The sequence below is a fragment of the Bos taurus genome, chromosome 27, assembly GCF_002263795.3.
Source record: "Bos taurus isolate L1 Dominette 01449 registration number 42190680 breed Hereford chromosome 27, ARS-UCD2.0, whole genome shotgun sequence".
Taxonomy (NCBI): Eukaryota; Metazoa; Chordata; class Mammalia; order Artiodactyla; family Bovidae; genus Bos; species Bos taurus.
The window spans coordinates 8,566,580-8,638,668 of NC_037354.1; the positions used below are offsets into that span (position 1 = coordinate 8,566,580).

A 72,089-nucleotide genomic window follows, 5' to 3' on the forward strand; every position below is an offset into this window, starting at 1 on the left:
CCTCCTCCATGTTCAAAGGTGTCATCACATCTGCTTCATTGACTGCGTCTGTCCTCACACTACCTTTTTTGTTTTTGACGCTCATGCCTCCTGTTATCAGACCCTCGTGATTACGTTGGGCACACTCAGATAATTCAGGATCATCTCCTTATTTCTCACTCTTTAATCACAGCTGTCAAATGCCTTTTGCCATTTAAGGAAACTTGTTCACAAATTCCATGGATCAGATCATAAACATATTGGTGAGGGGAGCATTATTCAGCCCTCTCCCTGCACCCCAGGCTTTCTCAACCTTGGCACAGTTAGTGCTTTTGAATGGATAATTAATTATTCGCTGTGGTGGCTTGTCCTGAACCCTATGGAATATTTAGCAGCATCTTTTCCCTGGACCCATTAGATCCTAAAACTATCTCCTCCCCCTGGTTGTGACCAAATGTTATGGATCAAGACCCACTGCTTCATGCCCTTCTGGGGATCATTTAATAAAGCAGATCTAAATATGTTAATCTGCTGCACAGAATCCTGTTTGTCCCCCTATTCCTTTCAACAGAATCTCCTACCCTCTCTCATAGAAAGAACCCCTCACACTTAGCATACCATTCAACTTTCCGTAACCTGGCTTCTCTGACTTCTCCCGGCCCCGTCTGCCCCCACTCCCTGTCCTCTTATCCTTCAGATATTCTTGTAGTTCCCCAGATATGAGATTCTTTCATACCTCCTGGCGTTGTAAATATGCTTCCCCCATCTGCCTAAAATTCCCCATTTCCCTTTTCTTTATGCAATGAACTCATACTTATGTGTCTTCAGAATTTGGCTGAGATGCCTGGGACCAAGGTCTCCTCCCCGTGTCTGCTGGGAGCACCTGAGGTTACCTCTATCTGCATGCTGGTGTTTATTTCCTCTTCTCTCTGCACTGGTTGGTGACCTGTCTAGATCTCTGACTTTTATCCATTTCCATGGATCTAGCCGTCTTCCTGCAACAAATTCAGGGCCCAATAATTTCACTGCTTTTCGAATTAATGAGGAAATGCTGGCTTTCATGCCTCAACTTGAGCATGCTCTCCAGTAACCGAAACAGATGAGGAATGTTGCTTCAAGATATTTACAAAAATAATACACTTTTCTATTCCAGAACAGAAAATAAATTCATTCTCCTACCCTTTCTCATAGAAAGAACCCCCTACAAAGAGAGTATCTGTGGTGTTTTGTGTTTATGAACTGCTTATTGTTTGTCTCAAATTAAGTTCATGCTCAGAAACTACCTTTGCTTACTAAATTATACTTAAATTAAGAAATGAATTAGAAAACTCCTTCTCATGGAGAGTCTGGCAAAATCACAGTGCCCAATCCTAGACTTCACATCATTGTGAAAAGGTCAGATGTGTCAGAGCAGTTTCGTGGGCCACCTCGGAGCCCATGGTTGGTTCTGCAATTTTGATTTTGACTTTGCAAGAAGAAAACTGTCACCTGGCACTTCCAGCCTTCACAATGAAATGAAATCTGCTGCTTTGCAAAGCTTCAGCATTTGGTATTTGCTTCAAATAATAGACGTGTCAAAAATGGTTTCTGTTGCTATGCATTTTATGCTTCTTCTTATAGCCTAACATTAAAAGTTTCTCTTAATGGGTAGAAACTGGAGACTCTTTAGTAAATATCACTGAAAACACCTGCATGTGATGTTCACTAATGACTATTTCCTCTATTCAGAGCTCAAATTAAGAGCGTGTTCAGAGAGGATGGGTGTTCTCTCTCTACTTGTTAAATATATTCAGGTAACTTATGTAAAAAAGAAATTAAAAGAAATTTCCCCCATACTACATTTTTATCATTCAAGCTAAAAACCTGTCCACAGACATTGTAAAGAGAAGAGTAAAAACAAAGTTTCATTACACAAAATGTGTCAAAGCTTAATATGCTAAAGGTGGCTGAGTGGTAAAGAATCCACCTGCCAATGCAGGAGCCATAAGAGATGTGGCTTCAATCCTTGGGTCGGGAAGATCCCCTGGAGAAGGAAATGGCAACCCACTCCAGTATTCTTGCCTGGGAAATCCCGTGGACAGAGGAGCCTGGTGAGTTACAGTCCATTGGGTCACGAAAGAGTTGGACACCACTTAGTGACTAAACAACAACAGCAGATAAGCTAAAGGAAGCTTTTGAGATTGTCTTTAATTCCCATATGAGGCTGACTAAGATGTATGTTTCCTCTAAACCACCATTTCATAAGTTGTTGCTAAATATATTTGACTGTGTGTAGTGTCATATAATTCGGAGAAGGCAATGGCACCCCACTCCAGTACTCTTGCCCAGAAAATCCCATGGACGGAGGAGCCTGGTGGGCTGCAGTCCATGGGGTGGAGAAGAGTCGGACACGACCGAGCGACTTCACTTTCACTTTTCCCTTTCCTGCATTGGAGAAGGAAATGGCAACCCACTCCAGTGTTCTTGCCTGGAGAATCCCAGGGACAGGGGAGCCTGGTGGGCTGCCGTCTCTGGGGTCGCACAGGGTCGCCCAGAGTCGGACATGACTGAAGTGACTTAGCAGCAGCAGCAGTGTCATATAAGGGATGTTGCTGAAAACATTTGGCTAAGACCTTGGCTGGCCTGGTTGAATCCCAAGTCTGTAACCTTGAGCATGTTACATAACCTCTTTGAGCCCCAGTTCTTACATTTGTAAAATGTATCTCTAAAGTTTCTTAGAGGATATGCATTCAGCTAGGATTTAAGATTGGGAGAATTTCAGGAAACTGGGATGAAGACAAAAGGTTAAGAAAACATGAGAATTACAGCATGAGCCAAGAAACAGAAAGTACAGAGAACAGCAAATAGAATTTATCCTAATTCCTTGAATTTGTAGTGTTTTGCAGTTTTTGAAGTGCTTTCCTATATCGTACCTTAATTGTGAATTAAAGCAAAAAACATCATGTGGAGGTTTATAAGAAAAGTATGTTTTATTTTACATAAGAAAAAAGTGCGTTCTAGAGAAAATGAATGACTTTTATAAAGTCATCAAGTAATAAATAATGCTTAAGAAGAAACAGAGTCTAAAGCAGAGTAGGTTTACTTGCAATGGTGACATGACTCTTTATAAACACTGCACACGCACAGTGCATGTAAGTTTGCTCCTAATTGCATGTAAGGAGGGATAACAGAGAAATATCCAAAGACTCAAAGGCTAGTCACAGCGAAACAAAGTCTGTCTTGGCCTCGAGGGGCACATAGTGACATCTCGCAATGTCTTCAGTGTTACTCCCCAGCTCTTAACTCAGCTCTCTGGAGGATGGTAAATCTAATTCTAATTAAAGATTTTATTTGATCCAAATGTGCACCAGTACACACCAGCTAAAGAGAATAAGTCCATGACGAATCAGTCAGATGACTGAAAATTGTGATGGTTATATGTTGACAAATTATTTGATTCTCCTCGCTTCTAGGGATAAAGCTTAATTCTCCTCGCTTACCTTCTGTGGGCTGTTCAGAATGACTGGATTCTAATGAACAGAAGTGAGGGTGTGGGTGTGACACTGCAGAGACAAGGAGTAAAGACCATTACAGCTTTCTCCTTGCCTTCTCGCTTGGATCACACACTCTGGGATGTCACCTGCCTCAGCTGTCAGGAAAACAGCTGAGCACCCCTCTGGAGAGACCTATAAACTGAGAAACCAAGGCCTCCTGCCAGTAGCTGTGCAAGAGAGCCATCCCTTATATGGGTCTTCTGGCTACAATCAAGCCTTTAGACTGAAACTGCTTGACAAGCACTGATCTAGAACCACTCAGCCCAACCCCTACAAATTCTTGACCTGTAGAACTTTGAAAATATGAAACAAAATAATTTGTTAGATAGCAAAAAAAAAAAAAAACGAATAAAAAGGTAATCCTGAATAAACTGTATGAAGACTCAGTATCAGTTCAGTAGCTCAGTCATGTCCGACTCTCTGCAACCCCATGAACCACAGTAGGCCAGGCTGCCCTGTCCATCATCAAATCCTGGAGTTTACCCAAACTCATGTCCATTGAGTCAGTGATGCTGTCTAACCATCTCATCCTCTGTCGTCCCCTTCTTCTCCTGTCTTCAATCTTTCCCAACATCAGAGTCTTTTCAAAAGAGTCAGCTCTTCTTATCAGGTGGCCAAAATATTGGACTTTCAGCTTTAACATCAGTCCTTCCAAAGAACACGCAGGACTGATTTCCTTTAGGATGGACTGGTTGGATCTCCTTGCAGTCCAAGGGACTCTCAAGAGTCTTCTCCAACACCACAGTTAAAAGCATCAATTCTTCTGCGTTCAGCTTTCTTTATAGTCCAACTCTCACAACCATTCATGACCACTGGAAAAACCATAGCCTTGGCTAGTGGACCTTTGTGGACAAAGTAATGTCTCTGCTTTTGAATATGCTATCTAGGTTGGTCATAACTTTCCTTCCAAGGAGTAAGCATCTTTTAATTTCATGGCTCCAATCACCATCTGCAGTGATTTTGGAGCCCAACAAAATAAAATTAGTCACTGTTTCCACTGTTTCCCCATCCATCTGCCATGAAGTGATGGGACCAGATGCCATGATCTTCGTTTTCTGAATGTTGAGCTTTAAGCCAACTTTTTCATTCTCCTCTTTTACTTCCATCAAGAGGCTTTTTAGTTCCTCTTCACTTTCTGCCATAAGGCTGGTGTCATCTGCATATCTGAGGTTATTGATATTTCTCCTGGCATCTTGATTCCAGCTTGTGCTTCTTCCAGCCCAGCGTTTCTCATGATGTACTCTGCATATAAGTTAAATAAGCAGGGTGACAATATACAGTCTTGACGTACTCCTTTTCCTATTTGGAACCAGTCTGTTGTTCCATGTTCAGTTCTAACTGTTGCTTCCTGACCTGCATACAGGTTTCTCAAGAGGCAGGTCAGGTGGTCTGGTATTCCCATGTCTTTCAGAATTTTCCACAATTTATGGTGATCCACACAGTCAAAGGCTTTGGCATAGTCAATAAAGCAGAAGTAGATGTTTTTCTCGAACTTTCTTGCTTTTTCGATGATCCAGTGGATGTTGGCAATCTGATCTCTGGTTACTCTGCCTTTTCTAAAACCAGCTTGAACATCTGGAAGTTCACAGTTCACATATTGCTTAAGCCTGGCTTGGAGAATTTTGAGCCTTACTTTACTAGTGTGTGAGATGAGTGCAATTGTGCGGTAGTTTGAGCATTCTTTGGCATTGCCTTTCTTTGGGATTGGAAGGAAAACTGACCTTTTCCAGTCCTGTGGCCACTGCTGACTTTTCCAAATTTGCTGACATATTGAATGAGGCACTTTCACAGCATCGTCTTTCAGGATTTGGAATAGCTCAACTGGAATTCCATCACCTCCCCAGCTTTGTTCGTAGTGATGCTTCCTAAGGCCCACTTGACTTTACATTCCAGGATGTCTGGCTCTAGGTGAGTGATCACACCATTGTGATTATCTGGGTTGTGAAGATCTTTTTTGTACAGTTCTTCTGTGTATTTTTCTTACCTCTTCTTAATATCTTCTGCTTCTGTTAGGTCCATACCATTTCTGTCTTTTATTGACCCCATCTTTGCATGAAATGTCCCCTTGGTATCTCTAATTTTCTTGAAGAGATCTCTAGTCTTTCCCATTCTATTGTTTTCCTCTATTTCTTTGTATTGATCGCTGAGGAAGGCTTTGTTATCTTCTTTGCTATTCTTTGGAACTCTGCGTTCAAATGGGTATATCTTTCCTTTTCTTCCTTGCTTTTTGCTTCTCTTCTTTTCATAGCTATTTGTAAGGCCACTGCAGACAGCCATTTTGCTTTTTTGCATTTCTTTCCATGGGGATGGTCTTGATCCCTGTCTCCTGTACAATATCACGAACCTCTGTCCATAGTTTATCAGGCACTCTATCAGATCTAGTCCCTTAAATATATTTCTCACTTCCACTGTATAATCATAAGGGATTTGATTTAGGTCATACCTGAATGGTCTAGTGGTTTTCTCCTCTTTCTTCAATTTCAGTCTGAATTTGGCAATACGGAGTTCATGGTCTGAGCCACAGTCAGCTCCCGGGCTTGTTTTTGTTGACTGTATAGAGCTTCTCCATCTTTGGCTACAAAGAATATAATCAATCTGATTTTGGTGTTGACCATCTTGTGATGTCCATGTGTAGAATCTTCTCTTGTGTTGATGGAAGATGGTGTTTGCTATGACCAGTGCGTTCTCTTGGCAAAACTCTATTAGCCTTTGCCCTGATTGATTTTGTACTCCAAAGCCAAATTTGCCTGTTACTCCAGGTGTTTCTTGACTTCCTACTTTTGCACTCCAGTCCCCTATAATGAAAAGGACATTTTTGGGGGATGTTAGTTCTAAAAGGTCTTGTAGGTCTTCATAGAACGATTCAACCCCAGCTTCTTAGCATTACTGGTCAGGGCATAGACTTGGATTAGCGTGATATTGAATGATTTACCTTGGAATCGAAGAGAGATCATTCTGTGGTTTTTGAGATTGCATCCAAGTACTGCATTTCAGACTCTTTGGTTGACCATGGTGGCTACTCCATTTCTTCTAAGGGATTCCTGCCCATAGTAGTAGATATAATGGTCATCTGAGTTAAATTCACCCATTCCAGTCCATCTTACTTCACTGATTCCTAGAATGTCGGCATTCACTCTTGCCGTCTCCTGTTTGACCACTTCCAATTTGCCTTGATTTGTGGACCTAACATTCCAGGTTCCTATGCAATATTGCTCTTTACAGCATCGGTCCTTGCTTCTATGACCCATCCAGAACTGGGTGCTGTTTTTGCTTTGGCTCCATCCCTTCATTCTTTCTGGAATTATTTCTCCACTGATCTCCAGTAGCATATTGGGCACCTACTGACCTGGAGAGTTCATCTTTCAGTGTCCTATCTTTTTGCCTTTTTATACTGTTCATGGGGTTCTCAAGGCAAGAATACTGGAGTGGTTTGCCATTCCCTTCTCCAGTAGACCACATTCTGTCAGACCTCTCTACCATGACCCGTTCATCTTGGGTGGTCCCACACGGCATGGCTTAGGTTTTTTGAGTTAGACAAGGTGTGGTCCATGTGATCAGATTGGCTAGGTGTCTGTGATTGTGGTTTCAGACTGTCTGCCCTCTGATGCCCTCTCTCAGCGCCTACAGTCTTCCTTAGGTTCCTCTTACCTTTGACGTGTGGTATCTCTTCACGGCTGCTCCAGCAAAGTGCAGCTGCTGTTCCTTACTTTGGACATGGGATAGCTCCTCTCGGCCACGGCCCCTGAGCTTGAGCGTGGGGTAGCTCCTCTTGGCCACCGCCCCTGAGCTTGGGCATATGAAGACTGCCTTCCATCAAAGGGCAGAAATCATGACTGAATTTGGATTGTTAGGTAATAGGATTCTTCCTTGACTATTTTGTAACCTGACCTAGAAGCGTAAACAGTAATTAAACAAGTAAATACAAAGAATCCTGAGCCTGATCCAGCTAACTATTGATGACTAATCTCTCCCTACAGAGAGAAAGACATTACTTTTCCAATTTTTTAATTTAAATCTTTAGTATATATATTCTTCTGGTTTAACAACAGCTGTGATATGCTTACTAAATTATTGACAAATTGACGTTGTGTTTTAATATGCTATATTTTAATTTTGAAAAAGAATTAGATTTTTCATTATTTAAAAAGGTTTATGGAGTCATTATATATTTTCATGTGTGCAACATTGTGTAAATTCGAAAAACTATGCATTGCCTCAAATTTATATACAGCTGCCTTTTTACAAAGCAATTTCAAATGGGTGCTCATCTCGGACATCCCAAAACAGAATATTTGCATGAATTTTTGTAGAGTCTTGCTTAGCTCAGGTATCAAAAAATGAAGAGGATTTAAACATAGACACTAAGATATACTTGGCATATTAGGCCACGTTTTCTAAGACATGCTAAACCTATAGGAGAAAAGTAAAAGCTGCTTGTTGTAAAAACCTTACCCTGAGTCCCTCTGCACCCACCCAAGCCCGAGGAGGGCCTGCAGAAACCTGAGGCCTGCCAGGCCACCTCGGACTTCGGGAAGAATAAGAGAATCAGGTCACAAAACGTGCGTGTACCATGCAGCTCAAGGACAAGGGCAAAACCTCAAAGCAAAGAAAACAAAATTGGAGCTTCTGAGGATGTACAGTTCGGCCCCCAGGGCAGGGTGGTGAGCTAGCAGCAACAATTCTCTCCTTTCTACTGCAGCCCCGCGTCCGGGCCCGAAGGCTGGGCCACTGCGCCTGCGCCGAGAAGCCGGGCCCTCGGGGAGGGTTGGGGGAGGGCGCGGCTGGAGAGGCGGGGCCGGGGCGGGGCCAGGAGCGCGCGAGATTTGAACTTCTCGGAGGAGCTAAGTACCTCCGCGGAGGTGAAGTTACGCGGCAGTTTTCTCGGCTGGCTTTGCAGCTTAGTGGGGCACAGCGCGGGCCCGGGCGATGGTGGAAGGCCCGGGTTGTACTCTAAATGGAGAGAAGATTCGGGCGCGTGTGCGCCCGGGCCAGGCGGTGACTGACGTGCGGGGCCGCGCGCTGCAGGGCCTGGGGGGCCCCGGCTCGCCGCCCGCCGCCCCCGGGCCTGTGGGCTCCTCACAGGTGAGCAGCTTCCGTGTCTCGCTAGGGGACCAGCAGTGGGAGATACAACAAAAAGCCCATCGGGTTTCCAGGGTCCAAAGTGCCTTAGTAGTGCGCCTGCGCGGTTGAGGGTTGGTTGCTGGACCGCCGAGTTAAGGCCGCATTGGAGATGCCCAGGTGGGAAGTGATGGAAGGTGTTTTATTCCATGCCACCTTGCGCAGCTTCTTTACAACCCAGCAAAAGATGGTTTCCTTCTGTCCATAGCCGCATTTTCTGCTGTTAATATTATCAGATATTATCTGCTGTTAATATTATCAGATGCCTGCAACCTCTGTTTTTTTTTTTCTGTTTGTTTTTCACGTTTTAAAAACAGTAAGCTTGTAGGATAAAATTCTAGCTTCTCGCCTGCCTAATATTCTGCAACTGAAAATGTATTACAACTAGTATATAATCTTAACATTTCACACAGAAGATTTAGCACCACCCTGTCCACTCAACTCAATATTGCCATCTAATGAAGGGGCAGAGCCATTTTGGATCCCTTAAGCGAATTAATTTCTTTTTAAAGGAAGTTGTAGCACAGCTTCTTGCCACTCAGGCATGCATTGCAGGTGGTGTGATTTTCATTTGGTAAGAACTTAGAACTTGTACTGAAAATATTCTGATTAAACCTCGTGCCTTAAAAGCCCTTCAGATGTACGGATGATTGTATTTCATGAATGCATGCATTATTGCACTGTACTTCAATTTCTCCTGCAAAGCTTCATCATAGCCTTTGGTCTTGGAAGAAAGAGTTGCTTGCTATGAAATTAGCATATGCTTACAGCTTGAAAGAAATGAAGTTCTAAGTCTGAGAAAATACATTTTCAAACTTGGACAAAGAGTAATTTTTGCATCTCCTTCCAACTGCCCTTGTGTTTTATTTATTTTGACTATATGTCAGCTAGTACTCTGTACCTGTTCCTTTATTATAGTGTTTCTTTCAAAATCATTTCAGGATACCACAGAGATGAATCCTGAGTAGTCTCTTAAGAGTATTAATGTTTATAGAAAAATCACTCATTCAACAGAATTTTGAATACTCAAGGAACGTCGGTAACACTTCCCCTTGTGGAGGCTATTCTTTAGTTGGGAAGATACATAGACATTCATTAGGTAAAAACAGAGAGAAATATAAGTTGATAAATTCTCTAAAGTAAAGATACATGGTTCCATGAGAACTTACAGGAAGTTCAGGGATTGCTTTGCTGAGAAAGTAACAATTAAGCTGAGATGTGAAGGGTGAGGAGATACCTAGATCTGAACTGAAGGTTGGCAGGCAGAACACTGCAGGCAATAGCAAAGGAAGAGAGATTGAAAGAAATCTGGTGTGGCTGGAAAGGGGATGATGAGATACAGGGAACGTGATTTGAAATAAGACAAAATTGAGATTGCTGGTCGAAGTCGGATCCTGGGAATCTACTCATTCTGGAATAATGGGGGTCTTTGAAGGGTGTTAAGATCGAGTGACACTTTGAAAGATCATTCTCCTTGCAAAGGAAAATTATAAGACTGGCAGAAAGCCAGGGTACATGCTGCCTTCTCAGGTGAGGATTACAGGAATCTGAGAAGGCTGCCTGGAGCACAGAGGAGGGTGCTGGTGACAGAAATGAAGAGAAGGGAACAGAATTGCTATTTTGGAAGTAAAGGGAATAGGGTGTGGTAATGGATATGGCATGAATATGTTACAGATATTATAATTTACATCATTAAACAGTAATATATTCTGTATTAAGTTTTAAGCTATTACTAGCTCCCGAGGATACAAGATGAGTCAGATAAACTTACTTCCTTGAGAATCCCATTTAATGTTTTAAATAGACATTACCTCATTGGTCTTTAGGCCAGACCAGCATGAACATTTCCTTTCCATTTATGATTATCTTCAGTTCCAAGGCATAAAGTGCTTTTGAAGAACTGTTATATATCATTTCATTATAAAAAATAATAACCCCATGATAAAGGATTAACCTGATTCTACAGATAAGGAATGTGAAGCTTGAAGTGAGTTTAAAACAATTAAGTTGCCCAGTATCACATGACTAGGAAGGGCTGAACCAGGTTTAATCTCCATTCTTTCAAACTCCAAACCCTACACTTTCAACCATAGTTCCCCTCAGTTATAAAAGGTTCAGTAGGAAAATGACTGATTCATTTTGGCAAGAATACCATACTGCTCAGCATATAGTGGTGACTACTTATTAATTAGAGAAGTGAGACGTTAAGTTTTTGGCTGATCTGCCACCATTTTTACTTCTGTTCAGTTTAGCCAATTGGCTTACCTACTTTGGTAATGCTAATGGCTTCCATTCCCATATTCACAGTGCAGCCTAATAATATAATGTAGATGCTTTGTCAGTGGTTGGGCAATTAATAATATCACTTGGAAGCAATCACTGAACATTACTATATTTAATACTTTGACATAAAGAGGTATTAAAAGTTGGAATAGGTCTTTATGATTTGGAATCAAAAATCTTGTTCTATGGGAACTGGCTTTGAAAATCAATAAGAAATGAATAACCCCTTTGTGAAAATCAATATGGAATTAATAATCTCTTTATCATTGGGAATATTCTAAATGTTTTGCCATAGCTTCACTTTATGGGCCCTTGATCTAAAGAAATAATAATCTTTGTAAACATGAAGGGTCTTTGCATTTTAGAGGGGCATTGAATCCACAGTGTTAGTCGCTCAATCGTGTCTGACTTTTTTGAGATCCCGCCAGGCTCCTCTGTCCATGGAATTCTCCAGGCAAGAATACTAGAATGGGTAGCCATTCCCTTTTCCAGGGGATCTTCCCGACCCAGGGATTGAACCCAGGTCCCCCACACTGCAGGCAGATTCTTTACCGATTGAACCACCAGGGAAGCCCTATAGTAAATTTCATCAAAATGTGGTAGGTTGTCACAGATGTCTGGCATGATCACTACTTAAATAGGTGATCCCATGTTTCCTAGACCTTTATGCCTGAGCCTTAAAACTATTTAAAGGTTTCTGCTACTGACTTGAAATCGTTAGTTTTCACAAGGCAGCAGTTGAAAAATAATAACTGCATATGGTCTTCTTTATATTGCAATAAACATGAAAAAGTACAAAGGAGAGTTAAATAAATACTAATTGGGCATTTAAAATAAATGAGTTAAACTCCAGATAATCATTGTACCAAAAAGAAGAATCCCACCTGTGTAGCTACTGTTGTAATGAATTAGCTACTGTGGCCTGTAGTCGTTCTCTTGGCTCAGGTTTGAAGTTCATGGAGAGCATGTTCTAAGGCATGTCTCCTTGTGACAGGTGACCCCCATTTTGAAGAAGAAAGCCTAGCCATAGAAGCCCAGTGTTTGCTAGTCGTCCATGCACTACATCACTTCTGAGTTTTGATCCACTGTCTTGTCGGCATAAAATTATGCAACTCTGTAAGCACATCGCATAAAACTCTGCTGGAGCTTTTGGAACCTTATGGTAAGAAACAACACTGGAATATAAATGAACATGTCTGCTTAATGAGCTGTGAAGAGTCAATCCTTCGATTTTAATTGTTGGGTGCATACAATATTTTGGTGATATCGGTGTGTAATCTGCATATGTTTTCAGTTTCCTTTCACAAAACAGAATATGAAACAGAGTTTATAAGCATTCATTTCATTTGAAACATGATTCTCTGGTTACTCTCTCTCTCCTTAAGGTTTGATGTATGTATATAATATGCTAGCTATTCTTACTCATCTTGATATGCTCTTCACAGTGTCTGAGTTATTTAGTAAACATTTGAATGGATGGAGAAGAGCAAAGTTTTAAATAGTGCAAAAATAGTTTTGATGAAAGATTTTAAAATAAATTCAATTTGGAATCTTTCTCTATGAGTGTATATTTTGTTATGCATGTTAAATGGAAATTTCTATTACACGAAAGTAATGAAGCCACATAATAAAAGTTTTCCTCCCTCCTTTCTCTTTGTAGTGGAGGAAGTGGAATTCATAATTCATTTGATTGCCATTATATGAAGGAATGAGCTTATCCACAGAGATTAATTTTCTAGCTAAATGAAGCTTATTCGTTTAAATCTAGAAAGAGGTTTTTTTTAACTTGTATATAACATGTATAATAGTATTTGCTTACATTCTTCCATGGATCCGGGTAATGGTTTCATCTTAATAACTCAGGATCATTGCTACCAGCGTTCAGCATTACATGGAGTCATAGAGCAAGAGTGAACAGAGAACGGTTAAGGAAGCTCAGGGAGATGATTCTCCACAGCCATTGGAGCTTTTAGTGAACCCTAAAGTTTTGGGGATGATGTAGAGAAAACATCTGATCATCTTGATTTTTGAATTCCAGCTCCTATGTTGCTTATACTCACATCTTTGCCTATTTGGTCAGAATCAGATTATAGGACACATAAAACTCTTAGCTTAGTGCCTAGCAAAATAAGAAGTAATAGTAGTGTTAGTTACTCAGTTGTGTCGACTCTTTGTGACTCCGTGGACTGTTGCCTGCCCTCCAGGCTCCTCCGTCAATGGGATTCTCCAGGCAAGAGTACTGGAGTGCATTGCCATTCCCTTCTCCAGGGATCTTCCTGACCCAGGGATCGAACCCAGGTCTCCTGCATTGCAGGCAGATTCTTTACTGTCTGAGCTGCAGTAAATGTCCTGGTAACTGTTCCTTTTTCTCCTAGATCAGGGCTTTCTCACCAGACCCACCTATCTGGTGATGACTTTATGAAGGGGTAATGCTCAAAATTCTCCAAGCCAGGCTTCAGCAATATGTGAACCATGAACTTCCTGATGTTCAAGCTGGTTTTAGAAAAGGCAGAGGAACCAGAGATCAAAGTGCCAACATCCGCTGGATCATAGAAAAAGCAAGAGAGTTCCAGAAAAACATCTATTTCTCCTTTATTGACTATGCCAAAGCCTTTGACTGTGTGGATCACAATAAACTGTGGAAAATTCTTCAAGAGATGGGAATATCAGACCACTTGATCTGCCTCTTGAGAAATTTGTATGCAGGTCAGGAAGCAACAGTTAGAACTGGACATGGAACAACAGACTGGTTCCAAATAGGAAAAGGAGTTCATTAAGGCTGTATATTGTCACCCTGTTTATTTAACTTATATGCAGAGTACATCATGAGAAACGCTGGGCTGGAAGAAGCACAAGCTGGAATCAAGATTGCCAGGAGAAATATCAATAATCTCAGATATGCAGATGACACCACCCTTATGGCAGAAAGTGAAGAGGAACTCAAAAGCCTCTTGATGAAAGTGAAAGAGGAGAGTGAAAAAGTTGGCTTGAAGCTCAACATTCAGAAAATGAAGATCGTGGCATCCGGTCCCACTACTTCATGGGAAATAGATGTGGAAACAGTGTTAGACTTTATTTTTCTGGGCTCCAAAATCACTACAGATGGTGACTGCAGCCATGAGATTAAAAGACACTTACTCCTTGGAAGGAAAGTTATGACCAACCTAGATAGCATATTGAAAAGCAGAGACATTACTTTGCCAATAAAGGTTTGTCTAGTCAAGGCTATGGTTTTTCCTTTGTTCATGTATAGATGTGAGAGTTGGACTGTGAAGAAGGCTGAGCGCCGAAGAATTGATGCTTTTGAAGTCTGGTGTTGGAGAAGACTCTTGAGAGTCCCTTGGACTGCAAGGAGATCCAACCAGTCCATTCTGAAGGAGATCAGCCCTGGCATTTCTTTGGAAGGACTGATGCTAAAGCTGAAACTCCAGTACTTTGGCCACCTCATGTGAAGAGTTGACTCATTGGAAAAGACTCTGCTGCTGGGAGGGATTGGAGGCAGGAGGAGAAGGGGACGACAGAGGATAAGATGGCTGGATGGCATCACTGACTCGATGGACGTGAGTCTGAGTGAACTCCAGGAATTGGTGATGGACAGGGAGGCCTGGCGTGCTTCGATTCATGGGGTCGCAAAGAGTCGGACATGACTGATCTGATCTGAATCTTTTGGTGTAATCATATTGTGTATAAAACATTTAGCCTCAGAGTTAGTGCTTAGTGTAAGTAAGCATAACAGCCTCTGCTCTTACAAAATTGTAGAACAGATTTTTACGTAAAGACCTCTTTTGGGGGGCTTAGAGACCATTTTAAAGTTAGGTTTTTTTGATAGTTCAAATGGATAGATAAGTGGCTTGTGATTACTAAAAGTATTGTTGTATTGGGGGTAAAAAGCATGTGGGGGACAAAAAGGAGAGACTGTGATTATAAATATGATATATTTTTCCTCTCTAGGGGAAATATGTAACTGTGCTAGAGTTGAACCATTTATCTGTGGAAGTCTTATTCTGTTCTGAAAAGTTCATCTTCCTTGTTCACCCATGGATAGGCAGGATAAATGGTAATCAGCACAATAAATCATGTGCTGTCTCCAAAGATATATGTTGTTTTGATGATTCCTATTATTAAGCCACTTGAAAATGGGAAGGTGAACCCTTCTCAATCATACTTAAAATTATGGCAAAGGATATTTTCTTCTCTTATTTCAGGGGGAAAAAAAAGAATGAAATGTTCAGATAATACAGTAACAAGTTTATAACGGTCAAAATGAGAAAGTCAGGTATATATTGGACAATTGTGTACAGTTACAGCAAAGATAATAGGCTTGTGGGGATTAATTTTTGAATTTGCATGGGCTGTTGGATGTTGTCTGAAGAGGTGATAACCCCAGGTTCTACAGTAGGGCAAGTGAATCTCTTGTAATTCTTAGGTTTATTGCAAAAGCCTTGCCCCATTTGTACATAAGAGCTCTCAAAATAAATGGAACAAACCATCACTGGTACATAAGAATTTATCCCTCAAATGGTGTTTTAAAAGAAAAAAAAAAAGTTAAAAATGTATGCAGGTGCTTGAGATGGTCAGTTATAAGTTGAAATTTTTATTTTGCCTGGAGTATATTCTCTAGAGCAGATTATTTTAGAAATGATAGTGTACTGGGGATCAGATGATTTGGGTCAAGTGCCCACATGATAGACAGTTTGTATCATCTCCCTCAGAACCCAAATAAGGTATTAGAATAGATGTTTTCAAAGCAGTCATTTAAATGCTAAGTAAACATCTTAAGTAAAAACCAGGGCAGGCTGGGACTGCTTGCTGAAATCCTAAACCTTCCCGTAAATTTCTTTTTACTTAATGGGAAATTCTGATTAACTATAATATTTACATCCACCTAGCTTTTGGTAGTAACTTGGTACTCCTATATTTAAGCCTCATTTCTTTGAAGATAATTAGAAAATAAGAGACTAGGATTTAATAATTCTCAAAGGAGCTAAAACAGTTGGTGGAACAGAAGTTTTTGCCAAGAAACCTTGGGAAAGGTATAGCAAGATGGGGATGATGGGTGGGGAATACCAAGAGGGCAGGAGGGAGGGATCTGGTTCACAGATGTTTCCTGAGCTCCAGGCATTGTGTGAAGCGCCCAGGGATAAGGAAACACCATAGCTGCTGTCCACAAGGAGCTCACAGACAAAAAAGGGAGAAACACGAGTCTCAGACACTTGTTCAGTCGGTAAGTGCCAGCGCAGTGGTTGTAGAAAGCCCTGTGCTGGGTTTGGCAGGTAGAAAGCCTCAAGATGATTCTGCTTCCCAGACAGGGAAATTCTAGTCCCAGCAAGTGTACTGGAGTGTATAGCGAGTGACAAACCGTGTATGTGAGCAGGGAAGAGGTTGTGCTAACATGTCTTTTTAATTCCCAAGCACCTCATCAAGTATTAAAAAACTAATTCTGACACACAGTTGAGCCAAGGGCTCGCGGCGTCTGGAGCTGGAGCAGGCTGTGCCACAGAAGGCACCGGACGGGGTCAGGTCTGTGTGTTTCCACAGCTCCAGCCTCTCCACCTGTGATCATTCCCCACCTGCCCTCTGCTGACATCTGTATTGTCATAGTCACCTTCACCTTCATCAGGCCCAAAACATCTTTTTTCAGTATTTGTAGAGACTTTAATATCATCCCTTTCCACATTCTGTTTTTGGTGTCCTATTCTGTGTTATTTTTGATTATAGAGACTAGAGTACAAAAGCAGCACACCTGTGAAGATTTGGCTTCTGGTTCCTTGCGGCTCTGTCCATCAGGACACCATGGTTCACTTCTCGTGGACAGTTGTGTGAAGAGACTTACTGGTGTCATGCATTTTAAGTATATTGGCATTTGTGTTTTGTTGACTCATCCTCCTATGTACAAGCAATTTAGGTCTAAGGGCACATGCTCCTCTTTGTCTTGTTAGTAAGTGGTCCAGGAACCCTAACATTTGGGAGGGCCTTCTGCTGAATCCTCCTTTGGCTGGAGAGACATTTCCCATGGTCAGATCCATTAGACTTCCTAAAACCTCTGATGGTTGGCAATAATTGGACAGCATGTAGATGCATACTCCAGAACAGCCTGTGGTGTCTTAACAGATTAATACTATATGGAAAAGCTCTTTTTTTAATCTGCCCCTCAATCTTCATCTAGAGGGCATTTCAGCCGTGCTTTCCGTTAGCTACACATGGAACCAAACTCCCTCAGGACTGTAGGAACTAATAGGAATATCTAGCACAGAGTTAGAAATTTCCCAGGGAAAATCTAGGATAAAAATCAGGATAAGCTAGATTTGGATTTCTTCCTAATAGACATTATTAGGAACCCTGGCATTTAACTTTGAGCAAGAAAAAGTAGAGGTTTTCATTAAGAACCCATATTTCCCCCTTCCCCAGGGTTTTATGGTTTCTTTTAATTTATACCTTCTGAAATGGACGTTACAGTGGTTTAAGAATACGTGGCACAAAATTTTTTGATATGAATTGTACTCAGAGATTTTGTTTAGCTAATTATAACAAAACCCAATGATGTGTTACTGTTGAATTACATCTGGGTGTTTTGATAATGGGAAGGTTTTAGATGGCCCAGTCTAGTCATTGAACAGTGAGCAGTTAGTTATCCTTACAGAGTGGGAAACTTCCCCAGAATATGATCTGGTTTTCAGATATCTAGAATAAGGCCTCGCAAGGCCTCACACATAGTAGAAAGTCAACAAGCTTTTCTAAAATGAATAAATCCAGTTCAACAGCCCTGAATGGTACATTTTTTATGTGGAGGGTGTGTGTCCAGATGCCACCTGCCATCTTTATCCTTAGAGGATGTCAAAGTTGTAGATAGCCAAGTGAGTGACATGAACTGTGGTAGCTGTTGGCTGATAATTTTAAACTAAATGGTGTTAAGTTCTTGCAAAATGGTTAATTTAGTTCTGTGAGCAGACTTCCAGGGAGACATTGCTGCTGCTAAGTCACTTCAGTCATGTCTGACTCTGTGTGACCCCATAGACGGCAGCCCACCAGGCTCCGTTGTCCCTGGGATTCTCCAGGCAAGAACACTGGAGTGGGTTGCCATTTCCTTCTCCAATGCATGAAAGTGAAAAGTGAAAGTGAAGTCGCTCAGTTATGTCCAACTCTTAGCGACCCCCTGGACTGCAGCCTACCAGGCTCCTCCGTCCATGGGATTTTCCAGGCAAGAGTACTGGAGTGGGGTGCCATTGCCTTCTCCGTCCAGGGAGACATTAGGGACCCATTTACTATTTTATTAGATATGGTAACACCACTGTCTATTTCAAGGTTATCGTCTCTGTCTCTGCCAGGAGCCATTACAGAACTTGGTAAAGCCAGATCAAGGAGAGAACAGGAGGTCTGAACACTGGGGTCATGGTGCACACAGGTGCTTAGGGAAACATAGGGATGTGCACTCAACCTGGAACAGGGAGAGACTCCCTCACAAGGGAATCAAGCGCAGGCTGTGAGGGTTCCGTATGTCCCAGAAAGGAAGTATCCTAGGTTCAAGGCAGGGCGAAGGGTGTGCGGACTGGCATGGTGACCTTTTCCTGCATATGTGATAGATGATGGGTTTTAGATTTAACTTGTAAAGCTTAAAGGAAGATGCAAACACTGGGGTGACAGTCATAGCACATTATCTCCTAACCAAAAAGTGGGGGATGCTGCTGTGGTGTCCAGGGCTGTGCGTGTGAACCAGGGCCAGATTCCCACCAGCCTTCTTCACTGGGAACCCGAACAAAAGTCAGAGGACTTCAGAGGACATGGTTAAAACCAGTTGCTAGTAAAGGATACTGGGAGAGATAAGAGGCTGTTGGCTCTAGAGTGACAGACACACAGGCCCCTGAACCATTAATTTAGAAAAGGAAGGTTTAAAAGGTCATAAGACGTTATGGCCAAAATCCTGAAAAATATAAAACCTAGTCTATGTTGAGGCAAAGGTTATTCAAAACTGATCTATATCTGCTCTATTAATCATCATCTTCAAAGTTTCTGGGCTAATTTATGAGAATTTTAAAATACTAATTGGTTGTCATGGAAACCCACCTTAAAACTACTGTTGTAATCTACACTTGGTTTGAAGTGTATGCAAGAGACAGCAAAAAGTCTTATTCAGTAGAAAAATATCAAATTCTTGGTGCTTCTCAGTTTAGGGTTCTAAGTGATTTATTTATAAAAATAAGGCAAATGTGAAACAATGTTTTTCCCTCACTGAGTACTCAGGCTTGCTGTGCCAGTACTTCATAACCACTGACTGGTGCTAGAGTTTATCCAACTCTTTGTGATCCCATGGAATGCAACACCCCAGGCTTCCCTGTCCATCACCAACTCCTGGAACTTGGTCAGACTCATGTCCATTGAGTTAGTGATGCCATCCAAACATCTCATCCTGTCGTCCCCTTCTCCTCCTGCCTTCAATCTTTGCCAGCATCGGGGTCTTTTCAAATGAGTCAGTTCTTCCCATCAGGTGGCCAAAGTATTGGAGTTTCAGCTTCAACATCAGTCCTTCCACAGGACTGATTTCCTTTACGATGGACTGGTTGGATCTCCTTGCAGTCCAAGGGACTCTCAAGAGTCTTCTCCAACACCACAGTTCAAAAGCATCAGTTCTTTAGCGCTCAGCTTTCTTTTTGGTCTGGGTCTCACATCCATACATGATTACTGGAAAAACCATAAGTTTGACTAGATGACCTTTGTTGCAAAGTAATGTCTCTGCTTTTTAATATGCTATCTAGGTTGCTCATAACTTTTCTTCCAAGGAGCAGGCGTCTTTTAATTTCATTGCTGCAGTCACCATCTGCAATGATTTTGGAGCCCAAGAAAATAAAGTCTGTCACTGTTTCCACTGTTTCCCAATCGATTTCCCATGAAGTGATGGAACTGGATGCCATAATCTTAGTTTTGTGAATGTTGAGCTTTAAGCCAACTTTTCCACTCTCCTCTTTCACTTTCATCAAGGGGCTCTTCAGCTCCTCTTTCGCTTTCTGCCACTAGAGTGGTATCATCTGTATATCTGAGGTTATTGATATTTCTCCCATAGTCTTGATTCCAGCTTATACTTCATCCAGCCCAGCATTTCACATGATGTACTCTGCATAGAAGTTAAATAAGCAGGGTGACAGTATACAACCTTGAGGTACTCCTTTCCCAATTTGGAATTAGTTTCTTGTTCCATGTCTGGTTCTAACTTGTTTCTTGACCTACTACAGATTTCTCAGGAGTCAGGTAAAGTGGTTTGGTATCACCATCTCTTTAAGAATTTGCACAGTTTGTCGTGATCCACACAGTCAGAGGCTTTGGCATAGTCAATGAAGCAGAAGTAGATGTTTTTTTGGAACTCTCTTGGTTTTTCTATGATCCAAAGGATGTTGGCCGGCAATTTGATCTCTTGTTCCTCTTCCTTTTCTAAGGAGGTTTGAACATCTGGATGGAGAAAGCAATGTCACTCCGCTCCAGTACTTTTGCCTAGAAAATCCCATGGACGGAGGAGCCTGGTAGGCTGAAGTCCATGGGGTCGCTAGAGTCAGACACGACTGAGCAACTTCACTTTCACTTTTCACTTTTATGCATTGGAGAAGGAAATGGCAACCCACTCCAGTGTTCTTGCCTGGAGAATCCCAGGGACGGTGGAGCCTGGTGGGCTGCTGTCTCTGGGGTCGCACAGAGTCGGACACGACTAAAGCGACGTAGCAGCAGCAGAACATCTGGAAGTTCTCAGTTCACGTGTTGCTGAAACCTGGCTTGGAGAATTTTGAGCATTACTTTACTAGCGAGTGAGATGAGTGCAATTGTGTGGTACTTTGAGCATTCTTTGGCATTGCGTTTCTTTGGGATTGGAATGAAAACTGACTTTTTCCAGTCCTGTGGCCACTGCTGAGTTTTCCAAATTTGCTGGCATATTGAGTGCAGCACTTTGACGGCATCATCTTTTAGGATTTGAAATAGCTCAGCTGGAATTCCATCACCTCTACTAGCTTTGTTTATGGTGATGCTTCCTAAGGGCCACTTGACGTGAGACTCCAGGATGTCTGGCTCTAGGTGAGTGATCACACCATTGTGGTTATATAGGTCATTAAGATCTTTTTTGTATAGTTCTTCTGTGTATTCTTGATACCATTCCTTAATATCTTCCGCTTCTGTTAGGTCCATACTGCTTCTGTTCTTTATTGTTCCCATCTTTGCATGAAGTGTTCCCTTGATATCTCAAATTTTCTTGAAAAGATCTCTAGTTTTTCCCATTCTGTTGTTTTCCTCTATTTCTTTGCATTGATCACTGAGGAAGGCTGTCTTATCTCTCCTTGCTATTCTTTGGAACTCTGCATTCAGATGGGTGTATCTTTCCTTTGCTCCTTTGTCTTTAGCTTCTCTTCTTTTCTCAGATATTTGTAAGGCCTCCTCAGTCAACCATTTTGCCTTTTTTCATTTCCTTTTCTTAGGGATGGTCTTGATCCCTCCCTTCTGTACAATGTCATGAATCTCTGTCCATAGTTCTTCAGACACTGTCTATCAGATCTAATCTCTTGAATCTATTTGTCACTTGCACTGTATAATCCTAAGAGATTTGATTTAGGTCATACCTGAATGGTCTAGTGGTTCCCCCTACTTTCTTCAATTTAAGTCTGAATTTGGCAATAAGGAGTTCATGATCTGAGCTACAGTCGGCTCTCAGTCTTATTTTTACTGACTGTGTAGAGCTTCTCCATCTTTGGCTGCAAAGAATGTAATCAGTTTGATTTGGGTATTGACCATCTGGTCAATGATGTCCATGTGTAGAGTTGTCTCTTGTTTTGTTGGAAGATGGTGTTTGCTATGATCAGTGTGTTCTCTTGGCAAAACTCTAGTAGTCTTTACCCTACTTCATTTTGTACTCCAAGCCCAAACTTATCTGTTACTCCAGGTATCTCTTGACTTTGTACTTTTGCATTCCAGTCCCCTATAATAAAAAGGTCATCTTCTTTTAGTGTTAATTCTAGAAGGCCTTGTCGATCATCATAGAACCATTCAGCTTCAGCTTCTTCAGCATTACTGGTTGGGGCATAGCCTTGGATTACTGTGTTATTGAGTGGTTTGCCTTGGAAAACAAGCAGATCATTTTGTTGTTTTTTGAGAGTGCACCCAAGTTCTGCATTTTGGACTCTTTTGTTGACTTTGAGGGCAACTCTATTTCTTCTGAGGGATTCTTGCCTACCATAATAGATATACTGGTCATCTGAATTAAATTCACCCATTCAAGTTCATTTTAGTTCACTGATTCCTAAAATGTCCAGGTTCACGCTTGCCATCTTCTGTTTGATCACTTCCATTTACCTTGATTCATGGACCTAACATTCCAGATTCTATGCAACATTGTTCTTTACGACATCAGACTTTACTTCCATCACCGGTCACATCCACAACTGGGCGTTGTTTTTGTTTTGACTCTGTCTCTTCATTGTTTCTGGAGTTATTTCTCCACTCTTCTCTAGTGACATACTGTCTCCTTTTGTTCATAGACAGTATCTGAACTGTTTTATAGTTTTATAATCACAGCATACATACTGCTCAGCTTCTGAAAAAAGCTTTATATCTGTCATCACTTTCTCTGTCATTATGCATTTTTACTTTGAAGGCTAGTCAATTTATTTCTTTAAAAAATAAAATGGTTAGTTGACATGGCTTCTCAGGTATATGTAAACTCAATGCATTCCTTCCCTTCACCCACAGGAGTCCTGATATTTTACATCTGTAATTACCTTGGTCCTTTTTATAATGTTCAGTATATATGTTGTAATTCTACCAATATGTTGTTTGGTTTCCATGCTGATGGGGGAAGGTGTACTGGGTTTCTTTTTCCTTTATTCTGAACATTACAGTTGGGGAGCAGGAGAGGAGCAGCTCTGCAGTCAGAGTCCCCTCCCCAGGGTGATCTGGACTCCACTTCTGACCCTCTGTGTCCCACAGAGCCATGAAAACCAGAGGTCTCATGTCTTAATGTCCAGTAAATGCCTTTCCGATAAAATCTGGCTCCTTACTTTTGGGGTTCTCTCTCACTTTTACTTGGCTTTTGCCCTCTTTTTCTTCCTTACTGGTTTATGAGTCCATCATCACAGGTCAAAATTTATTCTTTACCAAAATATACTATTTACCTGTATTCTTTACCACATTTAGATGTTTTTATCTGAATGCTTTTCCAAGGACCTTGGCTGTACTTTGGAAATGAAAGACTCTGTGCCCTAGTTTTTAACTTTAAAACATTCATGTCATTTCCCTGTGCCTTATTTTCACATGCACAGAGCAGTATAGTCCTGGGAGAAATTCATTTTGATTCTGTGCCAATGACTTTTTTTTCCACTTAATTTTTTTTTTTTCTTTTGGCCTCTCTCTCTGTAAATAACTGCCTAGTAATTTAACAAAATACATGTAAACAGCTGTTTACATTACTCGACTTATTGGAGATGATTCTTCTCATTGGGATGCACCTGAGCATGGAGTAATATAAAAATGTTAAGATTTAAATTATGATTTTTGTTTCAAGTTTGTGTGTTTACACATGTGTATTTTCTCCTAGGCTGCTGCACTGAATAATAATAAAAATTCCAGTCAGGATTTCTTGAGACTGTTTAATGGACATGGTTACAGTGGTGTGGAAACTTTGGGGAAGGAGCTCTTCATGTACTTTGGGCCAAAAGCTTTACGGTAAGATAAACCTGTACAATACCTCTGACCTCTCTATGTTTAAAGATCTGCAGAAGGCTTTCTTGCAGTTTGCTACATGTCACATTTAATCACAGAGAAAGTACTCCACTTTTAAGAGAGCTCTACTACAAGAGGTTGAAATTTTTGAAATTATCGTGGAAAGCAGCAAGTAGAATAAAGTGTGATGTCATCATTACTTGGAGAGCTAGTCAATTTACTTCTTAAAAAAAAAAAAAAAAAGTCTGGCAAGGTTTCCCAAAGGTTGTTAGAACAACGCATCTCTGTTTTGCTCATCTCCAAACTCCCTGTGGTGCCCTTTCCCCCTCTGTTTTTACCAAATGTTTGTTGCATTAGTGACATCATTTTCTTTATGACACCTCCTAGTTTGATTTGAATGTCTCTCCAGATTTGTATATTTTTCTCTCTTCCTTCTTTCTCCAAAGGCTTGTACAGAAATGGAAGCTTACTTATACATTTCAAAAACTTTCCACAGAAGTAACTGGTTCTCTGCTGTTTTACAGTGCTTATGGAAATTAGTTGCTAACTTACAGGTTGACTTAGTGATAAAGGTGTTGAAATGTATGTAGTCACCTACCTGGTTTTTTGCAAAAAATATGAAAAAGTCCTATGAAATAATACATCTGTCAATTTTGTCTTCTTGGAGTTTAGCCTAAGCTATCACAAACTGTAAACTTTAAACTTTAAAAATTTTTCTTTTCGATGTTAAACAGTTTTCACCTTCTTGAAAGTTCTGCTGTTGGACCCCGTGAAGATGAATAGTGTCATAGATAATATGACTACATGATTGTTACTTATTGCATCTCATCTTTTGCTTGTTTTGAGTACCTCAGAGTTTACCTAGTTGCTTTTCCTTTGATGTGTTGTTCTCGCATTGTCAGCAGCTGCTGTCCTTGGAGAGCACTGTCCCTTCATGGTTTTTCTTCGTCTGGAATTGATAACATCACATAACCCCTCAGTTCATGTAGGAGCAGGCTGCATTGTTGTGGTAGTAGATTGATTGATGTGATTGAAAATTCTTTGTTGTGAACAGAGAAGGACGCAATGGGATCCATGTGAGATAGTTGAAAACATTGGTATGTTATTGATTCTCTGGTGTGAGGTGCAGATTTATTTCTGTAGAATGAGAGGGAGGTTTTTATCATGTCTTCTCCCCTAGACTGATAAGGGGAATCATTTCTCAGTGAAAGGCTGTCCGTAGGTGTCCACTGAAGTTCTCAACCAGTGCAGTTGTTTCCTCAAATTCAGTGACATAGTACCATCCCTGGCAGGTATGCGTCTCAGCTTATGGATGAGGAGCAGCATGGTCCCTATTTCTTTGCAGTTTCTGCAGCCTCAAATACTATTTAATGTGACAATTCAAGGTCATTGGCAGATCAGCTATTTGAATATGGAGTAAGCAACCTAAATTCAACTGTATTCCCTTTCACAGTTTAACACAAGTTACAGAAATGCTCTCCTGACTTAAGCTGCTCAGGAGGATGGATGACTGTGTCAGAGAAATGGGATCCTGTGTGAGGCTGCACGTCTGTGAGTGTGAGATAGGAACATTGTCTTCACTTCTGACCTGTTTTCTCCTCACCAGGCTGGTCTGCTCTTTCGAAAGCCCATAGCTAGAAACGTGCTTAATGACCACTTACAGTATTCCCTCCATAGGCAGCATCTCACAATTAAAACTGCCCTTGGATTTTGATGCATCTTATAGGTCAGGCTGTGAGTCTTCCTGGGAGTCATTTGTTATCAAAGTAAAATACAGGCCTAGGCCTCTGTACCTTCAGAAAGGTACAAATTAGATACTGACTATTTCTGTTGCTAAAAGATGTATCTAAGTGCTCAAGCACTTGGAACAGTACCAGAAAATAATAAAAATGATTTAACATACATTCATTTTAGGAGCACAGTTGTGTTATGTGTGATTAATACATATACTCTTTCTAAACACTTTTTAGAAGCTTTTAATAGGTAACAAAAAAAGTCATGTTTAACTTTTTGTTAAATAATGTATCAAATACTCATTAGAGCAAACTAAGGATAATGAACAAATAAGAATAAATGTATACTTTCACAATCCCACTACTGAATAGAATATCTACTAACCGTGGGTGCATATATTGCCGATGCTGTGTGTGTGTGTATCTGTAAATCTATTCACCCACCCTTCAGGCCGCTATTTTCAATCAAAATGATACAGCTTATATTGTGGATTAACCTGTATGTAAATATATTTTTAAATGGGTATCTTTTCCAAAAAGAATTTGCTATTTCTAACTTGTGGTTTATATGAATAATTATTACATACATACATACATACAATAATAGTTACATACATACTCAGAGACCAAAACCTGTATCTGAAATACTTTGGATGTTTTGCCATTTTAGTGAAGCATTACGCATTATCAGTTTTGTAATTTAGTAATTTATTGGAGAAATGCAAAAGATACTGTGGCAGTTTTTTTAGCTTGCTGGAAAATCTTTAAGGAATCCATGATATGCTGCATATAAGAGGGTTTTACATCTTAAACGTAGCTTTGTAATCTGTTACATAACATGTTAGGAAAAGTTGGAGTGTGATAAGGACGACTCCAGATTTTACACTTTAGAGTAGTAAATACCCTCTGTTTGTCCAGTCTGCCCTCTTAACTTTTGGGGACAGCATTTCTTCTGGAAACTGGTTATCTGGTCACAATAACTGGAGAGTTCAAGTTGAATTTAGCATTTCTTTCCTATCACAATTGATTGGGTCAATCTGAGTTCTTTTGTGAACTTTCTCCGGTGGAGCTGAGGAGAGTTAGCTTCTGTGATGGAGGGAAGCTGGGATGCGAGGTCTTAGGACTTGTATGTGGCCACTAGCTTGTCCAGAAAGACAAGGTGATGGAAGATACAGCCAGTCTCTGTAAAACAGAGAGTCCCCAAGGCATCTTCATCCCTTATTCCCTCTGTCCCTAAGATCCAGCTTTCCTGCACTTTGATTCTTCAGCCTTCCTAAGAGCCATGAAAGTAAAAAGTGAAAGAAAGTTGCTCAGTTGTGTCCGACTGTGTGACCCCATGGACTGTAGCCTACCAGGCTCCTCCATCCATGGGATTTTCCAGGCAAGAGTACTGGAGTGGGTTGACATTTCCTTCTCCAGGAGATCTTCCCAACCCAGGGATTGAACCCAGGTCTCCCGCATTGTAGGCAGACGCTTTACCGTCTAAGCCACCTGGGAAGACCCATGAGCTACCAAATATCCCTTAATGCCTAAACTTTTTGAGCTGAGTCTCTGTCACTTGCAATCTAAGAAACCTGATCATTAAAGTATCTATGGGTTGTTGTTCAGTTGCCAAGTTGTGTCCGGCTCTGTGATCCCATGGACTTACAGCAAGCCAAGCTTCCCTGTCCTTCACTATCTCCCAAAGTTTGCTCAAATTCATGTGCATTGAGTCAGTGATGCCATCCAACCATCTCATCCTCTGTTAATCCCCTTCTCCTCCTGCCCTCAGTATTCCCCAGCATCAAGATCTTTTCCAGTGAGTCAGCTGTTCCCATCAGGTGGTCAAAGTATTGGAGTTTGAGCTTTAGGATCAGTCCTTCCAGTGAATATTCAGGGTTGATTTCCTTTAGGATTGACTGGTTTGATCTCCTTGCAGTCCACGGGACTCTCAAGAGTTTTCTCCAACACTGCAGTTCGAAAGCCTTAATTCTTCGGTGCTCAGCCTTCTTTATGGTCCAGTTCTCACATCCATACACATAATTACTGGAAGAACCGTCGCTTTGACTGTACGGACCTTTGATGGCAAAATGATGTCTCTGCTTTTTAATATGCTGCGTAGGTTTAAGCATCTTTTGATTTCATGGTGCAATCACTGTCTGCAGTGATTTAAGAACCCCCCAAAATAAAATTTTCCACTGTTTCCATTATTCCCCTTTCTATTTGCCATGAAGGGATAGAACTAGATTCCATGATCTTAGTTTTTTGATTGTTGAGTTTTAAGCCAGCCTTTTCACTCTTCTCTTTAACCTTCATCAGGAGCCTCTTAGTTCCTCTTCACTTTCTGCCATTAGGGTGGTATCATCTGCATATCTGAAGTTGGTGATATTTCTCCCAGCAATCTTGATTCCAGCTTGTGAGTCATACAGCCCAGCATTTCTCATGATGTACTCTGAATGTAAGTTAAATAAGCAGGATGACAGTATACAGCCTTGAGGTACCCCTTTCTCCATTTTGAACCAGTCAGTTGTTCCATGTCTGATTCTAACTTGCTTCTTGACCTGCATACAGGTTTCACAAGAGGCAGATCAGGTCGTCTTGTATTCTTATCTCTTTAAGAATTTTCCATAGTTTGTTGTGATCCACACAGTCAGAGGCTTTAGCATAGTCAATGAAGCAGAAGTAGATGTTTTTCTGAAATTATCTTTCTTTTTCTATAATCTAACAAATGTTGGCAATTTGATCTCTAGCTCTTCTGCCTTTTCTAAATCCAGCTTGTACATCGGCAAGTTCTTAATTCGTGAAAAATAAGGTTTTGAAGCAGTAACTTATTTTCTATTTTAGTTACCATAATGGTTTTATGTGTAACTGGAGAAAATATACAATTTTCTTACTATCACTTCAGCTTTTAGTTTGGACACAATTTTCATATTAAAATGTTGGTTGTAAGTTGCAGCAGGTCAATTTAAACAATTTTAATCATTATCTGTTATCAGAATATGAGTGTCTTTTAATACCTGAAGATAATGGAGTCAGCCTTGAGGTAGAACTGGAAGCAAAGACTAAATGCTATGAGGACTCTGCATTCCGTGATTCTCTTCCTCTGAAATTCTCTACAGTCTGTGTCTGTGCAGACAGGCCTCCTTTGGCTTTTCTGGTGCCCAGTGCCCTGTCAGTAATATCACAGACAGCTCCCGTCTCCCAGGTCTCCCAGTCCTAACAAGAAACTGATCTCTCTCTGTCCCAAATAAGTTTGTCAGGAGAACTCTGATGAATCCAGCTTGACTCAGGTGTCCATTCCTGAATCAACTGTGTCAAAAGTGTGGGATCAGAGGAAGGGACAGAGACTGCCCCTGGTGGGGCCTGGAGCCCACTGTGGGCAGGCAGTCATGTTATGCACAGTGAATGAGCTCAAGAAACCAGTTGGATTGGGGTGGAGGGAACTTGAGATGTCAAGAAATAACGATCTAATCAAATTTTCCTAAACTGGGTTGATAACAATGAGGAATCTTGAAAACGAATCTGACTCTTGAATGCAAATACAATAAGGATATATGTCCTAGTTTATAAGACATCAGTATGACGATTGTAGTAACAGTACAGGTATTTACTATGCCTTGAAAATTTTCATGATACTATTAAGTTTTTCTTAGTTTTAGACAAAGGGTATGTAACAATAAACAAAACTTGTTTTCTTGGGGTGTGGTTATCACAACAGTTTGCTATTTCATAAAAATTAACTAAAATTTGTTTATAAGAAGTTATTTTTATGCACATTTCTCCCTAAATAGATTCGTAAGACCAAAAAAAGGTATACGTATGTGTATTTGATCCAGGGTTCTTACTGAGACTACTCCTGCCTTTGAATTGGGTCTTAACCTTTGAGATTTTATATGTGGATGCAGTTTCATTATAGAAAATGATTTAGAATCCACTTTATGAGCCATGCAGCTGAAAAGATTTTAGGTATGATGGCTTCTGGGCATGACAGTTGTACACCTTTCACTGGGGTTGAACCTCCATAAGCTAAATTATAGAGTACTTACAGGCACACATTTTTCCTGTCAAGAACTATGGGGCATGTAAAATGCATATATGATTGATAGTAGGGCACACAGAGTTTAAAACCCACATTTTTAAAGTTAGATTGGTTAACCTTGTACAATACTGTAACATGGTGCTTTGGAATTAGAAGCATAGAGCGGTAACATTTGCTGCCAAAAAAGCCATATTTATTAACTCAACAAAGCTATAAGGAGAAGGATTTGAAAGGCAGGACACAATATTTTATCTTGAGAATCATTTCTGATCTTCATCATCAGAAGTCTCATAGAACCACTTTTTTTCTTTATTTTTTAACTGGACATACTAATCAATCCTATAAAAACTGAAAGACTATGAATTTTTCATCACTGCACTATGGCTTTCAAGTTAACTGTAAATATTTATAAATCCCCTCTTCCCAATACATATGAAGGTAGAAGGAATCTAAAAGAATTTAAGACAATGGTATTTTGACTTGTTCTCTTTTCTTTTGATCTGAAAGATTTTGTAAAAAATTGTTTCATTGTGTTATCCCAAAGCAGGGGAGGGGGTTAAAAAAGAATAAGTGTCTTAAGCTATAGATCTCATTTTGGAGTGGGAACATTTCCAATCCACTGTGGCTAGAACTAAGAAATGTGAGTGTTCATGGCTTTGTAGAATTCATAAAAACACCAACTGTAGGCAATTTAAATTTAGCCTTATCTCACCCCAAGCCTTTGAATCTCAGAAAAGGCTGAGAAAACAGTAGACTGTTGTGTGAATAAAAAAGATACTTCATCTGACAAGAAAAGAGAACGGGGGGATGTTTTCTTGGGATTATTGTCAGGGTCTTATTATTTCTCTAGGAAGTTATTTTATTTGTGGGTTGAAAAAATGATTGCCATATCTTGTTTTATAAGGATGCAAAACCATTAACAACAACAACAAAAATATGTGCTATTTGCTATCATTTTGTGCCCTTGAGTGTTTATTGTGACTGGTATTTGCTTATATTTCAATAAATGAAGAAACAAAAATTTAATGCACAATATACTTCCTGCTGCTCAAAAATGGGTTTGATTTTGTTCCAGGATTCATTTTGGAATGAAAGGCTCCCTCGTGATTAATCCACTTGAGTCTAAAAATAAGAATGGAGTTTCTCCTGTTTTTGAAGTACAGCTCACCAAAGATCTGATTTGTTTCTTTGACTCATCAGTAGAAATCAGGTAAAAAATTAAGTTAGAAAATGCTTCTGCTGCAAAACTGCAAAGTTGGCTCTGCAGTTGGGTTTGGGATGTCACATGTGGAAATGAAAAAAATAAACACAAATTTTTAAAAAGTGGTTTATAACTTTAAAAAGTTATTTAAAAGAGTCTTCAAATAACATAGTTTGATAGGATCTTCATTGTTTGGCTATAGAACTTTTCTATGCTGGTTAATGTGAAGGGTTTATATCAAGCTCATTTAAAATGACACTCTGTGGATTGTAACCAGGCCCATGATTAATGTGTTGTCTATTCCTTTCTTTAGAAACTCAACAGAAAGCCAACAGAGAATAAGAGTGATGGAAGAATTAGATGTGTGTTCACCTAGATTTAGTTTCTCCAGAGCAGAAAGTGAAGTGAAAAAGCAGAAAGGACGGATGCTATGTGACGTGCTAATGGATCAGAAAGTGTTGCCTGGGGTGGGAAACATCATCAAAAATGAAGCTCTCTTTGACAGTGGTTTCCATCCCTCTGTCAAAGTAGGTTTTAAGTATTTTTTAAATAATTTTATATTTTTAAATATTGTGAAGGGCTCGACGAGGAACACTTAAATTTGGCCTGACATGTTTGGAGAGAATGTCAGTAGCACACTCTCCCCAACAGACGTCAGGGCATGTTTGCCCATTGTCAGCTTCTCTGTGAGGCCAACCCTGGCCACTCTTTTTAAAGTTGGCTGTGCCCACTTCATCCCCCGAGTCTTCTATAACTTGCTTTGCATTTTTGTTTCTCCATATGACTGATCACTTTCAAATACAGCCTGATGTTTACTTGTTACATATATAGTGTGTAAGATCTGTTCTCTGCTAGAATACAGTCTCTTAGGAGGAAAGTGTCCGTTTGGTTCAATGACATATCTGAGTGTCTAGATACAGTGTTTGGCACATGGAAGGCATTAAAGAAATATCTGGTGAATGTATAAAGGAACTAAGGTCACCAATTTCTCTTAGTATCTGGCATTTTAAATTCATACTCTGCACTCACTCAGTATAGCTATTTGTGACATTAGAAAATGCTGTTTTGATGGAATGGTAAGACTGGAAGTCAGGATGCAAAGACTAAGAATAAGTGATTGGTGAGGAAATGGAAGCAAAATTTAGAGTAATTGTTAAGGTAACTTGCTGCTGCTGCTGCTAAGTCACTTCAGTCGTGTCCGACTCTGTGGGACCCCAGAGACGGCAGCCCACCAGGCTCCCCCATCCCTGGGATTCTCCAGGCAAGAACACTGGAGTGGGTTGCCATTTCCTTCTCCAATGCATGAAAGTGAAAAGTGAAAGTGAAGTCACTCAGTCATGTCCGACTCCTAGCGACCCCATGGACTGCAGCCTATCAGGCTCCTCCGTCCATGGGATTTTCCAGGCAAGAGTACGGGAGTGGGGTGCCACTGCCTTCTGCTTAGATTGGAGCAAAGGGAAAATATTTGACTGCCAGAGGGAGATGTTAGGATAAGAACTGGGTCTTTAGGTGTTTTTTTTTCCTTGTTCTTCAACTGAAGTGATGTGAACTTATTTATATGTTGGCAAGGGGTGAAACTGGCAGAGCGGGAGAGGTTAAAAAAAATAAAATGGTGATTAATAGGCCAAGTTGTAAGAAGGTCAGAGAGGTTAGAACTCAAATCCAGGTGGAAGGATACATACATTTTAGTTTCCAGGGAAGAAAGTTACATTAGAGCTTTTATCCAGACCCAAGTAGTATCTATTAACTAAACCATCTTTTACATATTTCCCAAGATAACTATTTATTTTAGGTGATTTCTTCCCAGGTAGGTTTTATGCAATCCAAATAAGTAGGAAATAAGTTTTCAGAGAAACTAGTTAATAATTGTTATAGATTCAGTTTGTTTTTTGACCCTTGGAACAAGCTAGTCAAATTTCTGTAATTCAGAATAACAAAACAGAATTATAACAGGAATGAGTTTATGAGTTTTTTAAAATCACCTTGACCTCTATGGAAAATATTTTTGAAAAAAGAACTGAGTGTTTTTATCCAGAGCATTGTTATTATCTTTGATAAACTGGCAATTTATTTTTTATCACTATATCTAGCCAGCTATTCATCTAGTAGGAGATCATTTGCCCATAATGCCTGTAGGTTAAAAATTAATGGTAAGCTATTAGTTCCCTAAAAGTATATGTATAATGATTGAAAAAGTATAGTTTAGCATTTTAAGATATGACTGAACATAGTACATAAGATGTGGTAAAAAATAAATGAGTTTGAGAAGTATAATACATATGTTTTAAGCTTTAAATAAATGAAAAAATAGATAATATTTACTTTTAGAAGGATTTTGTTGATTAAACAGTTTTAGATTTTAGGCACTGATAAATCTATTTCCATTGTGTAAAAATGTATTCATTACACACAACAAAAGTGAGTCATCAGGAAGAATTTGTTCTGGAATTGCTGTTGAAACTACATGTGCCAAATGATAACTAATTCTACAAGGGGAACCCGGAGATTTATACTAGGCTATGCACAAAAAAAATCTTCAGTAAAGTCTGTTTCTGAGTTCTTCCATGTATTAACAAGTACTTTAGTATTAATGCATGTCTATAAATTCATATCTTTTTAAAACTTGACAGTGACTTTGGTGGTCATCTACTCCTCTGCTTGTTTTTCCCTCCCCTCTTTCTTTGTGGTCTTTTTTTTTTTTCTTTTCCTCTTTATCCCCCGCAAAACTTTTCAAGGTGGCTGTGATAGGCAATGTTGGGGCTTTGAAGATGTCCATACAAAGTAGATATTCAATAAATACTTGAACTTAGGATTAAAGTTTATAAATAAGAATGGTATTTTTTCTTTTTCTTTTAATTTTCACTTTTTCTAAAGTTGAGGTATAGTTAATTTACAATGTTGTGTTAGTCTCATGTGTACAGCAGAGTGATTCAGTTATGTTGTTATTCAGTCGCCCAGTCATGCCCGACTCTTTGCGACCCCGTGGACTGCAGCAACCAGATCTCCCTGTCCCTCACCACCTCCTGGGGTTTGCCCAAGTTCATATCCATTGCATCGGTGATGCCGTTCAGCCATCTCATCCTCTGACACCCTCTTCTCCTTCTACCCTCGATCTTTCCCAGCATCAGGGATTTTTCCAATGAGTCATCAGTTCACATCAGATGACCAAAATACTGAAGCTTCAGCTTCAGCATTAGTCCTTCCAGTGAATATTCAGAGTTGATTTCCTTTAGTATTGATTGGTGTGATATCCTTGCTGTCCAAGGGACTTTCAGGAGTCTTCTTCAACACCACAGTTCAAAGGCATCAATTCTTTGGCATTCTGCTTTCTTTATGGTTCAGATTTCACAACAGTACATGACCACTGGGAAGACCTTAGCCTTGACTATACGGACCTTTGTCGGGTGGAGTAACGTCTCTGCTTTTCAACACTCTGTCTAGGTTTATCTTCACTTTCCTGCCAAGAAGCAGTTATCTCCTGATTTCATGGCTGCAGTCACTGTCCGCAGTGATTTTGGAGCCCAAGAAGAGGAAATTTGTCACTACTTCCACCTGTTCCCTATTTGCCATGCAGTAATGGGGCTTGAAGCCCTGATCTTAGTTTTTTTTAGTATTTAGTCTTAAGCCGGCTCTTTCACTCTCTTCCTTCACCCTCATCAAGAGGCTCTTTAGTTCCTCTTTGCTTTCTACCTTTAGAGTGGTGTCATCTGCACATGTGACGTTGTTGATGTTTCTCCTTCCTAACTTGATTCCAGCTTGTAACTCATCCAGCCTGGCATGTCTCATAATGTGCTCAGCATACAGATTAAAGAAGCAGGTGAAAGCAGACAGCCCTGTTGTAGTCCTTTCTCAATCTTGAACCAATCAGTTGTTCCATACAGGTTCTAACCATTGCTTCTTGACCTGCATACAGGTTTCTCAGGAGGCAGGTAAGATGGTCTGCTATTACCATCTCTTTAAGAGCTTCCCATTGGAGAAGGCAGTGGCACCCACTCCAGCACTCTTGCCTGGAAAATCCCATGGATGGAGGAGCCTGGTAGGCTGCAGTCCATGGGGTCGCTGAGAGTCAGGCACGACTGAGCGACTTCACTTTCACTTTTCACTTTCCTGCATTGGAGAAAGAAATGGCAACCCACTCCATTTATTCTTGCTTGGAGAATCCCAGGGACAGAGGAGCCTGGTGGGCTGCCGTCTATGGGGTTGCACAGAGTCGGACATGACTGAAGCGACTTAGCAGAAGCAGCAGCAGCAAGAGCTTTCCATGGTTTGTCATGGTCCACACAGTCAAAGGCTTTAGCATAATCAATGATACATAGATGTTTTTCTGAAATTCCCTTGCTTTCTCTATAATCCAGCTATGTTGGCAATTTGGTCTCTAGTTCCTCTTCCTTTTCTAAACGCAGCTTGGACATCTGGAAGCTCTTGGTTCACATAATGCTGAAGCCCAGCATGCAAGATTTTAAGCATGACCTTACTATCATGGGAGATGAGTGCAATTGTTCGATGGCTGGCACATTCTTTGTTACTACCCTTCTTAGGAATTGGGATGAGGATTGACCTTTTCCAGTCCTGTGGCCACTACTGAGTCTTCCAGATTTGCTGACATAATGAATGCAAAACCTTGACGGCATCGTCCTTTAGGGATTTGAATAGTTCTGCTAGAGTTTCATTGCATTTAGTAGCTTTATTGCACCAGTGCTTCTTAAGGCCCACTTGACTTCGCACTCTAGAACATCTGACTTTGGGTGACTAACCACATCATCGCAGTACTTCAGTTCTTTAAGATCTTTTTTATACAGTTCTTCCATGTATTCTTTCCATCTCTTCTTGATCTCTTCAGCATCTACTAGGTCTTTAGCATTGTTTTCCTTTATTGTGCCCATCTCTGGGCGGAATGTTCCCTTGAAGTCTCCAGTTTTCCTGGAGAGGTCTCTGGTCTTTCCCCTTTTGTTGTTTTCTTCTGTTACTGAGCACTGTTCCTTGAAGAAGGCCTTCTTGTCTCTTCTAGCTATTCTTTGAAACTCTGCATTTAATTGGATGTACCTGTCCCTCTCTCCCTTGCTTTTCACGTCTCTTCGTCCTTCTGCTATTTGTAGTCTCCTCAGATAACCACTTTGCCTTCTTGCTTTTCTTTTTCTCTGGGATGGTTTTGTTTGCCGTCTCCTGTACAATATTACAGAACTGTGTCCATAGTTCTTCTAGATCTAGTCCCCTAAATCTATTTGTTACCTCTACTGTGAATGCATATGGGATTTGATTTAAGTCATACCTGGCTGACCTAGTGTTTTTCCTGGTTTCCTTTAGTTTAAGCCTGAATTTTGCTATGAGAAGCTGATGATCTGAGCCACAGTCAACTCCAGGTCGTGTTTTCGCTAACTGTATACAGTTTCTCCATCTTCGACTGCAAAGAATGTAATAAATCTGATTTCGGTATTGATCATTTGGTGATGTCCATGTGTAACGTTGTCTCTTGTGTTGTTAAAAAAAGGATATTTGCTATGACTAGTGCATTCTCTTGGCGGAATTCAGTTAGCCTTTGCCCTGTTTCGTTTTGTTTTCCAAGGCCAAATTTGCCTGTTACTCTAGGTATATCTTGACTTCCTACTTTTGGATTCCAATCCCTGATGATGAATAAAACATCTTTCTTAGGTTTTACTTCTAGGAGGTCTTCTATGTCTCATAGCAGTGATCAGCTTCAGCTTCTTTGGCACCTGGATTACTGTGATGTTGAATGGTTTGCCTTGGAAATGAACCAAAATCATTCTGTCATTTTTGAGGTTGCACCTAAGTACTGTATTTCAGACTCTTTTGTTGATTATGATGGTTACTCCATTTCTTCTATGGGATTCTTGCCCAGAGTAATAGATATAATGGTCATCTGAATTAAATTCGCCCATTCCTGTCCTTTTTAGTTTGCTGATTCCCAGGATGTCGATGTTTATTCTTACCATTTCCTGCTTGACCATGTCCAGTTATACACACGTATATGTACATATTCTTTTTCAACATCTTTTCCACTATATATTATTACAGGATACTGAATATAGTTCTGTGTGCTATACAGTAGGACCTTATTGTCTATTGTACATATAGCAGCGTGTATCTGCTAATCCTAAACTCCTAATTTATCTCCCCCACCCCACCACTGGCAGCTTCCTTTGTGCCTGCGGTGCAAGAGACCCTAGTTCGATCACTGGGTCAGGAAGATCCCCTGGAGAAAGTAATGGCAACCCACTGCAGTATCCTGCTTGGGAAATCCCACAGACAGAGGAGCCTGGCGGGATACAGTCCATGGGATCACAGAGAGTCGGACACAGCTGAGTGACTAACACTCACTTTCACCCCTGCTGCTATACCCCTTCGGTTTGTTTTCTATGTCTCTGAGTTCATTTCTGTTTTGTAAAAAAGTTCTAGAATGGTGTTTATTTATCTGTGCTTGAAATGGTCAATGCTGTTAAGAACACTAAATAGATACATGAGTTTTAGAAGAGATGCATATATTTCAAATCTATGTATAGTACTCTTAGAACTGGCAAGTCGTACTACTGTCTACAGTAATGAACAAATTATGAAACCGTCCTGAGCAGTTTTTCTGTTTTAAGGTTTGTCAGTTAACAGATGAACAGATCCATCACCTTGTGAAAATGATACGTAATTTCAGCATCCTTTTTTACAGGGTAAGAGCAAACATTTTTCAACTATTCAAAATGTTGCTTATTTCCCTTTAATTACACCAAAAATGTTAAGGCTCTATGTAGCCGTCTAAGGGTAAGAGCGTAGGAGCACAGTGGGAAGAAGTGACATGTTGTGGGCATAATTAACATCTTAAGATTTTAGGTCAAAGGTTAGTCCCAACTAACTATAATTACATTAAATTATGTTTATACTAAGTTGGGGAACAGGTATGTTGGCATGTTACTTAGACTCATGTTCTAATTTTGGGCATATAAAAGTAAAAGGTAGGTAGTCTAGAGAGAGAGTCAATACTTTGGGATAAATATAGACTTTGGTTCAATCACATTTTGCCACTTACCATTTGTGTGGTTAATATTATTTAGGTTACTTAATTTAGGTTTAGTTTATCTATAAAATAGGATAATATTTGTCTTAACACAGAGGCTGTTTTGAGAATAAGTCCTAACTAAACTGTAAATTTTGAAAGTTGTGTATATAGGCATGGGCTTCCCTGGTAGCTCACCCATCAAGAATTTGCCTGACAATGCAGAAGACATGGGTCAGGAAGATCCCCTGGAGAAGGAATAGCAACCCTTTGCAATGGCAATCCCAGTGCCTGGGAAATCCCATGAACAGAGGAACCTGGCGGGCTACAGTCCGTGGGGTTGCAAAGAGTCAGACATGACTGAGCAACTAAACAGAAACATATTTTATCTTTAAACAAATTATCATAAATATGTCCTTTTTTCTCTACATTCCATTTTCTATGTTGAAAATGTTTATTTTTGCTATTGTTACAAAGTCAGGTATTTTAGGATTCTTCATTAGTTGGCCTAAAGTGTTAATGAGTCTTTAGCTTTATATACCTGTCCTAAGTATCCGTGGCTGTTTTAATATTATATATGCCCACTTGTGCTTTTAGGGAAAGATGATTCCAAATAACTACCCATTTTCTGCCCAGGTTAAGATGTGTATTTCAATACTTGGCTTAAATTATTATGGGTTGTTTTTTTAATTTTCAGCTTGTACTATTATTTGCTGTATTTCTGAGCTTTTAAATTTTCACACTGCTGATATAAATCCCAAACATTGTCTTTAGAGGAGCTTTATGTGTATGTGAGTAGAATAAAACTGTGACAGAGAATAATCAATGTCTTTTGAAATAGAACTTATGCCAAATGGAACATGTTTGCTGCTAGAATGGCATTTGAATTTTTCTTCTTTTTAATTGAACCTGTAAGATTAAAAACAACTGCCCCTTTTCACGTCAGCGAAGAAGATGATCTTATTAAGCTTTACCCTGTAGAAATAAATTTTTTGGCTATTGAAACAAAGTGAGCAGCTTCGGTGTTCTAAAAATAATCAGATTTAAAGCTAATCTAGTCTTTTTCTTATAACCACATAATTATTTTTAATTATAAAAACCTTAAAAGCATGAAAGACATTTTAAATTATAGTACTTTTGTATCCTATTTAGATAAGAGGGTAAAAAGCCATGCAAAGAGCAATTTTAAATACTAATAAGTTATAAAATAATGGCTTAATTACTTCAAACAAATCTTATTTGACAAATGTTGCCGAATCTTGTCAATATCTTTTTCTCAGATGAAAGAAAGGTTATGAGGACATATGTATAAACATATGTAAATTTTTAACAAATCATTTTTAGAAATGACTTTCAAGAATATATCAACACTGTTTTGTATATAACATAATGTTTTTTTGTTTGTTTGTTTTTAGTGCTGCAAAGTGGGATCTGCTCTCTCTAAACACTATAAGGTTTACAAGCGTCCTAATTGTGGTCAGTGTTGCTGCAAAATAACTGTGTGTCGCTTAGGGGAGAATAACAGAATGACATATTTCTGTCCTCACTGTCAGAAGGAAAATCCTCAGCATGTTGACATACGGTGAGAAATCTAATTTAAAGTGTACTGTTTGCCCCACTTCTCTTAACAAAAGGGCTATTAATAAGAGAACATGGCTGAAGAGCTATCAGGCTATTAAGAACAGAACAGAACTCACAAGTATGTGAAGGCTTGGAAGAAAATAGTAAATAATATCATCCAAAAACCAGAATGAGCTGGAGATGACTTATGAGCCTTCTCTGATTCTGCAGAAAAGCTGTAAGTTTGATGTTAATATCCAGGCTTTGGCTTTTGTCTCATTTATAAAATGATTACCGGGAAGTGTAGTTTTGTCAATAATTGGAAAAATGCAACTACTTTCCAGAGTTCTTAATTAATAGTAGAAAACATTAGCAAACTCTCTTTACAGAACTGCTGTCTTCCTGGTGAAGCAACCAACTACTTATTAAACATAGACGCAGTGATTCAGCCAGTGGCTGAGTCAGTCTGTTCCCATTCTGCATTCCAGAGCAGGGAACTCACCACTGGGTGGGTTCAAGGACCCGCTGGCTCCACTGAGAGAATTGAGCTAAAACTGTGTTGATCTCCTGACCTGCAAAAGCCCCTGCTCTGACCCGTGGAGCACAGTGGTACTTAGGGCCTCCTGAAGTAGGTGTCAGTTCAGAATTAGGGTCCTGTAGTCTGCAAAACGTTTGCTGAGTTCTTCCCCAATGTACACTTACCCTGGTAAGACACCTTAGGTCTCTTTGGGGAAGGCTGGGTGAAATATTAACCATATAAAGGAGCTGCAGGATTTGTGATTTTAAGTCAGAATAATCAGTACAGACATGAAGCACATTAAGTGCTACAAGAGTGCAGGGACGTTAGCTGTTTATAGGTACACAAAAGCTTGGGAAAATCTCGTAGAAAAAGTGTAATTTGATATTTCTTATAGAGATATAATTTTGGCTAAGTAAATGAGCAAGCAGACATTATTTAATTGGAAAAGCATTGCCACAAACCTCAAATCATTGATGGTAACATTGACCAAGCCACGTGAAGACTGTACGCTGTTAAATAGGAAAAGCTAGTTTTACTGTTAGGGTGGGGATAACCGGTCGGAACCAGTAGTACTAGGAATGGTTCATGTCTCACTTAAATCAGTAGATTAAAGACTTTTTAATTGATTATAGCAATGTTAGGATAGAAAATGAAGAAACACACATAAAGCTTGTGTAGTATAATGGGCAAGAGATGGTTACTAGGCCTGAGGTCAAGACACTGGAAATGGAGGAAAAAATAGTCACCTAAAGCCAGCAAGAATTATGACAGATTTGATATGTGGGGTAATGCAAAAAGTTCCAAGCCCCCAAACAGAAATTTTCACTTTACAGCACTGGGAAAGATGGGTGGAATGGAAGAGATAAATCAAGTTTTGGATATGTGGACCAGATCCATATATGGTAGATGATGAAGGCTTGATGGTTACACCTGTGTTGTTGCTGGAAGTATTAACACAGGATTGATTCCCTGGAAAAGTATAGAGAAAAGAAGCAAGGTCTGAGCTTTGGAGGTATCCCTAACTACACAGTAGGAGGGAAAGGGGCAGAGAGGGAACAGGATGCGGTGGTTGGAGACAGGAGGGTAAGCAGGGAAATACACGTCTGTGAGGAGGCCTGGGAGGGCGGAGGCACCGTTTTGTCTGGGGAGCTCAGGGCCCTGGGACGGGAGTGATGTGGTCCAGGTCCCCATTACGTCTCCATCAGTATGTCTCCAGCTGTCTTTTGTTTTTTCTTCCTTGTTCCTATGTTTCATTTTCTTCATCACCTTTTGTTAACAATTACTTTTCTCTAAACCATGCTATATTCCCTTTTTTTCAGCTTCCTCACCCCATTTTACTATCAGAGATCTGAAATATGGTTAGATAATGTTTTATTACACAAATATAGGGGTTTCTTATTTTTAATATTACATTTATTCGATCAAAAACGTATAAGAGTTTCTGGCAGAAGACGTTCAATATATATTCGTCTACTGAATAAGTGATTAATATTCCGTATGTATTTGTTTTCTATGAACTGATAGCTTTTGAAATTTTTAAAAATTCATTTTTCCAGATTGTCAAATAAGCAAAGGCCTTTTGAAACTAGGATTCAAAGCCTCAAGGGTTCCCTGAAAGAGTCTTGGAAGTCACCTGTGAGCTGTAGAGGCATGGTGCACTGGACATGTCCTGGGCTCTCAAGTCCCTTCCCCCTAACCTGGTTCTGTTTTATATGTTGGCACCCAGCTGAAGCCTTATTGCAGAATAAGTGTGTACATAATAAAGCATTTGAAAACAAGTAATATTTGCCCCACTCTTAGAGATTTCTACAAGTAAGTATATTCTAGTCATTGTCTGGATGAGCATTTGAGCACGTTTTATATTGACGAAACTTTTTTTGTTTTAAAGTCATTTCAAATTCAAATGAAATATTAAAAGTCCCCATCATAATGATCTAAATTCTTGTGTTCCTTCAGTCACTAAAAATTTACTTCAGTCCTTCCTGAAGTCCTACCCAGATTTTCTAGTCTGTTGGTCACACCGTACTTTGCATACCTGTACGCGTGTATTGCTGGCTCTTCTTTACGTACTAACTAGCAAAACCTGTGTGTGTGAGTATTGTTTCCATGAAGGGAAACTGCATTATTCTTTGACTTTACTGGAGTCTTTATAATTTCTTTCTCACTTTTTCATTTTTCTGCTGTTGACTTTATTAGGGTCTGCAATACATCAGATGCTGGGATAGCACAGAGAAAATAGAATAGTAACTCTGTGACTAATACGTTCCCACATGGTGCTGCTGCTCCTTTCTCTGAGGACCACCAGCCCTTAGGTCTCCCTCAGCTGCCCCTCTACCAGGCTGTTCCTGGGTAACTGGTGAATGGTTCATGTTTGAACGGACTTGGGGCCCCGGTCATGACATCCCCTAAGCAAAGAATGGAGCGGCATCTCTTGAATTGGACGTTTGAGACAGTCCACCTGCTCCCTGACATCACCAGGGCATGTGGTCCCTGGGCACTGAGCAGATGCACGGTGGTGCTGGCAGCACGTGGGCCTTGCCCAGAGAGAACCCCAGGCCTGACTCCACAGACAGTGCCCTCCACCTCGTGCCGCTGGAATAACCGCCTCCATCCTCCACGCTCCCCTCCCCCCTCCACAGAGGACCACACAGCAAGCCACGGAAGCTTTCTGAGTGTCTGGCAGATTTGCCTCTGCAGCAGGACCTACAGGATGTGTTGACACACTGGGTATGAGGGAAAGTGCTACAGACGGCTCCCAGGTTTCTTGCCTCATCAGCTGAGTGCATGGTGATGCCATTTACCGAGATGTGACAAACCAGCAGGATTGCAGATTGGGGGCGGGGGTCTGGACTTTTATCTGTATAAGTTTCCTGTGGCTGCTGTAATAGGTTACCAGTAACCGGATAGCTTAAAGCAGCAGCAGTTTATTCTCTCATGGTTCTGAGTGCCAGCAGTTTAGCATTATTCTCACTGGGCCAGAGTCACAATGTGGGCAGGCTGTGCACCCCTAGCCCAGCGGCTCTAGCGGGGAATCCATTCCTTGCCTTTTCCAGCTTCTGGTAATTCTAATTTCCTTCACTTGTGACTACATGATCCCAGTCTCTATCTTTCCCTTCAGTTCAGTTCAGTCCAGTCGCTCAGTCGTGTCCAACTCTTTGCGACCCCATGAATCGCAGCATGCCAGGCCTCCCTGTCCATCACCAACTCCTGGAGTTCACCCAAACTCACGTCCATTGAGTCCGTGATGCCATCTAGCCATCTCATCCTCTGTTGTCCCCTTCTCCTCCTGCCCCCAATTCCTCCCAGCATCAGAGTCTTTTCCAGTGAGTCAACTCTTCGCATGAGGTGGCCAAAGTACTGGAGTTTCAGCTTTAGCATCATTCCTTCCAAAGAATACCCAGGACTGATCTCCTTTAGAATGGACTGGCTGGATCTCCTTGCAGTCCAAGGGACTCTCAAAAGTCTTCTCCAACACCACAGTTCAAAAGCATCAATTTTTCGGCGCTCAGTTTTCTTCACAGTCCAACTTTCACATCCATACATGACCACTGGAAAAACCGTAGCCTTGACTAGACGGTTCTGCATATATCAAATCTCCCTCTGCCTCACTCTCTCTTAAGGACACTTGTGTTTGGATTAAGAGATCACTCTGATAATCTTTTGGAGGTCATTATTCAGCCTACTGCAGACATGTTAAGGTTGAAGTTCTGGTGAACTGTCCAACTGGAAACTGAAAATAATTTATTACTAGATTATTAAGACATGGAGCAGTTAGGAGAAAATGCTTCCAAAGCTTCTGTATGTAACAATAAATATCCTCTTATGGTAAATTTATAGGATAGAAAATGAAAATGGTGAAAAGTTGGAGCACATTAAAAATCTGAAGGTTATTTAAATTTTTTGTGCTTTACTTAATTATGAATAAATGCATGATGCTGCTGCCTCTCATAGTCAGTAGAGGGCAGGGATTAGGTCAAGTAAATTCTTTAGAAGGTCTGATATAGTATAGGAATAAGAAATATTTTTTAAATTTATTAAACTATAGTTGATTTAGAGGGATAAGAAATATTGAATAGCATTAAAAGTCAAGGTAAGTAAAGATAAAAGAACCATAATGAGATGTGTCTCACTTTCAGATTTTCTTATGCTATTTATGATTTTACCAGACAAGTCTGAATTTAAAACCTGTTATAATTATATGTAGGGAGCAATATATTACAGGAGACAAGGCTGGCTACCTTTGAAAGTCAAAGAAGTCATGTTGTGAAATGTAAGGTACAAAGCCTTTACTGGAAGAGTTTTTGTTCAATATTAATGTTTGGACACATGAAAGGAATCCATGCCACTGCCTTGGTTGCTAAGCCATGTGATGTGCTCTGTAGACCCAGAAACGTGCTACAGAGCAGGACTATATCAGAGCTTAGAAAGGCCCTTCCTTTAACGATACAGAGTCAATTAGGAATTCAGGGTAGAGAGTCATAGTTTACGTCTGTGGGCAAAAATCGGGGTTGGTTTTACTGTTTGCTTACTAATCTCTTAGTTAGATATCAACATGAGAGAGTTTTATGTGAAGGGAAATAACGTTAAGTATAGATATCTTTCCCATCATAATAGATTGTAGATCAACTAATTGCCACAGTGCTGAGTAGACATTGTTGAGAAATTCCAGAGGCACACAAAGTAAATGTGAAGCTTTTCTCATCTTAACCGTCATTGCTTTAATTTCTACATAACTTTTTCCCTCCCTAATTTGGTTGGATAAAGATAGTTTTGCTTCAGGAAGAGTCCCACTTACTTTAAAAATTAGTTCAGAAATGCTCCCTAGTGGTTAGGTCAACTGCTTTTAGTTGGTTTAAAAGCACACATACACACATACAGTTCTTTGACTGTAAGTCTTTTGTTAGTTCTGTCTTTAACAGCAATCTTCAGGACCCAAGTGAAAACATTCTGAGACATAGAACTTCTAACCAATAGTAAGCGTGTAGCATTTGGGTATTAGTGGTTCTGTAATTGTTTCGGGTACTCAGAATGTATAAGAACAAGGCCGTAATAAAAGTGTTAATGATTAACTTTAGGACAAATTCTCTTCCAGCATGCTGCCAGTTAGAAACACCACAGTCAATTGGCCTTCTAGTAGAGAGCGTCATCTTATGGACTGTGTGGCCCAGAAATCTGAAGAGCAGTGGACATGTGAGGTCTGTACTCTAATAAATAAGCCGTCTTCTAAGACATGTGATGCTTGCCTGACTTCAAGGCCTGCAGGTAAGACTGAATTTTGATTCTGAGTTCCTGCCATTTCAAAGAGGATAAATTACACAAAGTCAAGTATATATCTTGTTCCATTTTGATATTTCACAACTAACTAAAATGCCTTCTTTCTGAAAGGTTTAAAAGAATTGCCAGCCTTTGCATGTAAACCATGCTAATATTCTGTTGAGCGCTTTTTTTTTTTTTTTTTAAACAGGGAGGGAAGACATGGTATGTGACTTTGTATCTCAAAAAACTGAGACGATCACATCTGTTCTCTGTTTCTAATGAATTATTCAATAAAGCTTTGTTTTATGCAGATTTCAGCAACTTTTGAATTTGTTATTCAGTCCAAGTGGTTCATAAATTGAAAGGGAGGATTTCTGTAAGAATATCTTTGCAGGTGGAATAGAAAAATGCTGAATTTTCTCCTCTTTCTTTATCCCTCCTACCCCTTGTTATTAAAATCTTTACCCAGACAATTGTACTGATTTCATTCAAATCCTTCAAAATAACTCTTCATAGCTCACAATTTCATGCGTTCAGAGAATGTAAAACCTCAGAGGAAACCTGTGATTAAGAACCATCTCATTGATGTGGCTTCTATTGTGTTCTTTCTTTCTTCAATTAGAGAGGAGAAAGTTCATTCTTGACTTCTGGACCCCACATTGTGTGAGCTGTCATATTGTGTTTTGTTCTCTGGGCCAGAGAGGCAGGCATCACCCCTTACAGAGCTTCACTGGGAGCAGAAGGAACTGTGTCTCCTATTTCTGGCCCTCCCTTCTTCAGTATCATTCAACAGAGAGCCCTCAGAAAATCACAGTCTTAGATTTTCACATTTATTTTGACATTCTGAAATGCCTTTACACATCTTAATTATTTTCTTGTTATTTTTTCTGAATATGAAAGGCATATATCTCAAGAGCAATTTAGAACAAATTACAGTACATATTCTAAAATTTTAAGATGCTTTCTTGAAACATATTTAATAAATGTAAATCTTTGTAATTCATCTTTACTTTTTTGTAATGAGCCTTTCACTTGTTCTTGTCATTCACAGACACATTCCTGATGATCTAGATACAGGCTCTAACTGCTGATCTAAAGCTTTGTGGGATGTCCCCTCTTAATTACACTGCATTAATATTTGGTCTGATAGTTGCAAAATTGATAGCTCAATAACCTTTAAATGCTAAAACACAAAATAAAGCATAATAAATATAAATCTTTATTAAACCCACCTCTGAGTCCCTGGAAGTTGTTGAAATTTTGCACTTCATGTAATACTTTATTTCCTAATCAGAAGGTGGCTAATTCTGGATTGCTCAAGCTAACTTTGTATTATTAGTTATATACATTAAGTCACTGTAATAAATGAACTGAATGTTTTAATCAGATGAAAAGATGTTTCAAATAGTCAGTGTATTTAAAGGAATACTATAGAATTACTTGTCTCTTTTTCCAGATTCAGTACTCAGGAATGAAGGAAATCCTATTGTCTTTAACAACTTAATGAAATACCCTTGTAATAGCTTTGGAAAATCAAAGGCAAAAGTGAAGATCAACAGGAAAACTGCATTTGGAACTACAACTCTTGTTTTGACAGATTTCAGCAATAAACACAGTGCTTTGGAAAGAGAAGAAAGCCACAGTCATATACCGGACGGGGAGTTTCCAAGCCCTCCTCCTAACGTGTGTGGTAGTGATACACTGAACACCTCCAAGGAGAGAACAAACTGTAGAAGTCAACCATCTGACAAAGTAAATATATCACCTGTAGTCTGCTCTCAGTATAAATTATTTAGTCCAGCACATAAAAAATTAAAAACAACCCACTACTCATCACCGGATCTTAAAAGTTGCAACCCTGGATTTTCTAACAGGTATGATGCTTCTCACCTTGGTCTTTAAGGTATTTGCATTAAGTCTTAAGGATGAAGAAGAATCATCCGTTGCTAAGGAAGCCTAATTGATCTTGGAAATGTAAATCAAACCCAGAAAGACTTTTACAGTATTCAATAATTTGCATCCCTTTCTTCCTCTAGCTTATAATACTACAGAAGGGAAGGGAATGAAAAACAGAATTTCCTCCATCCATAGGAAATTTGGTTTTGGTTTTTCTGACTTAACTATATACATGCTTAATACAGAATGTTTGGAAATATTGGAAAGTATGAATACAAATAATTAAATCCCCCCCAGTCATACTGGTTATCAGTCTCCACTGTTAGCAGTGTTTTATTTTATTTTTTTTAACTTTTCTTCCAATGAAAGATAGTTCTTCTAAAAGGGAAACTGTTCATTTAGTAAATGTCCTCTGTTCTAAAGGAGAGGGCTCTGAGACATTTTTAGTGACATTTCTGCTAAAGAAAGTGGCTGTATTTCAAACAGCCAAGGAGAGTGGCAGTCATTGTTTCAACCAAAAAGGCTTGAAGAGCATGTGTACTACTTTTGGACATGAAATTAAAAGGTTGTAATTCCAGTTAATGAATACTACCAGACCACATATGTTTTTAAGAGACTACTAGCTCTACATTCAGGAGAAGACACCAATTGCTGTCACCAGAGATACAGTGACTTTAACAATGTCATCCTTGTTCCTTAATGATTATTGGCAGCTCCTCCTACTGTTCTTCTCCAGCCTTATTTAATATTTTGTCTGGGGCTCCTGATGACCATAACTCCGTCAGGGAGAGACTTTTCTCCACAATTTTCTTTTCCTTCAGAAAGCAGACATTGTGTATCCAGCATCTTTGCATGAAGGGAAGAGTATTTTAAATGAAGTGAAGCTCATCTCCCACTGGTCTTCTTGCCAGTGGGAGATGAGCAGGGGAAGAGCTGCTGTGGGTGGGCTCTGAAGTAATCTCAGGAGGGATTCTGGTTTCCACCCTCTCCTCTGATTAGCTGTGTCTTTGCCGATGGAAAGATTCTTCCTCTGGGTAGTGAGGCGAAGGACCACCGGTGCACACACCTAGAGTAACCTGCGGGAGTCCTTGTAACTTATTTCATAACAGAATTCTGAGATGACTTTTGCTCAATAGATGCTTTAATCTCCAGTTCCCCATACTGGTTCTAAATTTACCACCAGTTCATCTTGATAAATTATTCTTAGCTAATTTTTTGTTGTTCTTCCTAACCACTTATTATAACTTGTTTGACGTTTGTCTGTAATACTCATAAAATAGAGACATTTGAGTTAAGTTAGGGAGGGGAAACTTTTAACTGCTCATTCAGTACACCATCTCTTCACTTAACGCTAATTAACATTTCATGATGAAAGTTCATGAAGGAGCTAGTTAAGAGGGTCCGAGTTGGGAGGCTTTCCTGAAAGAAAATAATTTTTGAATAGCCTTTTTTGTTGTGTCCCATAAGTGGAAAGAAGCAGATGTGATTGTTTAAAAATATTGTGGCTGTTTTTATACTCAGATGAAGTATCTTGGCATATTTTTATTTCCTTAGTGCTTTGTAGAAAATCTCAGACAATTTAACTAATGAATTAGGGATTTAAAAAACATTAATGTAACCTTAAATTTAAATGATTTCTTCATAAGCCATTAGTAATAGGGTCATATGATTAATCACACGCACACAGCATTACTTAGAAACACTGCTGCATGCGAATGTGTTGAATATAAGAACCCTAGGAATGCGACTCTAAAATCAATCAAGATCAACTAGCAGAATAAATGTCAAGTGATGAAATACATTCACCCAGCAGCCCTTCTGCACCCAGCTACTTTACAAGGAATAAATTGCAAATTACTGTCATTTATTTCATTTTTCTCCTTGTCTGACAGCTACAGTGTTCATCTTGTGGACAAGATGCTGAGCAGAAGCTCACAACATAATAGGATTAAAGCAGGTGGTCCACTCAGAGAAGTGATAGCCAGTTCATTTTTTCTTTAATAATTATATGGTAATTAATTTGCCTTTTGTTCTTTTAATTACTGATCTCATCACCACATGATACATGCTATGTTGACAGGGCATATTTTCAGATTTCAAATTGGTCTTTAGACAGATTTGAATTGAATCCAGCTACTGGATTATAAATTAGATAGTTGAACCAATTTTTAAGCAGTTAAGAATGATTGTTAGACAGTTTTAAGTCTTTGATCCAATTATTGTAAATACAGAGCAAAACACAGTGATACCACTTCAAAGAAATCATACATGTGTTTTAGGTTGAAGTTTTTCCTGAGCTGATACAAAGGCTCATGTAGATGAGAGAAATGGAATAAAATCAGTCTGCTGCCATCAGGGTTGCCAAATTCTACCTCTAATCACCAGTGAAGCACTGACACCTTATACATGCATCTGGGTCACCTTTTGGGGTTTTCAGTCCCCAAGAATGTCAGAGTCACCTGGGAACATCCAGGATGAGTCCTTTAACCTCTGTTTGTTTGTTGTGATCCTTGAAATGCTGCTGCTAAGTCGCTTCACTCGTGTCCGACTGTGCAACCCCATAGACGGCAGCCTACCAGGCTCCCCCGTCCCTGGGATTCTCCAGGCAAGAACACTGGAGTGGGTTGCCATTTCCTTCTCCAAGGCGTGAAAGTGAAAAGTGAAAGTGAAGTTGCTCAGTCGTGTCCAACTCTTAGCGACCCCATGGACTGCAGCCCACCAGGCTCCTCCATCCATGGGATTTTCCAGGCAAGAGTACTGGAGTGGGGTGCCATTGCCTTCTCTGCCTTGAAATACTACTGAACTACAAAATATACATTCAGTGAGGCTGATTAATTTAAAAAAATTAGATAATATTTTTATTATAATCACCTGATCTGTATAATAAGTTAAATCTTGATAAATTGGTCATTGAAAAAAATACCCACTTTAAAATTAAAACCTGTGCTTGGTAATGTCCTCCTTCTTGATAATAGTTTTTCTCTGATCTGTTTAATATTATTTGAACAATGCTTATTGAACATGTTCAGTGTTTATTATTAAGTATTTATTGAGAACCTACTGTGCATTATAAGCATTACACTTGATTTAATGACTTTTACCTCAGCAAACTACAATGAGCAGAGCTAAAGACAGCCCACCCCCAGTTTTAATAAGTAAAGTTTTATGGAGACAATCCCGTTTCTGGTTGGTTTACATATTCTCTCTGGCTACTTTTCATGATAAAACAGCAGACTTGAATATTTTGCAACAGAAACCAAAAAACCCATGAGCCTAAAAGTATGTCCCTTCTGAAAAAATTCACCAACCCTGATCTATTATATTGACCATTTATGCCGTGCTTAGGCGTAGAGTTGTGTCCGACTCTTTGCGACCACAAGGACTGTAGCTCTCCAGGTTCCTCTGTCCTTGGGGATTCTCAAGGTAAGAATAATGGAGTGGGTTGCCATGCCCTCCTCCACTGACCATTTGTAATCCAATATTAATATTTAAGATAACAGTCCTAGTTATCAAAACAAGTTAAACTATTCCATATGCTGTTTACCCAAGAAAACGCTTTGCTACATTACTGAGACTTTTTAAAGTAATGATGGAAAGAAAGAGGAACCAGAACGTCCTCAGTTAATGGAAACGCTTAATTGTCTCAATAAACTGAAATGTCTTCAATTAATCAGAACATTTAATTATTCTGGGTAATGTTTGTTATCATGAAATGAAGATTTGTCGTGTGTCTTTGGAGCCTGTGGGTTCTTGGTCGCAGTAACTCGGTACTCTGACATGTAGTGTGTGTATATTCAGTCTCTGGGGTTCTGATTCTACAAGCCATCTGGAGTAGAGGCCGATGATTCTGAGGAGCTGCCCAGTAATCCTGATGCTTCTGGTCAATGGACCACACTCAGAGGGCCGGGATAAGATAGCATATGGTGTTTTTTAATTTATCTTTGTACTAAGGAAGAAAGGGAATGGAAGACAGAAATGAGGAACTTACAGGAGACACTGGAGTCTTTCCTTCCTACCTTGATCCTATCTTCCACCATGCTCCTCTCCAAAATAGCTTTAAGAAAGGGAATCTAAACCTCTCCCTGGATTTGTGAAGCTGGAGATTTCTAGGTTGAAGCAAATAGGTTCAAAAATGCTTGATTGTTAACCCCAGCCTTCCAAATAATAAAATTACGTTTGCATGTGTGTACTTTTTTAAAGAAAGCATCAGTTTATTTCCTTCTGTTAAGATTTTTAACTTTATTTTCTCCTCCTCTAAATTTTTTGTGAGCATTGTTTATTGCCCTCTTGCTTTGATTTACTCAACGTCTCGACCACTATCCAAATGTTTAGCTTCTCTTGGAGTTAACATTTTAATATTTACTCTTTGGGAGGCACTGATGAAACCAAAGGAGGTGGAAAAGAGAAGTCTTTTGCCCTCGCCTTCTTTATTTCTGGTTAGTGTTCCCTGTGATTCTAAATGATAAGCCACCATCCCCCACACTGAAAGTGCTACCAACAAAATACCTGCTGGAGGAATATTTCATAATAACAGTTTCTTCACAATGCCCACAGCTGCTTTCATCTCATAGATGCCGCTGCACAAACAGCTTCAGAAACTACCCTCAGGATGTTTGAGTCCATTTAAAGCAATATAGTTAAATGTCTTTTATAAACAAGTGTAGACCAACTTCATCACAAATTAAAGATCCCTTGTATGTCAATTATATCTCACTTGAAACTGGAAAAAATATCTCACACTCTGAACATTTTGATTAGATATGATGCCTTGAGATATTATAGGAACGAGTATGTGAAGCATATAGTTTAGGATTTATAAGTATTTTTTAAAAAATCACCTGAGAATGGTATTTTGTTCAGAAATTAACGAAAGGAAGAACTATATCATTTAAAAATTAAAAATTGGGCTATTAGGGAAAGGGCTTCTGGTTTTAATAAGGGCTCTTTTTCTCTTCAATTGGTTTATTAAAAAGACTGTTATACAGGCATTATTAAAAATATGCAAAGTATAAAAATTAAATCATGAAGCTCCTTTTTGAAGAGAAAATTCCACATACAGTGGAAGGCCAGCTTCTGACCTTTATACACTGTATGCTGGGATAACCTCCAGCTGCTCGTGATCTAATCATGGGGAAGAATAAAGCTTCCTTGCTAGCTTTACAGAATACACGTTTCTGCTCTGGCAGCAGCCTGCTGAAATATGATTGCAACTATTATGTAGCCTTGATCAAAGCAAAGCATAGAAAATTATCTTTAGAGTGGGCAGTAGAAAGAGTGATCTCTTTGGCCTTGTCAGAGCCATTGATGACAGTCTGCTACCCATGAGAAAATAATTAGAGAAAATTGTGACTCTTGCTCGTTTGTAGGTCAGGGGGCTATTGGACTTGAGAATATTTTAGGGGAAATAAAAGTGGCCACCCAGTCATGTTGGGTAAGAAAATAAACAAATGTCACAAATGAAAACTAAGAAGATTGGATGTGCAAGTCAGCTGTTGTTATTCTTGAGAAATGTGAATTATATGTCTAATTTAAATTAAATTTGCATAAATAGGTACCTTTGGAAGTAAATTAGAATTACCTGGGAAAACCAAGAATTAGAATGACGTAAGAGTCAGACACAACTGAGTGACTTCCCTTTCACTTTTTACTTTCATGCATTGGAGAAGGAAATGGCAACCCACTCCAGTGTTCTTGCCTGGAGAATCCCAGGGATGGGGAAGCCTGATGGGCTGCCGTCTATGGGGTCGCACAGAGTCGGACGTGACTGAAGCGACTTAGCAGCGGCAGCAGCAGGAGTGTATGTAATTAAGTGAAGTTGACCACGGTCCCTTTTTGGCACCATTTCTCTGTACAGGCGGGATTCTAATGTGGAGGTGAGGTGGTGTGAATGATCCCTTTTAGCCCTGTCGTGCTGCAGTTATTTTGTAACCTGTCATTACAGTGAACTTCAAAGCAGTATGACAGATGGTCCTTGCTTGTTAAATGCCGGCAGTCCCCGCTGCAGTAAACACGGCCGCCCCTGCGCTCTCCGAGTGGTGAGGAAGAGTGGAGAAAACAAGGGCAGGCACTTCTATGCTTGTCCTCTAGCAAGAGAAGCACAATGTGGATTTTTTGAAGTACGTGTATGATTCATCAAGCTCAATGATTGTGTCACTGAATACTTAGGCCACTAATATGTAGCAAATATCTGTCCATTTATGGTTTTATCTTTAAATATAAAAGCTATACTGGTGTTAAAATTCAAAGGTGTTCATCCCAAAAGGAAAAATTAATTCAATGACAGCTATTCCATTATTAGAGTATATTTGTAACCACCAGTACAGGAAGAAGTATCCCTTGGTTTACAGAGAGAAAAGTAATGGAGTCGCCAGGGACTGATAATCCAAGATAGGTATTTGCTTTTCCTGACTGCAGAGTGACATCCAGACCTTTGGTTTATGCATTGAGTAGAGGTACCTGGGAAACAAATTTACACGCCCTGGGTTTACAATAAGCTTGGCGACTCCTACTACACAGGCTTAGCCAAAAAAAGTGATGACACAGTAACAGTTTAGATGTAGGTGGTTCCCCAGCCTTTCAGTCTATGAGTTTGTCCCTCCGAATGACTATGAGACAGAAGCCAGGAACCTGGGTCCCTTAGGTCAGTCTTGCTTCCTTCCTCATTGTGAGCCTCATGCTGCTGACTGTCATCTTAAGGTTTAAAGATACGTATTCTCCCCAACTGCTTTATCTGATGAAAAACTGGAGAAAGAAAAGACGAATCTGTTTCAGTGCTGGAGCAGAAGTTTGCTGGTTGGGCTTACTGAGAGAGGAGTTATCTGTCTTCAGTGTGGTGCCTTCCTAAGGAATTCCCCAGGGAAGATGTGATCATGATTTCAGAGCCTAGCTCCTGCCGGAGATGTGACTCCATCCTACTCAATGTACACATCTCCCCTAGAAGCTTGTATAGACTTACTGGAGAAAATATTAACAATATTCATCACAGTCTTCTTGGTAACTCTCTTGAGGCCAAAATTAATAACGATAAGAATAATACAGTGGAATCTGGTAGTAATTAGTCTGGGTAATTCTGTATTGGATTCTTTTCCTAAGAGAGTAAGAAAGTTTAGTATTAAAGTCATAATAAATCTTTGATCTTAATAGCTTGAACTGAAACAGATCTATAGCAGGAACATTGCTGATTTGCTTTACAGTGAGATTTTCAAAAAAGTGAAGGAACTTCTGTAAGTAAGCCTTTGGAAGAAGGAGACTTGGAATTATGAGAATTTCTCGTGTGGTTCAGGCAAATTTGTTAGAGAAGCTACTTATAGGATATAAAGCTTTTAAAGGGCAATAACTGATGACTTACATGTATCTTACAATGTCAGATTAGTAGGAAAAGGAGTGGAAACAACAAAGTACTAATCAAGTACATCTCATCAGTCTACCTGCATCTAAACTTTACAATCTGTTTCTCTCTAGTGGGCGGATTTGTCCTTCCCATTCTGCAACCATGGCAAACGCTCCATCATGAGAACAGTGTTGAAGATTGGACCAAATAATGGAAAGAATTTTTTTGTATGCCCTCTTGGGAAGGAAAAACAGTGCAATTTTTTCCAGTGGGCACAAAATGGGCCAGGAATAAACATTATTCCAGGTTGCTAATTTTCTAGTATTTGAGAGCTATTCATTTAAGTGTGTCATCTTTCCATTCAAAAGCTGTGTATATTTCTTTTTTTTGCTTGATGAATGCTATATGTTTCATCAAATATACAATATATTCCATTTATAATGTATGTTTAACCTATTTAGTTATGACAATAAAGTATTTTTAATATGCTCTTGGTCTGTTTTAACTTCTTTAGGGAAGCAGTAATTTTTTTTTTTTTCTTTCAGGAGAGGAGTGTGCAGTTCAATAAAATAATGTGGTATTCTGTCTGTGATGAATAATTTCTCATGTATCACCACTATTCATAATATATGATTAAAGGAACTTCTTGTTTTCCTAAGTGAAATGTAAGAAATGGGATCTTCTTTATAGAAAATATTTTCTTTCTTTTTATTCTATTCAACAAACATCAAGTTCCTCAAGATGCTAAAGACATGCCGAACACATGTATAACTTCAAACACATTTTCGTGAAAAGCTATGGGGATTCAGAATATAAAAGTAACATTTAAGAAAAGAAGTCATCTGTATATCTTTAAAAGAGAAGTTGGTTTAAACTTTTCTGCTCGTGATTTAATACCTGTTAATTGCTTAAGTTCATTTCAAAAGCTTAATGTGCTATTATTTTTTTAATTTCTAGTTTTAACTCCCCTCTTTTTAAAATATTTAGTCTAGGTATAATTACTTCCCAAAAGAAAAGAAAAATATTAATCTCAATGCATTTCTGCATGTTTATGGAAAATTCCATTCAGAGCTGGTTCAATCTATTTTAAAGGATAGCGTGGAAGATGGCTGGAACCTCACGCCCCTTCTAAAACCAAATAGTCCCTGCAGCACTCTGGAAGTTAACAGCATACAAAATTACTAACAAGGAAAGAGCATATTTCATCACCATGTGCTTTAAACTTTACACTGAAGAGACACAGAACCAACCTAAGATCAGTGATCTTCATCTTAATCGTGTAACAGGGTAATTTTAGAGCTCAATTGGGCCATGGATGGTGTTAGTGACTGATGTGAAGGACACAAGGTGTGCATTCAGAAAGTAACTACATGTTAATTGTACAACAACAAGGGGTAAGGCCTATTGCAAACCAGGATTCCATAAATTCTAGTCCCCCAAAGCAACTAATTATGAGGAAATATAGGCAAATGAAATAGTAATTTTAGAGATTATCTAGTAAGAAATGTGCAAGATTTATATGAAGAAAATTTTACTGACACATCAAAGAAACATGTCTAGACAAGACAGCATCTTGATTGAAAAGGATGGGTGTTTAAAAAAGGTCATTCTTCCAAACTTAATTTTGAGTTTTAAAGAAATTTCCCATGAAAACCTCAGGGAGGTTTCTGCTTCCATTGAGGCGTAAGCTCCAACTGAACCCAGCTCTAGATTCTGGAATAAAACATTCTGGAGAATGAACAAAAGAAGACAGCTTCTAGAAGGCTGTGAAATTTGGAGGAAGAGACTAGCTGGAGGTAAACAGTTTTTATCCTGAGAGTGGAACAAAGTCAGTTTCAACCCACTATCTTTCTGTCTTGAAGAGCCAGCAGGCGGTCTGGGCAACAACAACTCCTGAGAAGGCGAAATCTCAGAAGACACTTTGAGATGAGGAGCCCTAAGTTCTGTGTTTAAATTGCCCATGACCTTGAATGATCCCTGAACAACATTCATGTATAGAGCAGCTAAAGATACACCAACTGAACCAAGATTTTATCTACCGCCCAGGAGAATTTGCAATTTGAATCCAATAAAATCAATTGCCTTAGACAAGAGTCAACATTCTCCAGAGGAATATACCAAATCCAGATTCCACCACTTCTTATTCACATTCACTATTCCATAGAAATTATACAGCATAAGAAGATACAGAATAATGTGACCCAGATTCAGAGAAAAGATTTAGCACCCAAGACCTACTCCAAGATGACCAAGATGTTGAAACTACCCACCAAAGATCTTACAGCAGCTATTACAACTCTGCTCAGTGAAGTAAATGCTAAATGGATATGATGCCAAGTAGAAATTCAAATCTTCAAGAAGCAATAGAGAAACTCTGAAATGGCAAATATCTGAATAAAAAAGTATTCCTTTGTCTCTTAATTTCATTATAATATATGGGATTTTTTAAAGCAAAAATATAATCTTGTAAGATTTATAATGTATGTAGACATGATGATAGCCCAAAGAGATCAAAGGAGCTATTCAGTTGTGAGTTTTCTACATTTTGTGTGGAATGGTTCCATATTAATTCTAATTACGAAAAGTGTATGTTTGTGTGTGTGTGATACCTATTATCAGACTTAGGAAATATTCAACCACTGTTTCTGAGTACTTTTTTAGTTCACACTCTTCTTTCTGAGATTCTGATGATTCAAATATTAGATCATTGCATTATTATTATCCCGCAGACTCCTGGGCTCTGTTTATTTCTTTCTTCCACTAATTCAAACTGGGTAAACCCTACATATCTGTCTTCCAGTTCACTGACTATTGTTTTTGGTCATCACTCTATTGTTGAGATCGTCCAGCTAAAATTTTTGTTTCAGTTTTTTTTTTCTTTTCATTCCTGTATTTCTACCTGGTTCTCTTTTTATGATTTCTGTTTCTTTACTGAGGTTTTTCCATTTTTTTCCATTTGTTTCAAGATAATTTATAATTGATTCCAGAAGCACATTTATGGTATCTGCTCTAAAATCTTTGTCAGATAATCCCAATACTTGATTTATCCTAAAATGTCCATCAGCTGAGCATCTTTTCTCCTTCAGATGTGTGTTTTTCAGTTCAGAACAGGACAGATGATTTTTCAATTGTATAAAAAGTATTTGGTTATTAATGTTTGGAGACTCTTTAATGTTCGGTTATTATGTTAGGAGACTTGGTCCTCTGTAAATAGGACATGCAGTCATTTTGTTTAGCTGAGTGTGTAGTTTCTGACTTAAATTTTGGGCTTTATTCCCAGAGGCAGATAAACTTTCAGAGCCCTTTCAGTCCAGTTTTGGCCTGCTTTATTCTGGATTTGCTGAGTCCTCATCAAGCCCTCTGGTGCTATCTGTAGGCAGAAAAGGTGATCCCTGGGCTGTCTGGTGTTTCTGGGACATCTTGTTCAGAGGGGAGAGGGCAGGAGCCACTGCCCCTGCATCTCCTCATGTCACCGGGTGAAGGGAACTGTTGTTTTTGTTGTCCCCATCAACAGCATGGGTTCCCACATCACCCAAGCCAGAACCAGACAGTCAGCCTTCAGGTCCTACATTGGTGTATCGTTGTGCTGAATCTTTGGAAGCTGCTGTGTGGTCTGCTACTGTTCATCCCTTTGGAGTTTATCTGCCTTTTTCTTGATATTTCAAACCACTATACTGTGAATACAAAGGCTTTTCATAATTCAGGGAAAGCCAAAAATGAGATAGAAGGTAAAATGATGATTTTAAGAGCTGCTGTTTCTGAACTTTTATGTGGTGACAGCAGTTGTCACTTTCCATAGATTATTTTATCTAATCCTCTTAACTGCCCCATGAAATCTGTTCCTATTATTTCTAATTTTCCAGTTTAAGAAAGCTGGCTTGCTATAGGCTAACTCAGAAATGTGTGTCACACAGGCTGTGGTTTGAAGTTTGCTTACTGCTAAAACATGCGGATATGCTTCTTTCCTGTCCATGAATTAAAGTGGCTGTATCCAGAATTGTGTGTCATTAGTATATACAAATACCTAACATATACAAATGAAAATAATTGTGAGGTGATAATAAAATTATGGTCATTTTTTTCACTAAATTTGTCGTGTTAAAAATTTCTATAGATTGATTTTAAGCCTATTACTTTCCATTACTTTAAAATTTTAATTTATATTAATTTTTTAATCCATTATTTGTACCCACAATCACATATTCTAGACTACCATTATTAGCAAGTTGGTGTGTGGAATGAAAGAATAAATGTTCTAATGAGTTTTCAAAAAAATCAACCTCCTTTTTCTTTGTATATCTTTTCAGCACTTTGCATTTCTTCTGGAACATATGCTAGGGTTTCCCTTGTGTCGTATAACTTGTCTTGTCTGCATTTACTGATGTTCACCTAAAGGACTGAGTGTAATCCTTCTTTGTTCTTCACAGAATCTTACCAAGGATTGTGCCTGTACACAGTAGAAGCTTGGTAAACATTTGTTGAACCTAATAGATGAAGGTTTAATATCATGTCATGCTGTTGGAACATTTTTAACCTTGTTACCACTATTCAAACATAATGCACTTAAATGTCATTGAAAAGAGTTTCACTGGTTTATCATAAAAGAGAAATTCCTTAGTGTCTAAAAGCTGTTAAATCTTTCTAGTAATTTAAATGGAAAAAAAAATTGGCATTTGATAGAAATTTGCTTACACATAGACAGGCAAAAACTAATGAGATCAAAGAGCATGTATTCATGTCAGAGAGTGTTTTGCCTATGTTCTCCTCTAGGAGTTTTATAGTTTCTGGTCTTACGTTTAGATCTTTAATCCATTTTGAGTTTATTTTTGTGTATGGTGTTAGAAAGTTTTCTAGTTTCATTCTTTTACAAGTGGTTGACCAGTTTTCCCAGCACCACTTGTTAAAGAGATTGTCTTTTCTCCATTGTATATTCTTGCCTCTTTGGTCAAAGATAAGGTGTCCATAGGTGCATGGATTTATCTCTGGGCTTTCTATTTTGTTCCATTGATCTATATTTCTGTCTTTGTGCCAGTACCATACTGTCTTGATGACTGTGGCTTTGTAGTAGAAAACTGAAGTCAGGCAGGTTGATTCCTCCAGTACTATTCTTCTTTCTCAAGATTGCTTTGGCTATTTCAGGTTTTTTGTATTTACATACAAATTGTGAAATTATTTGTTCTAGCTCTGTGAAAAATAGCATTGGTAGCTTCATAGGGATTGCATTGAATCTATAGATTGCTTTGGGTAGTATATTCATTTTCACTATATTTATTCTTCCAATCCATGAACACGGTATATATCTCCATCTATTAGTGTCCTCTTTGATTTCTTTCACCAGTGTTTTATAGTTTTCTATGTATAGGTCTTTAGTTTCTTTAAGTAGATATACTCCTAAGTATTTTATTCTTTTCATTGCAATGGTGAATGGAATTGTTTCCTTAATTTCTCTTTCTATTTTCTCATTATTAGTGTATAGGAATGCAAGGGATTTCTGTGTGTTGATTTTATATCCTGCAACTTTACTATAGTCATTGATTAGCTCTAGTAGTTTTCTGGTGGAGTCTTTAGGGTTTTCTATGTAGAGGATCATGTCATCTGCAAACAGTGAGAGTTTTACTTCTTCTTTTCCAATTTGGATTTCTTTTTCTGCTCTGATTGCTGTGGCCAAAACTTCCAAAACTATGTTGAATAGTAGTGGTGAAAGTGGACACCCTTGTCTTGTTCCTGACTTTAGGGGAAATGCTTTCCATTTTTCACAATTGAGGATAATGTTTGCTGCGGGTTTGTCATATATAGCTTTTATTATGTTGAGGTATGTTCCTTCTATTCCTGTTTTCTGGAGAGTTTTTATCATAAATGGATATTGGATTTTGTCAAAGGCTTTCTCTGCATCTATCGAGATGATCATATGGCTTTTATTTTTCAATTTGTTAATGTGGTGTATTACATTGATTGATTTGTGGATATTGAAGAATCCTTGCATCCCTGGGATGATTTATCCCAGGGATTTACAGCAGGATCCTCTATGACTCACCTCCCATAATATTGGAAATAAAAGCAGAAAAAACAAATGGGATCTAATTAAACTTAAAAGCTTCTGTACAACAAAGGAAACTATAAGCAAGGTGAAAAGACAGCCTTCAGAATGGGAGAAAATAATAGCAAATGAAGCAACTGACAAAGAACTAATCTCAAAAATATACAAGCAACTCCTGCAGCTCAATCCCAGAAAAATAAACAACCCAATCAAAAAATGGGCCAAAGAACTAAACAGACATTTCTCCAAAGAAGACATACAGATGGCTAACAAACACATGAAAAGATGCTCAACATCACTCATTATCAGAGAAATGCAAATCCAAACCATTATGAGGTACCATTTCACGCCAGTCAGAATGGCTGCGATCCAAAAGTCTACAAGCAATAAATGCTGGAGAGAGTGTGGAGAAAAGGGAACCCTCTTACACTGTTGGTGGGAATGCAAACTAGTACAGCCACTATGGAGAACAGTGTGGAGATTCCTTAAAAAACTGGAAATAGAACTGCCTTCTGACCCAGCAATCCCACTACTGGGCATACACACCGAGGAAACCAGAATGGAAAAAGACACATGTACCCCAGTGTTCATCGGAGCACTGTTTATAATAGCCAGGACATGGAAGCAACCTAGATTTCCATCAGCAGATGAATGGATAAGAAAGCTGTGGTACATAAACACAATGGAGTATTGCTCAGCCATCAAGAAGAATACATTTGAATCCGTTCTAGTGAGGTGGATGAAACTGGAGCCTATTATACAGAGTGAAGTAAGCCAGAAAGAAAAACACCAATACATTATACTAACGCATATATATGGAATTTAGAAAGATGGTAATGATAACCCTGTATGTGAGACAGCAAAAGAGACACTGATGTATAGAACAGTCTTTTGAACTCTGTGAGAGAGGGAGAGGGTGGGATGATTTGGGAGACTGGCATTGAAGCATGTATAATATCATATATAAAATGAATTGCCAGTCCAGATTCGATGCATGATACAGGATGCTTGGGGCTGGTGCACTGCGATGACCCAGAGGGATGGTACAGGGAGGGAGGTGGGAGGGGGGTTCAGGATGGGGAACACGTGTACACCTGTGGTGGATTCATGTTGATGTATGGCAAAAGCAATACAATATTGTAAAGTAATTAGCCTCTAATTAAAATAAATCTATATTAAAAAAAAACCAAAGAGCATATATTTGTTAAAAAGTAAAGAAGCCATCAAAATAAGGTTTCATTATTGCTATCCCATCCTTCACAACATATAGAGATGAAAAAAAATGTGAGTACTCCTCACAGTGCCCATATGTTTGAACTTCTTCCTTTTACAGGAAACCAAGACAACCAGTTTAAATTATTTCTTAGCTTTTAATTCAGTTAATCCCTACTGAGCACCCATTATGTGAAAACTTCAATGATACATATTTTTAAAGTAGATCTCACCAACACCTAAGTGAAGTAGAAATGATGAAGGATGTAGTTCTTCAAGCAAAGTGTGGACAGATGGGAGCAGGCAGGGAGCCCAGTCCTGACTGACGAGTGGATAAGCCTCAGGACAGAGGGCTACTGGAATTTCACTTGGGTGCAGATCTGCATATGTACAAATGCATCTCAGTAAATATAGCCCAGAATACAGGGAAAGTGTGGGGAATAGCAAAGAATCCCGTTTGGCTAGATTATAGGGAATATGAAGGCAAAAACGGGGAAAATCTGTAAAGGGTGAATTCACTCCATTTTGCTGCTACAAATGGAGTTTCTAAGATGGGCCAGGTCTTTGTTCCAAAGATGTAAATGTCACTCTCTCCCCTTAGGGAGCCCATGGCAGAGGAGAAGCCAGTGTGCATCAGGACCCAGCTGGGTTAATGATCCAATCAGAGGGCCTTCTAAGCAAAGGAGAAAAGGAGTCTATTCTGCCAGTGTTGTGCAATATGGTAGTTACAGTGTTTAATTGCTAGATGCTAGAAAACAATTGAGTTCTTAAGTCAGACTGCTAGTTCAAAGGCCTGTCATATCCCTGACCCTGCCTCCTTGGAAGAAGAGCTATGACAAACCTAAGCAGCATATTAAAAAGCAAAGATGTTACTTTGCCAAAAGGTCTGTATGGTCAAAGCTATGGTTTTTCCAGTAGTCAAGTATGGATGTGAAGAGCTGGACCATAAAGAAAGCTGAGTGCTAAACAATTGATGCTTTTGAACTATGATGTTGGAGAAGACTCTTGAAAGTCCCTTGGGCTGCAAGGAGATCAGACTAGTCAATCCTAAAGGAAATCAGTCCAGAATATTCTTTGGAAGGACTGATGGCTGAAGCTGAAACTCCAATACTTTGGTCACCTGATGCAAAGAGCTGATTCGTTGGAAAAGACCCCGATGCTGGGAAAGGTTGAAGGCGGGAGGAGAAGGGGGCGACAGAGGAAGAGATGGTTAGATAGCATCACAGACTCAATGGACATGAGTTTGAGCAAGCTCAGGGAGTTGGTAATGGACAGGGAGGCATGGTGTGCTGCAGTCCATGGGGTCACAAAGAATCGGAAATGACTGAGTGAGTGAACTAAACTGGTAAGATTAGGATTGGGATGCTGTGTACTGAGTCTTAACTTACCTTACCTGTTAGGTGGTGGTGGTGATGATGGTGCTGTCTCCAACACTGTTTTAAGGGTAAAGTGCTATATCCCTGTGAAGGGCTGAGCACAGTCCCTGGCCATCAGAACAGGAGAGTTCATTTTATTATCTTCATTAATCTTCCCCCTCCTGCTCCCATCACAGCTATTATTGAGGGAGGTCCCAGAGAGGAAGGATGTAGTAGGGGTAGTAGCCTCAGAGAAGGATGTGGGTTTCACTGGCAGAGCAGGACTCCAGATGGAGGGGAGATGGGTGAGGGAAGTGTGGGAGCAGGAGGAGGTGTGCTGGAGTCTGGAACCTCATAAGGTTTCAGGAAGAAGGTGCTGGGCTGAGTTTTATGTTTTCAATTACACGTCAGAAATTTAGGATTAAAATGTGTGAAAGAACTATGAAAAGCCATCATTCATGAAGAATAGAGACAGCCAAGGGTTACAGGTCAACCAGAGTGATGAATCCAAGCAGTACAGAGGGTCCCAGTTGCAGAAATCCATTTTTAAACAGGTGAATCCAATGCTTCACAAGACAGAACAAGGCCCCCAAACACAGAAAGTGGGTCAACACTATTGTCCTTGGAAGTCACAGAATAAAAGCCAAGGGTTTTCAGTTCAGAGCATTTCAGTTACTCAGTCCTGTGTGATGCTATGCAACCCCATGGACTGCAGCACCCCAGGCTTCCCTGTCCACCACCAACTCCCGGAGCTTACTCAAACTCATATGCATTGAGTCAGTGATACCATCCAACCATCTTATTCTTTGTCGTCCCTTCTCCTCCTCCCCTCAATCTTTCCCAGCATCAGGGTCTTTTGAAATGAGTCAGCTCTTCACATCAGGTAGCCAAAGTATTGGAGCTTCAGCTTCAGCATCAGTGCTTCCAGTGAAACTCAGGACTGATCTCCTTTAGGGTTGACTGGTATGAAGTCCTGGCTTGCCAAGGGATTCTCAAGAGTCTTCTCCACACCGCAGTTCAAAAGCATCAAATCTTTAGCACACAGCTTTCTTTATGGTTCAAGTCTCACATCCATTCATGACTACTGGAAAAACCATAACTTTGACTAGACATACCTGTGTTGGCAAAGTAATGTCTCTGCTTTTTAATATGCTATCTAGGTTGGTCATAGCTTTTCTTCCAAGGAGCAAGTGTCTTTTGATTTCATGGCTGCAGTTACCATCTGCAGTGATTTTGGGGTCTAAGAAAATAAAGTCTCTCAATGTTTCAATTGTTTCTCCATCTATTTGCCATGAAGGAATGGGACCAGATTCCATGATCTTGGTTTTTCGAATGTTGAATTTTAAGCCAACTTTTTTCACTCTCCTCTTTCACTTTCATCAAGAGGCTCTTTAATTCCTCTTTGCTTTCTGCCATAAGGGTGGTGTCATCTTTGTATGTGAGGTTATTGATATTTCCCTTGGCAATCTTGATTCCAGCTTGTCCTTTATCCAGTCTGTCATTTCTCATGATGTATTCTGCATAGACGTTAAATAAGCAGTGTAACAATATACAGCCTTGACGTACTCCTTTCCTGATTTGGAACCAATCCATTGCTCCATGTCCATTCTAACTGTTGCTTCTTGACCTGCATACAGATTTCTCAGGAGGCAAGTAAGGTCATCTGGTATTCCAATCTCTTTCAGAATTTTCCACAGTTTGTTGTGATCCATGTCATCAAAGGCTTTAGCATAGTCAATGAAGAAGAAGTAGATGTTTTTCTGGAATTCTCTTGCTTTTTCTGTGATCCAATGGGTGTTCACAGTTTGATCTCCAGTTGCTCTGCCTTTTCTAAATCCGGCTTTAGCATCTGAAGTTCTCATCTGAACATCTGAAGTTCGTGTATCGCTGAAGCCTGGCTTGGAGAATTTTGAGCATTCCTTTGCTAACGTGTGAGACGAGTGCAGTTGTGTGGTAGTTTGAGCATTCTTTGGCATTGCCCTTCTTTGGAATTCGAATGAAAACTGACCTTTTCCAGTCCTGTGGCCACTGCTGAGTTTTCCAAATTTGCTGGCATATTGAGTGCAGCACTTTCACAGCATCATATTTTAGGGTTTAAAATAGCTCAACTGGAATTCCATCATCTCCAATAGCTTTGTTCCTAGTAATATTCCTAAGGTCCACTTGACTTCATACTCCAGCCTGTCCAGCTCTAGGTGAGTGATCACACTGTTATGGTTATCTGGGTCACTGAGATGTCTTTTGTATAGTTCTGTGTATTCTTGCCACCTCTTCTTAATAGCTTCTGCTTCTGTTAGGTCCATACAGTTTCTATCCTTTATTGTGCCCATCTTTGCATTAAATGTTCCCTAGGTATCTCTAATTTTCTTGAAGAGATCTCTAGTCTTTCCCATTCTATTGATTTCCTCTATTTTTTTGCACTGATCATTGAGGAAGGCGTTCTTATTTCTCCTTGCTATTCTTCAGAACTCTGAATTCAGATGGATATATCTTTCCTTTTCTCCTTTGCCTTTCTCTTCTTTTTTCAGCTATTTGTAAGACCTCCTCATACAACCATTTTGCCTTTTTTTTTTTCCCCTTGGGGATATTTTTTATCATAGCCTCCTATACACTGTTACGAGCCTCCCTCCATAGTTCTTCAGGCACTCTATCAGATCTAATCCCTTGAGTCTATTTGTCACTTACTCTGTATAATCACAAGGGATTTGATTTAGGTCATACCTGAATGGTATAATGGTTTTCCCTACTTTCTTCAATTTAAGTTTGAATTTGGCAGTAAGGAGTTTATGATCTGAGCCACAATCAGCTACCAGTCTTATTTTTGCTGATTGTATAGAGCTTCTCCATCTTAGGCTGCAAACAATATAATCAATCTGATTTCAGTATTAACCATCTGGTGAAGTCCATGTGTAGAGTCTTCTCTTGTGTTGTTGGAAGAGGGTGTTTGCTATGACCAGTGCGTTCTCTTGACAAAACTCTGTTAGCTTTTTCATTCTGTACTCCAAGGCCAAATTTGCCTGTTACTCCAGATATTTTTAAGTTTACTCAGTAAATTTTTAATCCAAGTTTCTGTTGATGGGTGGGGCTGTGTTCTCTCCCTGTAGTTTGGCCTCAGGCTAAAGGACCTAGGAGTAATGGCAACATCCCTGAAAAGGACTTATGCCAGCACTCCACTCCCAGGACTGTTGCATTCAGTGCCCCGACCCCACAGCAGGCTGCTGGAGACTCCTGGACACTCACAGGCAAGTCTGGCTCAGTCCCTTGTGGGATCACTCCTCCTTTCTCCTGGGTCCTGGTGCATTCAAAGTTTTGTTTGTGCCCTCCAAGAGTCTGTTTGCCCAGTCCTGTGCAAGTTCTCTAATTAAGTCCCCTGGACTTCAAAGTCAAATTCCCTGGGTGTTTTAAGTCCCTTTGCTGGATCCCCAGGTTGAGAAATCTTTTGTTGTTCTTAGAACTTTCGTAACAGTGTGAAAACTTCTTTGGTTTAATTGTTTCCCAGTTTGTGGGTCATCTGCTTAGTGGGGCTTATGGTAGGGCTAATAACGACCTCCTCCAAGAGTTTTAGGGTTGAAAAACTCCAAGAGTCCAAGGGTTTTAGGATTGAAAATTTTTCTGTTTATTATTCAAATAATATTGGCTGAAGGAGGGAAAAAATAACAGGAAGTTAAAAGAGATGAAACAATGATGGTAGGAAAAGAATCTTGTCAACAGAAAGGAAAAGACAAACAGAAAGGCCCAAAGCATCTATGTGGACACTAAGCCTCCATTTTTAGCTTTCAGAAACACAAATATATAGACAGTTAACAAAAGAAGAGCCTTGTAAATTTTTAAAGCTGAGCACTAGCTTTTTGTACTAAATGCTATCATAAAATGCAAAACTGAAAAACAAAGGAGCAGTCTCATTAGAACAATTCCATACCTAATGCACGTCTCTTTCATTCCAATCCTTAGCCTTGGTATCTTCATTTACATATTAATAAATATTCATCTGCTTTTAATATGCATATATCTTTCTCATATTATTACACTCAGTTTTTGGCTCCATTTAAAAAGAATTTATTTTGCTATCAATGGCAGAAAACAATTTAGGAAACTGAACAGAGCAGGAAAAATGTTAAATCTAAGTATTTGAGTCAGTTATGGACTCATTAGTTTAATAACTCGTTTTCTCCAAACTTGAATAATTTGAACACATTAGTAATGATACAGCATTTTTAAAAAGTGTGTTCTTAAAATGGTAAACACTGGATCTAGGATCTGAGTTTGTAGTTATTACTTATTTAAAATAAATAACCAAATTCCACTGAGATATGGTCTCATTTTCAGGAATGGTCTATTAACAGGCAGCAGTGAGCAAAACAATTAACTATATCAGCGCATTAAAACCTAATGTGTAAACTCTGCATAGCAGCAAACACACATCCTACCATGGCCTATTAAGTAATCAGAAATGATTGCAGATAATTAGCTGGTGAACAGCTGCATAAACTCAAGTATCCCATTTTTTATCGGACATGGAGACTTCAAGTGAAAGGGAGGTCTGTCAGCTATGTCTTGAACCAGGCAGGAGTGTCACCATGAAACAAAATTAAGGACGATTCTAAGGCTGGATAGCAGATGGCCACTTCAGATTTTCTTCTTCTGCTGCTCCTAATGTTCTAGTGAATATAGTCTGTAAGTGAGAAATGGAAGCAGGGACACTACCAGTGACCAAAAAGCTCTTGTAAAATTGGAAATTGAAATAGGATAACACAGAAATCTGGTTGTTAAGTTCTCTTAATGAGTGTATATCATTTGTACTTGTTTGTATTTTTAGTTCAAAGTTGATTTGCACATTCCCATATATCCCTTCTGGATGAGATTATATTCTGATATGTATCTAGATGGTGATATATACCATATATACCATGTAAACATATAGTTGTATTTGAATTAGTAAAGGTACTGGATAAGTATTTCTTTCTTAAAAAATGCAAAAAACACAGTTTCTTTCTTTTTTTTTTTAAATCCATTTTCTGACTAAAGAAAACATGCTGGATGGACCATGATGACTATCTTTAGGAATTTGAGGTACTGATATGAAAAAGAATATCATATTTATTCCATACAAGTCCAGAAAACATAACTAAGAGACATATATTTAATAAAGACAAAATTTCAAAAATTAGAATTCTTAAAATGGAAGTGAGTAAACTGTAAGGTTCTTAGGTCCAGCCAGGAGTATCATCAAATAAATTCAGCATCTGATTCCTACCAGAGTGGATGTGGTTAGAAGGACCTCAGGTTTTATCAAAGGTTTTTTTTCTCCCATTGTAAAATCCTAGACACTAGAGGAGATGGTACATTGTAAAATCCCATCTCTAGAGGAGATCGTACAGCAATAAATAAATGTATTATCATCAATGGTGCTAAACTTTTGGGTAGTACTTGATGAATACTTGCATGAAATGTTTTGTATCATGTGAAATTACATTTACACATGTTCACATGCTTTAGGCCTGCTAAGGATAAAATGGATGGATGGATGGATAGATAATAAACATATAACTGAGAACCATGCATTTCACTCACAGAGAATTAGTTCTATCATATGGATATTATATTTATTTTCTCTCGAGTTATCCTCATTGATAAAAGCATTCATTCAACAGATGTTATTTCCGTACCTGTTGCTGTGTTAGGCTCAAAGTGCTGAAAATGTAGATGAAGAATATTGCCTCAAGATGTTTAAAGTCTTTGGAGGGAAGTGAGCCTTCAAAGCATCACTCACAATTACAGTTCAGTGAGACAGAGAGACAGGGTACAAGGAGAAGATGGGGAAGGAATTCCCATGACAATCTGAAAGACCAGGAGTAAGGCTGGGGATGGGGAGTGTGCCAGGCAGGGCGTAGGAAGAGGCTGTGGGCAGAGAGAAGTGTTTGTAAAGGCCTATTTGACCTGGAAAGAGGCTACTGATTACACCTCTGAATGGTGATAGAGCTAACACCTGCTAAGCTGTGCTGTGCTTAGTCGCTCGGTTGTGTCCAACTCTTTGTGACCCCATGGACTGTAGTCCACCAGGCTCCTCTGTCCATGGGGTTCTCCAGGCAAGAATACTGGAGTGGGTAGCTGTTCCCTTCTCCAGGGGATCTTCTCAACCCAGGGATCGAACCCAGGTCTCCTGCATTGCTGGAAGATTCTTTACTAACTGGTAATTAGTCCCATGTTGTTCTCTCATTGAAAATTGTCAGTTGTTCTCATCCAACTTTTCAGAATGGTTTGCTTAACCATTGTCTGTCTCCTAGGACCAGTGCTCAGGAAAGTGCTAATAAAAATGTGGATGTGTGCTGCAACTGATACCCAGAGTAGCCAAATAAATAAATAATTTTAAAAACTTTATTTAAAACAAAAATGTACTACAACCTCAGCATCATGTTAGAACTTAGTAAACTCTCCCGGATGGAGGCCCAGCTAGTTCTGCTTTAACAGTGCTCCAGGTAACCTGTCTATAACGTTAAGTTTGGGAACCACTGTTGAGCAGAGTATCTGCATGTGTTTCAGAAAATTTTTATTAATCTAAATGAATTAGAATAAACATGTAAAACTTTTTTTTAAAAGTGTGTTGTAACAGGTAAATTAATTTGAAGTGGAATGAGGATGTAAGGTTGAAAAAAACAATGAATGGACTGGGAGTCAGGCCAACTGGTTACTAATTCCAGCCCTGCCACTAAATGGTAACAATAATCACCACCAAGTAATGTTCAACCCTGCCAAGATTATGGACTTATCTTGAACCTCAGGGTTTTTCAGCCATAAAAACAAGGAGGTTATACAGGAATATTTCTAAAACCCCTTTGCAAGTCTAAAATGTGGTTCTGAAGGAGTGTTAACATTTGTTATTTGCATTATTGGGCTTCTCTGGCGACTTAGAGATAAAGAATCTGCCTGCCAATGCAGGAGATGTGGGTTCAATCCCTGGATTGGAAGATCACCAGAAGGAAAGGGCAACCCGCTCCAGTATTCTTGCCTGGAGAGTCCCATGGACAGAGGAGCCTGGTGGACTATAGTCCATGGGGTTGCAAAGAATCGGACATGACTCAGTGAGTAAACAACAACAACAACAGATTTGCATTATTAAAAAATTTAATCATGTCAGTCTCTTTGCAGATGGTTTTAAACTGTTTTCTCCTCTTATGTCTTTTGAAAGTAGTGCAGCCCTTGCTGTCTGCTATTTCTGGCCCATCATTTTTAAACCTTTTCTTTCTTCTTTCCTGCTTTTGGGTCAGTGGTTGGTTCACTCCACAGTTATTTAAAGTAAGATCCTCTTTTATACATATTAAAACTTCCATGAAGACTCCTTGATGAAAACTACCCAATAGACTTTCAGAAGAAAACAAAACAAATAGCCTTCATCTAAGAGTGTGAAATATTCTGTCTTGAATGTCAAGCAAACAATTCACAGGGGGTAGAAAATAAGAAGAAAATAATGTTTCACTTAAGATTTCACAAGCTAGAGACCCAGGGAAAAAATTTAACCCTTCCCTATGTATATGGTGCTTTAGAATATCCTTTCCTTCCTTCTTTCTTTCCTTCCATCCATCCATCCAACCATGTCTCCTTCCACCTATCCATCTTCTCTTGTGCTGATTTTCTTTCTGCTGAGCAGCTTTGGCACCAAATCTTGCATTTATGAAAGTGCAGACTTCTAAAAAGCAGAATTTGTTAAGCCCCCATAATGTTTAGCATAACACTCCAAACAAAATAATTTCTCAATTATTATAAGGTTTTATGCTTAAGGTATACAATTTTAAATTCTGTCTCAGTATAGTCTTAGCCCCAGTCAGTAAACTGGTTTTCTTCACAATTTTTGGAGCTTCTCTCCAAAATATTTTCTCTGTATTTCTGTAAGGAGGTGCCTGGAGGAGGAAATGGCAACCCACTCCAGTATTCTTGCCTAGAGAAACCCACGGACAGGGGAGCCTGGCAGGCTACAGTCCATGGGGATGCAAAGAGTCAGACACAACTTAGCAACTACACGGAAGGAGGTGCAGCTTCTGATTCACGTTTAGATTTGCTGCTTCACCTGCTCTCACTCCCTTTCTGATGTGATTTCTGACTGGGGAGCTGACATGTGGCTCTCCCTTCTTTTCCATGGAGCAGGGTTTGGCAATTCCCCCACTCCTAACACGTGTCTGGGTGATGCAGCTTCTGCTCGAGCGCCCTTGAGACCCACTCAAAGCATGCACTTGCTCGCTCTAAAACTTCAATAACCCTTCTCTGTCTCGAACAGGAAATTAGAGCAGAACGCTCTGTTTTCAGCATTTATTTGCAGTCGGGTGTGCATGCTAAGTCACTTCAGTCGTGTCTGACTCCATGACCCTTTGGACTGTAGCCCGCCAGGCAGTCATCTCACCTTTATGCCGGCCACTCTTGAATCCCTAGATGGGTCTTACCTCCTGTTAGCTGATTGTCCGGCTATTAAGAGGGACTGCATCAATAACACAAAAAGAAGCTGTCTCCAGAAATCTTCGTTTTTGTTTTGGGAGTGAGCATAGATAATTCTGATCCCTGGTCAACTCCAGGGATATAAAATTGTGAAGGCTATCTGTTCTAAAAATACTGGAAGGTATTCATTTCTGGAGAGCACATTATCTCTGGAATGTGGGTCACTATCTAAGTCTCTCTTGGAGCCAATCTTAAATATTAGCAAGTCTTTCTAAATCGTTTCTCTGTGGATAATTGTTTTGTTACAGGTCATTTTTGAGCTACTTACTGACATCACTATATACACAGTATTCATCTAATTTTACTCCCTCAACTTGTGAAATAGTTTCGTGTCCTTAAAGGGACTCCAAAGAGCCCTGGTGGCATAGTCCTTTATGTCTCAGTGCAGACAAGAATGCAGCGAGAGCAAAGTGATAGATAAGAGGTGATTTATTAGAATAGGACCCTTGTGAGGTTTACAAGCAGGCGGGTGAGAAATGCCATGCCCTGAGAACTTACTGGCTACAGTTTTATAATCAAAGGAAAAGTGGGGCAGGGGAAGAAGATATTCTTTGTCTTTCTTAAGTGGAAATGCTTCCATCATCAGCTCCTCCTCCAGGTTGAGCACGGGAGTACTTTTGTCCCTTCATGGTCAAGCTACGTCCACAAATTATTGTTTATCATGTGTGCAGAGAGCATGTCCTGGGGGTCATTGACTCACTGAGCTCACTGGGCAGATGTGGGTCTCATGCCGCCGTTGTTTTACAGTTTTGAGCCATGCCTCGTTCCTCTGCTGCACGGTTTTGTTGCTAAGCAAGCCTGCTTGGTTTTGTAGTTAAGCAAACCTGCTCTCTCAAGTGATCACTAACTTACAGGGGTCTCCTATATTTTTTCTACTTATAATCTCC

General features: G+C 39.5%; 1 protein-coding gene across 2 annotated transcripts; it reads left to right on the plus strand.

Moving 5' to 3' along the window:
* Positions 1–8,291: 8,291 nt before the first annotated feature.
* On the plus strand, positions 8,292–54,603 carry NEIL3 (nei like DNA glycosylase 3). Of its 2 annotated transcripts, NM_001034490.2 has the most exon segments (10): positions 8,382–8,594; positions 23,476–23,603; positions 30,427–30,561; positions 30,866–31,079; positions 37,155–37,229; positions 38,968–39,134; positions 44,725–44,894; positions 46,345–46,762; positions 52,726–52,900; positions 54,246–54,603. In NM_001034490.2, coding segments are annotated over 10 exon segments (1,821 nt in total). In that variant the 5' UTR covers positions 8,382–8,438; the 3' UTR covers positions 54,429–54,603.
* The last annotated feature ends 17,486 nt before the right edge of the window (positions 54,604–72,089 follow it).

Excerpts from the sequence above, each read along its gene's own strand:
- NEIL3 (XM_015460828.3), top strand. The coding sequence starts at position 8,439 with ATGGTGGAAGGCCCGGGTTGTACTCTAAATGGAGAGAAGATTCGGGCG. Across the intron at positions 8,595-23,475 it reads GGCCTGTGGGCTCCTCACAG|GCTGCTGCACTGAATAATAA; the intron begins GTGAGCAGCTTC and ends ATTTTCTCCTAG. Across the intron at positions 52,901-54,245 it reads CACAATGTGGATTTTTTGAA|TGGGCGGATTTGTCCTTCCC; the intron begins GTACGTGTATGA and ends GTTTCTCTCTAG.